The sequence below is a fragment of the Staurois parvus genome, unplaced genomic scaffold (genome assembly GCF_062004578.1).
Source record: "Staurois parvus isolate SC_StPar_1 unplaced genomic scaffold, SC_StPar_1.0 ptg000487l, whole genome shotgun sequence".
NCBI lineage: Eukaryota > Metazoa > Chordata > Amphibia > Anura > Ranidae > Staurois > Staurois parvus.
In genome coordinates, this window is record NW_028318283.1 from 83,056 (window position 1) to 155,144 (window position 72,089).

Here is a 72,089-nt window from a genome sequence, read left to right on the forward strand (position 1 = left end):
CTCTGTGCAAAACCATTACACAGAGCAGGTTAGTATAACATGTTTGTTATTAAAAAAAAAAGTTATTTAAAAAAAATAAGCCTTCAATATTACTTTAAGAGTGATGAGTAATGCACTGCTTTCACATAAGGACTGCTACGATACGTCCACTTTATGTGTGATTAGCAAAGTAATGCCAAGCGACCCCGGATAGTATTCCAACTAAGCCCTGGTTCACACTGAATCCAGCTTTGAAATTGTGTGACTTCACTTAAAGTCGGATGGCAGTGTGACTTCAGGTGTGACTTGATAGACATCTGTGCAACTTCATGCACAGATGTCTATGCAAGTCGCTCCCGAAATTGTTGAAAGTAGTGCAGGAACTACTTTTCAAATTGGTGCAACTCCAACGAAGAGTAGGTATAGATCAGATGATAACAGGAAACCGACAGGAGAATGTCTACACACCCCATCCTTGGTCACCGTTATGGGGATCGATCCTGAACCAACACCTTTGATTGCTGGAGCCACTGCACGAAAGGTCCTCCCCAGATAGTTTGTCTATGTGATGTGTCACTGCCATCTTCTGAAGAACCCAGTAAAGCGTGGAAACCATATTTTGTTGTGAACTTTCCTTTCCTTGAAAATAAAGGCTAATGGCTGGGAATGTCATGGGAAGGCTTCTGGGAAAGAGATGGGCACAATATGGTGGAGTAGAGGGCTACAAGCAGGTGGGTCATTGTTCTGTCCTAGAAGAAGCGAGGTGAGGATTTGCACCTGTTGGCACCAACGCCCAGCCAACCAGAAGCCCCCTTACACGACACCCTAGCTACAAATTTCCTATATGGCAGCCGTAGCATCATTTGCATCATCTCTCCTTACCCAATCACAGGCTTTGCATTCTGGGATCAAAAGCTTTCTGTGAATAGGTAGGGGAGAGGAGGGGCAGGTAGAGCAGCTGCTGTGTTGAAGAGCCGTATCTCTCCTCTCGGAGCAACGAAATCTAAGGAAAGCCATAATATCCATGCTCAGGTACCCAGTCTTTTGTCAACAAAATAGAGATATTTATGAAGTAGCATTCTCTACCTTGCAATTAACTCCTTGTATGCTAACAAACAATTAAATGCGTATTTTTTTCCTGACGTTCTTCTTTGACCCTTTCCTCAAAATTGGGCCTGGGCAATCTCCCAATGCCAGTGAGTCATGAAAGTGCTCAAGTTTTGGCTTATAGAGTGGATCTGAGATCTTCGGCTGACAATTTCCACTGCCGCAGCATTTTCAGCCACAGAGCAATCTAGACTCTGTTAGCTGACCATGATGAACATTGAAATCCCTCTAATCACTCAAATCAAATGGACAAACTAAATGGTCAGGTTTGGTCAGTTGGCCTGCCAGGCCGAAGCTCTGACTGGCACACTGAGTGATGTCATTGTGACAATGATGTCACTTGGCTGTGGGTTTGTTGACAATAAGCAGCCAGACATGGAACTGTCTTTTTGATTGAAAAGATACTTTTATTACAGAAGCATCAAAAACAACATGATACGTGTAATCGGGGTACATCTCACCCTGTACTGCGACGCAGCGCACCACATAGCAATACAGTTCAAGCATACAATAAATACATTCAGAAATAAATACATTCGCTCAGCGGTATGATGCCTGACGTGATGTGCAGAGGATGAATCCCCAGACCACCACGTCATGCATGACGCCGCTTACCCCAAAAACCATAGCATCCTGATACACAGTACTAAGTCATGCAATAAACGAAAGCGAAAAACCGAAAAACCGAAAATCACAGTTTACAATAGGCATCGGGTGTGTGTGTGGGGGGGGGGGGAGGAAGGGGGAAACACAGGCCCGAAGCTTTATTGAAAGACAAAGACACGCAAGGGGGAGTAGGGGGAAGGGGGAAATCTTCAGACGTCCTCTTCCTCCTTAAAGTCCATCAAGGAATAGTCTCTGAGCAGACTGAGGATCAGTCTGCGGCAGTCCTCAATGGACATCCTCTCCCGCTGGTGGATGAGGCGCTTTCTGGCGCACCATAAAGCGTCCTTAAAACAACACAGCACCCGCCAGGCGCCGTCAATGTCCTCCAGAGAAAAGGTTCCACAGAACAGTCCATTCAACACCCCAAAGTGAGTGATGGCTGTCTGTGGTACAAAGTCCTTGAGTTCAGGTTCCAGGGCCCCCAACAGGCCCTGAGCAAATGAGCACTCCCAGAAAACGTGGTAAGACGTTTCCTCGTGGATGATGCAGAAGGGGCAGTGTCTGTATCTGCTCAGGTTCCTGGCATGCATAAATGTCCTGAGAGGCAACTCCCCTTGGATTGCCATCCATGCCAGGTCTTTGTGCCTGTTGGTAAGGATGTTGGAAGAAACATTCCTCCAGACCACCTTGCAGGTGTCTGAAGGCAGGCCTGGAACCGACTCCAAAATGTCGCTGGCTCGGATGAGCTTGTAGATAGTTTTTGGCTTCCACAAGTCAGGCTTGACTCCCTGCAGCCCTTGCTCCCTGATGAACTTGAAGGTATCCAAGTAGTACCAAGGAGTGTCCCAGTTGTAGGGGATGGAACTATCCCAAGTGTCCCACCCCAGGGACCTCCAGAGAGGCAACAGGAAGAAGCGAGACATTGCGTTCCCGCCAGAGTCCATAATCCGTCTGGGCAAAGTTCTGCAGACGCAGTTGCAAGCAAAGAACACCCTCAGCTGGGTGGCGATGTCGGGCACGCCCTTACCGCCCTTGAGGGGTTCCTTGAACATGACTGCCCGCTTCACTCTGTCCATCTTGGAGCCCCAGATGAAGTGAAACACCGCCCTGGTGATGGCCTTACAGGTGTTGACCCGAGGGGGCCAGGCCTGGGCGAGGTACTGCAACACAGGGAGAATCTCGCTGCGGAGTACCAGTGTCTTCCCTTCGATGGTGAGGTCTCTGAGGCTCCAGAGTCCAAACTTTTGACGCATCTTGGCCAGTCTCTCCTCCCAAGACTTCAGGGCTGCGCCCTCGGCACCAAACCAAACTCCCAAAATCTTCATGAAGTCTGTCTTGATGCCAAAGGGCATGGATGCAGAAGAAGGCAGGAACCACTTTCCGAAGAGCATGACTTCTGACTTCCCGCAGTTGACCTTTGCCCCCGAAGCTTGACCGAAGTCCTCGCAGGTCTGGACGAGCAGGTCGATGGAGCGCTGGTTGGCACAGAACACCGTCACGTCGTCCATGTAGAGCGAGCACTTCACTACCCGTCTGTCTGGTCCCGGTGCGGTGATTCCCCCGATCTCTGGATTCCGTCTGATGCATTCGGCGAAGAGCTCTATACAGCAAACAAAAAGCAGAGGTGAGAGAGGACAGCCTTGTCTGACCCCGGAGAGGACCAGGGGGTCAGTCTTCCAGCCGTTCACCTGCACGGAACTACAAATGCCGTTATACATCATATCCACAACCGAACAGAACATTTCCCCAAGACCAAACCTGCGCAGGGCTCTGCACATAAACCCATGGGAGACACGGTCAAAGGCCTTTTCCTGGTCAAGACTGACCAGGGCCGCGTGCACACGGCGGTCTTTGATGTACTGGACCGTGTCCCGGACAAGCGCTAGGCTGTCCGCAATCCTGCGGCCAGGAATGCCACAAGTCTGATCCGGGTGGATTATCTGTTCGATGACAGCCTTCAACCTGTTCGCCATAACTTTGGCGAGGATCTTGTAGTCCACGTTCAAGAGAGAGATGGGACGCCAATTTTTCAAGTCACATCTCTCCCCCTTACGCTTGTACAGGATCGTGATCATCCCCTCCCTCAACGAAGGAGGCATCTTGCCCTCCACCACCATCTCCTCGTACAGCTCGAGCAGGTCCGGGCCCACGAGATCCCACAGCGCTACATAAAGCTCCGCTGGGAGACCGTCGCAGCCCGGGGACCTGCCTCGCCTAAAGGATTTAGCGGCAGAGTGCAGTTCCTCCAACGTCAAGGGGGCGTTGGTGGCCGACAAACCTGCAGGATCAATAGCATTAGAGATACCTGACAAGAACCTGTCGGCCGCTGCCGTGTCTGTTGCTTTGGGGGAGTAGAGGTCGGAGTAGTAGTCGCTGACCACTTCCATCACGGCCTCCTTCCCCTTGTGGAGTGTTCCAGTCTTGTCGCGCAGCTCAGACAGGGGAGTGTGTCCTGAGTGGAGTTTCCTGAAAAAGAAAGAGTTACACTTCTCACCTTTCTCGAGATGCTCCACCTTGGCACGGAAGACAATGTGCCTGGATTCTTCCTCAAAGTGCTTTTTCAAGCTCTTCTTGGTGTCCTCCAGGTCTTGTCTCACGTCCCAGCCACAGAGATGAAGGTCCTGCAGAGACTGCAGCTGACGCTGCAATCTCCTGAGTTCCCTCCTCCTGGCGCACACTTGCTGGCGTCCCCTGGCCTGAAAGAAGCTGCGCAGCTTGACTTTCACGAACTCCCACCAGTCGCTTACCTTGGGAAAGAAAGACTTCTCCCCTCGCCAGGTACCGTAGGTTTCCCTGAGCTCCTCTAGCAGTTCCTCATCGTCCAGCAGGGTGCAATTCAGCTTCCAGGAGCCTGGGCCCGGGGCAAAGCCATCTCCCAGAGCACCTTGAAAGTGAATGGCCCTGTGGTCAGAGAAAAAGCAGGGAACCATGGAGAACCCGCGGTGCCTGACTGCCCTGGAGGTGAGCACAAAGTCAATCCTGGAGCGCACAGATCCATCGGGGCGGCTCCATGAGTAGTTCACGGAACCGCGCCCCACGGAACCCACTGCGTCTCGCAGGGAAGTCTCCGCAATCATCTCCCGGAGCAGCTTCGAGGTGGCATCGAGTTTTGCGTACATGCTGGAGCTGCGCCCATCCTCCTCTATCGGACAGTTAAAATCACCGCCGATTACTACTGTTCTCGTTGTGGCGAGTTGCGTCCGCAGGGTTTGGAAAAGTTCCAGCCGCGCGTTCTTCTCCGGGGAGGCGTACACGTTGATGAGCCTAACGGGCTCCCCCGCCCACGAACCGTCTATGACCAGAAGGCGGCCACAGACGAGCTCATGGACGGAGTCAACAGTGAAACGTCCTCCCCTGATAAGAACCGCAACCCCTGCGGACTTGCAATCGCCACCCCCAGACCAGTAGGAGGGACCGTGGGTCCACTGGGAGGATAAATGAGTGTACCTCCTCAGAGGGGGAAGTGCGCACTCCTGAAGCATGTACACATCACTCTGCTGTGTGGAAAGAAAGGTCAGCACAGTCTGCCTCCTAGACATATCCTTGATGCTCCTCACATTAATGGAAAAGATAGAGATCTCAGCCATCATGGGAAAGAGATGAAGGGGTTAGTCGGCAGGGGCTGTGCCTACCTCCCCTGGGGAGGGGGGGGCGACCTCTGCGGCCTGGCCAGGGTCCTGGCTCAGTCCGATCTGGTTGAGGACCTCGTTGAGGACCTCATCGAAGTCGGTGGAGAGATCTGGCCCCGACCGGGTCAGAGCCATCTCTTCTTCCACCTCCTCCTCTTCCTCCAGTGTGTCGAGGTCTTCCCCCACGGGGTCGGGACCTGCGGCATTCTGGAGGACAGCAGGCCGTTTGGTGGCGGAGGAGGGTTCCTCCGCCGCCGGGCTGGCCTGCTCCTTCTTCCGCTTCCTGATCCCCGCCGCAGAGCTGCTGACGGGGGTGGCAGGGGGAAGGGGCGGGAAATCCTCCTGTGAGGACAGGTCGGGGGGGGTGGAACCGGGCCCGGGAGGGGTGGGGGAGGGGGGGGCAGGGGTGGGGGGGGCAGGGGCGGGAGGGGCAGGAGGGACGGGGGCGGGGGGGGGCAGGAGGGGCAGGGGCGGGAGGGGCAGGAGGGCCAGGGGCGGGGGGGGAGGAAGGCCAGGGGCGGGGGGGGGCGGGAGGGCCAGGGGCAGGGGGACCAGGGTCCGGGGGGGCTGGGGTGGGGGGAGGGGGGTTCCTCTTACCTGGGTCCTTTGGGGGTTTCTGTGTTGCTGGTTTGGCGGCAGAGCCCTTGCTCAGGGCCCCAGCATACGTCCTGCTTCTCTCTGGGCAGTCCCTGTAGACGTGCTCTGACCGTCCACAGAGGTTGCAGGTTTTGGACCTCGGGCAATCCTTGGTCTCGTGACCTGCAGACCGGCAGAACCTACATGAAAGCACATGGCAATCCTTACCCTCGTGCCCCGGCTGTCCGCACCTGCGGCATGACTGGGGTTGATCCGGGTAGTGTAGGAGTCCTGCTGACGCTCCCAGGGAAAAGCACTGTTGCAGGTGTTGGAGATCTCCAGCGGGACGATCTCTCAGCAATCTGCAAAACACAGACCACTTACCTGTCCAGAAGCCGTTGGCGTCTAGTATCCGGACTGGGTCCTTCAACACGACGCAAAACCTTTGGAGGTAGGTGGCGATGTCTCTACCAGGGACATGAGGGTTCCTCATGGACACCGTGATCCGCCTTTCGTCCCTTTGAATGGGAGAGTTCGCGGTGAACTTTCGGAAGAGGGAGTCGGGTCCAGAGGTCTTCACTGCCTCCCAGTACCTTCTGCATACCTGTAGAGAGACAAAGGTTATGAAGAAAACGCCTTTCATGAAGGACTGCACCGACAGGGTCTCTGCCTTGCTGAATCCTTGTTCAAGGATCATTTTCTTCCCGAAGACTTCCGGGGTCATGTCCGGGATTCTGCCTTCCACCTCTTTCAGCCGCAGCACGACTGCCTGCTTCATCCAGGGCTCCAGTGGAGGGAGACCGTCTGCAGGGCCGGGGCGATCTGAGGTGGAGGTGGAGGCGGAGGGGGCTTCTCCCGGGGTCTTGGCAGGGGCGGCGTTCTGTGGCTTCTTCGTAGTCTGCTTCTTCCCCATCTTGTCGCAGAGGAGTTCTCAGGAGGGCTTCCCAGAGATCTTGATCGGATTCCTTCTCCTTCTTCTTCCTCGGCGGCTTCACTCTTGCTTAGCCTTTGAAAAGGCTATTGAGCGTCTACTGCCCGGAGGTAGTAACGCAGAGTGAACAAGGGGGGGGGAAGATCACGAACTCGTTCTGTGTGGGGGCTAAGCCTCAAACCCAATAGCAGCAAGCAGGTGAAGCCGAATTTAATCGACGATCCTACAAGGCCGACATGGAACTGTCATTCGCAGCAAGAGTGTGATGGGAGCGGATTGTCGTGGCCCCGGTCGCCATGTTTGTGCTGGCAGGACATTGTTCATTGTGGTTGACATGGTTGATGATGGATCTACATAGCTGGGAAACCTGGTTGAATTTGGATTTAAGTCATGAGGCATTTTTTTACAATCTAAATTATTTTATACGGTGCCTGTGTTTATTCATTTTGTCAATTCATTTTTTTCTTCATTAAAAAGTATTAGGGGTAGTATGTATCCATTACTCATTTACATAGGGGGTGTGGATATCTGGAAGCCCACTATTTTAAACGGGTCATCCAGATTCTAATAAATCCACCCTGCAGACCACAATCACCTGGCCAGAGATGTGGAGATGAGGCCCTTGTCCCCTTCAACATGGGGACAAAGTGCTTTGCCACCCATTGTCGGCATGTCAACAAGTAGCTTGGTATGGTTAAGGGGGGCTGCCTCTCCATTTCTTGGCCAACTGGGAGAAGGTTCACTCATGGAATTTTGGGGGATCCAATGCAAAAATCCCCCCAAATCCCAAAATCTTAGATAGGAGTCTGGTATCAGTTTTTATGGGAGACCCCATGCAGGTTTGGGGTTCCCTCAAAAACCTATAAGATTTTTTCAGTGTTTGGTGAACATCCAACAAACCGATCTTTGCTTGGCTCCTCTTCACTCGCGTCCACTACAAATTCTGAACCAAAGCTGGATCCCATGCACAAAAAAAAAAAATAATGTGGGCCCCTTAATTCCCAAAATCTTAGATAGGTGTCTGGTATCAGTTTTTACGTGAGACTCCATGCAAAAAAAAAAGACATGGGCCCCTACAAAATCTTAGATAGGGGTTTGGCATAATTGTTTATGGGAGACCCCATGCAAAAAGAAATGGCTTGGGGTTCCCTGAAAAAACTAAGATTTTTTCAAGTGTTTGGTGAACATCCAACAAACCGATCTTTGCTTGGCTCCTCTTCACTAGTGCCCACTACAAATTCTGAGCCAAAGCTGGAGCCTATGAACCATACAACGTCAAACCACGTGATCAGCAACAATGCCGAGTCCTATCTGGTTACTGGGAACCACATGAAGTCCTATTTCCTGTCTAGTGCACAAATGTTGTTTTTCTATTTTTCCAAAATAGGGGACAAAGTGCTTTGCCACCCCGTTGCCGACATGTCAACAAGTAGCTTGGTATGGTTAAGGGGAGCTGCCTCTCCATTTCTTAGCCAGCTGGGGGAAGGTTCACTCTTCTTTGCTTTATGTGTGTTATCCCTGTCAAAAACCCTTACTAGACCCCAATCTATGTAGGGATCAGATGGATTTTGGAGGATTCCATGCAAAAAAACAAAAACAAATAACGTGGGCCCCTTAAATCTCAAAATCTTAGATAGGTGTCTGGTATCAGTTTTTATGTGAGACTCCATGCAAAAACAAAGACATGGGCCCCTACAAAATCTTAGATAGGTGTCTGGTATCAGTTTTTACATAAGACTCTATGCAAAAAAAAAGACATGGGCCCCTACAAAATCTTAGATAGGGGTCTGGTATAAGCTTTTTCTGGGAGACCCCATGCAAAAAGAAATGGCTTGGGGTTCCCTCAAAAAACTAAGATTTTTTCAAGTGTGATGAACATCCAACAAACCGATCTTTGCTTGGCTCCTCTTCACTAGTGTCCACTACAAATTCTGAGCCAAAGCTGGAGCCTATGAACCATACAACATCAAACCACGTGATCAGCAACAATGCCGAGTCCTATCTGGTTACTGGGAACCAAATGAAGTCCTATTTCCTGTCTAGTGCACAAATGTTGTTTTTCTATTTTTTAAAAATAGGGGACATGGGGACAAAGTGCTTTGCCACCCCATTGTTGGCATGTCAACAAGTAGCTTGGTATGGTTAAGGGGGGCTGCCTCTCCATTTCTTAGCCAGCTGGGGGAAGGTTCACTCTTCTTTGCTTTATGTGTGTTATCCCTGTTAAAAACCCTACTAGACCTCAATCTATGTAGGGATCAGATGGGTTTTGGAGGATTCCATGCAAAAAAAACAAAAACAAATAACGTGGGCCCCTTAAATCCCAAAATCTTAGATAGGTGTCTGGTATCAGTTTTTACGTGAGACTCCATGCAAAAACAAAGACATGGGCCCCTACAAAATCTTAGATAGGTATCTGGTATCAGTTTTTACATAAGACTCCATGCAAAAAAAAAGACATGGGCTCCTACAAAATCTTAGATAGGTATCTGGTATCAGTTTTTACATGAGAGTCCATGCAAAAGAAAAAAAAAGACATGGGCCCCTGCAAAATCTTAGATAGGGGTCTGGTATAAGTTTTTTCTGGGAGACCCCATGCAAAAAGAAATGGCTTGGGGTTCCCTCAAAAAACTAAGATTTTTTTCAAGTGTTTGGTGAACATCCAACAAACCGATCTTTGCCTGGCTCCTCTTCACTAGTGCCCACTACAAATTCTGAGCCAAAGCTGGAGCCTATGAACCATACAACATCAAGCCAAGTGATCAGCAATAATGCCGAGTCCTATCTGGTTACTGGGAACCAAATGAAGTCCTATTTCCTGTCTAGTGCACAAATTTTGTATTTCTATTTTTCCAAAATAGGGGACATTGGGACAAAGTGCTTTGCCACCCCATTGTCGGCATGTCAACAAGTAGTTTGGTATGGTTAAGGGGAGCTGACTCTCCATTTCGTGGCCAGCTGGGGGAAGGTTCAATTTTCTTTGTTTTATGTGTGTTATCCCTGTCAAAAACCCTTACTAGACCCCAATCTATGTAGGGATCAGATGGATTTTGGGGGATCCCATGCAAAAAAAAAATTGATGTGGGCCCCTTAAATCCCAAAATCTTACATAGGTGTCTGGTATCAGTTTTTATGCGAGACTCCATGCAAAAACAAAGACATGGGCCCCTACAAAATCTTAGATAGGTATCTGGTATCAGTTTTTACATGAGAGTCCACGCAAAAGAAAAAAAAAGACATGGGCCTCTGCAAAATCTTAGACAGGGATCTGGTATAAGTTTTTTTCTGGGAGGACCAATGCAAAAAGAAATGGCTTGGGGTTCCCTCAAAAAACTAAGATTTTTTCAAGTGTTTGGTGAACATCCAACAAACCGATCTTTGCTTGGCTCCTCTTCACTAGTGCCCACTACAAATTCTGAGCCAAAGCTGGAGCCTATGAACCATACAACATCAAACCACGTGATCAGCAACAATGCCGAGTCCTATCTGGTTACTGGCAACCACATGAAGTCCTATTTCCTGTCTAGTGCACTAATGTTGTTTTTTCTATTTTTCCAAAATAGGGGACATGGGGACAAAGTGCTTTGCCACCCCATTGTCGGCATGTCAACAAGTAGCTTGGTAGGGATCAGATGGATTTTGGAGGATTCCATGCAAAAAAACAAAAACAAATAACGTGGGCCCCTTTAATCCCAAAATCTTAGATAGGTGTCTGGTATCAGTTTTTACGTGAGACTCCATGCAAAAACAAAGACATGGGCCCGTGAAAAATCTTAGATGGGTGTCTGGTATCAGTTTTTACGTGAGACTCCATGCAAAAACAAAGACATGGGCCCCTGCAAAATCTTAGATAGGTGTCTGGTATCAGTGTTTGCAAAAAAAAAAAAGACACGGGCCCCTGCAAAATCTTAGACAAGGGTCTGGTATAATTTTTTTATGGGAGACCCCATGCAAAAAGAAAAGTGCTTTGCCACCCCATTGTCGGCATGTCAACAAGTAGCTTGGTATGGTTAAGGGGGGCTGCCTCTCCATTTCTTGGCCAACCGGGAGAAGGTTCACTCATGGAATTTTGTGGGATCCCATGCAAAAACAAAAAAAATGATCTGGGCCCCCCAAATCCCTAAATCTTAGATAGGAGTCTGGTATCAGTTTTTATGGCAGACCCCATGCATAAAGAAAAGCTTTGGGGTTCCCTCAAAAACCTATAATATTTTTTCAAGTGTTTGGTGAACATCCAACAAAGCGATCTTTGCTTGGCTCCTCTTCACTAGTGTCCACTACAAAGAGCCTATGAACCATACAACGTCAAACCAAGTGATCAGCAACAATGCCGAGTCCTATCTGGTTACTGGGAACCACATGAAGTCCTGTTTCCTGTCTAGTGCACAAATGTTGTTTTTCTATTTTTCCTTTTCAGTTCTGATTCCGTCTAAACTCGCAATCCTCTTATTTGACAATTTAACACACATTTAAACAGAGAAGCGAGAGGCTGCCAAGCTCTTTTCTCCTTCATCGAGGTACGGCTTTGGCTCGCTGTAACGGAACATTGGCGTTTCATTGAGACTGATTGCTGTACGCCGAGGTCAGAACACATTTCAGGTAGCAAACCCCATGCTGTTCTATTGATATCCGAACAAGCGAAACCAACATTTTAATTAATGGAATACATAACACAAACCACCAATAAACTCTCTTTTAACGTTACTATTTTCAGCGGCTCCAATTACCTCCTTTTGTTCTGCAGGTTTTGTTGGGTTCTGAAAGCTTTTCTTTAGCAATCACCGGCAACATTCAGGGGATAATAAAAGACCAAACACCATTTTCACTTAAAGGAGTATTTCTTTTTAGTCCTCATGCATACTGGACATTTTTACAGCAGCTGTTTTTGGCTTTTGACGTTTTTTGACTTTTTTTCTACAGCTAGTAAACCCCCCAGCATGTTATCCTATGGGGTTTATTTACTAAAGCTGGAGAGTCCAAAATCAGACTCCCTTCTGCAGAGAAACCAATCAGCTTCCAGGTTTCATTGCCAAAGCTTCATTGAACAAGCTGAGGTTAGAAGCTGATTGGTTTCTATGCAGAAGGGAGTCTGATTTTGGACTTTCCAGCTTTAGTAAATAAACCCCTATGTGTGCATGTACACATAGACTGTAATCAATGTTTTTTGGCAGGGACATTTTATGGCTGGATAAAAAGCCCAGAACTAGTGGGTTTCTAGAGGAGTTTTTTTAGCTGTAAAAACACTCCAATTCTGAAAAACGCAAAAAAAGCAATAAAACGCAGCAAACCAGCATTTCTGTACATTTTTTTACCAGAAAAATAATTTTTTTTGGTAAAAAAAAAACAGATCCACTTTAGCCAAGCAGCCACAGATAAGGGGCTAGTTGGGTTGGCCACCTTACTGCCCTCTCCTCTTATCTAGCCCAGGGGGTGTGTGGGATTACTCACTCAGTCCTCTTCTGCAAGCTTGTGGGTTGGAGGCTGCCTTCAGGCCTTACAATGGGCTGGCTCCTTCCATGATTCCCAGACTGTCCTCTATTAGGAGACAGCTGAGATTGAGAGATGCTCCCTTCCAACTCCTGTCTGTAGGTAGGCCCTTCTTCTAGGACCCCTCCCAGGCTCCACACTCCAGCCTTCACTCCATTTTCCACTTCACTCTGACCACTTCCTAGTCAGGGTCTCTCATACTTAAGGGCTGCCCTGACCCCACACCAAGCCTCCTCCTTGGGGATTGGTCAGAGTCCCCTGAGTATGCATATCAGCCCCTCCTCACCCCCACCCACTGCCTTCTAGAAACTTCTCAAGTTTCTAGAACAGGGGAGGTATCAGGGCACTGATCTGCAGAGCCCTCAGCCCTGACCTAAAAATGACCTATCTAACTCATCCCAGGATAGCTCACCCCAGGCTGCTATTCGGCCTCTAACTGAAAAACCTAGCTAGCACCCCCTAGCTAACTATAGGGGCGCTACATAACCATTGCACTGGATCTTTAAATTCCCAGAAAACCAGTTACTCCACATCCTGCCTGACAGACAAGCCTTCTCTGAAAAAATTTATGTTGCCTGGCAACCATTCACAACAGGGTTCCCCCTTCATCTTTGTATCAAGTCCCCAAAATAAATTGTTTCAAGATCTCGGTCAAAAACAAAGGCAACCATGAGAGACCGCGTTCCTGATAAAACAATGAGCCTTCGATACAGCGAGCCGGTCCGCTTGTCTTCCCAGAATCTGGAGGAAACAAAAAAAAATCTCCTGTGATAATTAGCGGTTGCTCTGGAACGGTTTAATTCGTTCTTTCCGTAGCGCTGACGGGATGTAAATGTTACTGCCGTCAATCAATGAAGAAGGCATTAAACAAGAGCTCCCTTCGCTCTCGATATTGTCAGCGGGCGCCGGCGAAGTGAGCGAGTGGGTGTATGTTGGAGCCGAGATACTTTTCAAGCTCGAGAACAGAAAGGTCAAAACTCCCAAAGAGGACGAGGAAGAGTACAATTTAATATAATGGCGCCTATTCAGAGTGTGATTTTGGCGGCTTTCTTTTCCTCAGAAGATAATTTTTGGTTAGCGTCACTTGAGGCTTAGAAATAACTATAAATGACAGAATGTAACAAGCGTACAGCGACAAAGTGGTTTTAGGTCATGCAGAAGAGACAAGTGCGTCCATTATTCACAGCTACAGGTTGTGTTAATCTCTGCACAGTATTTTACGGTAAAATTGTACAATTTGAGATTTTTGATAACAAAAAAAAAAAAAAAGATTAAAAAGTGATATTAAAATGTTAATAAACCCCGGACCCCTGCATTCACTATATTTGCTCTCCCCGGACCCCTGCATTCACTATATCCGCTCTCCCCGGACCCTGCATTCACTATATCTGGTCTCCCTGGACCCTGCATTCACTATATCCGATCTCCCCGGACCCTGCATTCACTATATCTGGTCTCCCTGGACCCCGCATTCACTAAATCTGGTCTCCCCGGACCCCGCATTCACTATATCCGCTCTCCCCGGACCCCGCATTCACTATATCTGGTCTCCCTTGACCCTGCATTCACTATATCCGATCTCCCCGGACCCTGCATTCACTGTATCCGGTCTCCCGGACCCTGCATTCACTATATCCGCTCTCCCCGGACCCTGCATTCACTATATCCGCTCTCCCCGGACCCCGCATTCACTATATCTGGTCTCCCTGGACCCCGCATTCACTAAATCTGGTCTCCCCGGACCCTGCATTCACTATATCTGGTCTCCCCGGACCCTGCATTCACTATATCTGGTCTCCCCGGACCCTGCATTCACTATATCTGGTCTCCCCGGACCCTGCATTCACTATATCCGCTCTCCCCAGACCCTGCATTCACTATATCCGCTCTCCCCGGACCCTGCATTCACTATATCTGGTCTCCCCGGACCCTGCATTCACTAAATCTGGTCTCCCCGGACCCTGCATTCACTATATCCGCTCTCCCCGGACCCCGCATTCACTATATCCGCTCTCTCCGGACCCTGCATTCACTATATCTGGTCTCCCCGGACCCTGCATTCACTATATCCAATCTCCCTGGACCCGGCATTCACTATATCCGCTCTCCCCAGACCCTGCATTCACTATATCTGGTCTTCCCGGACCCTGCATTCACTATATCCGGTCTCTCAGGACCCTGCATTCACTATATCTTGTCTCCCCGGACCCCGCATTCTCTATATTTGGTCCTCCCGGACCCTGCATTCACTATATCTGGTCTCTCCCCCCCTTATGTATTATACATGGAGGCCATATCCCCCCTTTATGTATTATACATGGAGACCATATCCCCCCTTATGTATTATACATGGAGATCATATCCCCCCTTATGTATTAACATGGAGATCATATCCCCCTTATGTATTATACATGGAGATCATATCCCCCCCTTATGTATTATACATGGAGATCATATCCCCCCTTATGTATTATACATGGAGATCATATCCCCCCCTTATGTATTATACATGGAGATCATATCCCCCCTTATGTATTATACATGGAGATCATATCCCCCCTTATGTATTATACATGGAGATCATATCCCCCCTTATGTATTATACATGGAGATCATATCCCCCTTATGTATTATACATGGAGATCATATCCCCCCTTATGTTTTATACATGGAGATCATATCCCCCTTATGTATTATACCTGGTGATCATATCCCCCCTATGTATTATACATGGAGATCATATCCCCCATATGTATTATAGATGGAGATCATATCACCCCTTATGTATTATACATGGAGATCATATCCCCCCCTTATGTATTATACATGGAGATCATATCCCCCCTTATGTATTATACATGGAGATCATATCCCCCCCCCCCTTATGTATTATACATGGAGATCATATCCCCCCTTATGTATTATACATGGAGATCATATCCCCCTTATGTTTTATACATGGAGGTCATATCCCCCCCTTATGTATTATACATGGAGATCATATTCCCCCTTATGCATTATACATGGAGATCATATCCCCCCTTATGTATTATACATGGAGATCATATCCCCCCTTATGTATTATACATGGAGATAATATCCCCCCTTATGTATTATACATGGAGATCATATCCCCCTTATGTTTTATACATGGAGGTCATATCCCCCCCTTATGTATTATACATGGAGATCATATCCCCCCTTATGTATTATACATGGAGATCATATCCCCCCTTATGTATTATACATGGAGCTCATATCCCCCCCTTATGTATTATACATGGAGATCATATTCCCCCTTATGCATTATACATGGAGATCATATCCCCCTTATGTATTATACATGGAGATCATATCCCCCCTTATGTATTATACATGGAGATCATATCCCCCCTTATGTATTATACATGAAGATCATACCCCCCCCTTATGTATTATACATGGTGATCATATCCCCCCTTATGTATTATACATGGAGATCATACCCCCCCCTTATGTATTTATACATGGAGATCATATCCCCCTTATGTATTATACATGGAGATCATATCCCCCTTATGTATTATACATGGTGATCATATCCCCCCTTATGTATTATACATGGAGATCATACCCCCCCCCCCTTATGTATTATACATGGAGATCATATCCCCCCTTTATGTATTATACATGGAGATCATATCCCCCCTTATGTATTATACATGGAGATCATATCCCCCCCTTATGTATTATATATGGAGATCATATCCCCCCCTTATGTATTATACATGGAGATCATATCCCCCTTATGTATTATACATGGAGATCATATCCCCCCTTATGTATTATACATGGAGATCATATCCCCCTTATGTATTATACATGGAGAACATATCCCCCTTATGTATTATACATGGAGATCATACCCCCCTTATGTATTATACATGGAGATCATATCCCCCCTTATGTATTATACATGGTGATCATATCCCCCCTTATGTATTATACATGGAGATCATACCCCCCCTTATGTATTTATACATGGAGATCATATCCCCCTTATGTATTATACATGGAGATCATATCCCCCTTATGTATTATACATGGTGATCATATCCCCCCTTATGTATTATACATGGAGATCATACCCCCCCTTATGTATTTATACATGGAGATCATATCCCCCTTATGTATTATACATGGAGATCATACCCCCCTTATGTATTATACATGGTGATCATATCCCCCCTTATGTATTATACATGGAGATCATACCCCCCCTTATGTATTTATACATGGAGATCATATCCCCCTTATGTATTATACATGGAGATCATATCCCCCTTATGTATTATACATGGTGATCATATCCCCCCTTATGTATTATACATGGAGATCATATTCCCCCCCCTTATGTATTATACATGGAGATCATATCCCCCCCTTATGTATTATACATGGAGATCATATCCCCCCTTATGTATTATACATGGAGATCATATCCCCCCCTTATGTATTATACATGGAGATCATATCCCCCCCTTATGTATTATACATGGAGATCATATCCCCCTTATGTATTATACATGGAGATCATATCCCCCCTTATGTATTATACATGGAGATCATATCCCCCCTTATGTATTATACATGGAGATCATATCCCCCTTATGTATTATACATGGAGATCATATCCCCCCTTATGTATTATACATGGAGATCATATCTCCCCTTATGTATTATACATGGAGATCATATCTCCCCTTATGTATTATACATGGAGATCATAACCCCCCTTATGTATTATACATGGAGATCATATCCCCCCTTATGTATTATACATGGAGATCATATCCCCCTTATGTATTATACATGGAGATCATATCCCCCTTATGTATTATACATGGAGATCATATCCCCCTTATGTATTATACATGGAGATCATATCCCCCCTTATGTATTATACATGGAGATCATATCCCCCCTTATGTATTATACATGGTGATCATATCCCCCCTTATGTATTATACATGGAGATCAGATCCCCCCTTATGTATTATACATGGAGATCATAGCCCCCCTTATGTATTATACATGGAGATAATATCCCCCCTTATGTATTATACATGGAGATCATATCCCCCTTATGTTTTATACATGGAGGTCATATCCCCCTTATGTATTATACATGGAGATCATATCCCCCCTTATGTATTATACATGGTGATCATATCCCCCCTTATGCATTATACATGGAGATCATATCCCCCCTTATGTATTATACATGGAGCTCATTTTCCCCCCTTATGTATTATACATGGAGATCATATTCCCCCTTATGTATTATACATGGAGATCATATCCCCCTTATGCATTATACATGGAGATCATATCCCCCCTTATGTATTATACATGGAGATCATGTCCCCCCTTATGTATTATACATGGAGATCATGTCCCCCCTTATGTATTATACATGGAGATCATATCCCCCCTTATGTATTATACATGGAGATCATATCCCCCCTTATGTATTATACATGGAGATCATACCCCCCCTTATGTATTTATACATAGAGATCATATCCCCCTTATGTATTATACATGGAGATCATATCCCCCCTTATGTAATATACATGGTGATCATATCCCCCCTTATGTATTATACATGGAGATCATATCCCCCCCCCTTATGTATTATACATGGAGATCATATCCCCCCCTTATGTATTATACATGGAGATCATATCCCCCCTTATGTATTATACATGGAGATCATATCCCCCCCTTATGTATTATACATGGAGATCATATCCCCCCCTTATGTATTATACATGGAGATCATATCCCCCTTATGTATTATACATGGAGATCATATCCCCCCCTTATGTATTATACATGGAGATCATATCCCCCTTATGTATTATACATGGAGATCATATCGCCCTTATGTATTATACATGGAGATCATATCCCCCCTTATGTATTATACATGGAGATCATATCCCCCCTTATGTATTATACATGGAGATCATATCCCCCTTTATGTATTATACATGGAGATCATATCCCCCCCCTTATGTATTATACATGGAGATCATATCCCCCCCTTATGTATTATACATGGAGATCATATCCCCCCTTATGTATTATACATGGAGATCATATCCCCCCCTTATGTATTATACATGGAGATCATACCCCCCCTTATGTATTATACATGGAGATCATATCCCCCCTTATTTATTATACATGGAGATCATATCCCCCTTATGTATTATACATGGAGATCATATCCCCCTTATGTATTATACATGGTGATCATATCCCCCCTTATGTATTATACATGGAGATCATATCCCCCCTTATGTATTATACATGGAGATCATATCCCCCCCTATGTATTATACATGGTGATCATATCCCCCCTTATGTATTACACATGGAGATCATATCCCCCCTTATGTATTATACATGGAGATCATATCTCCCCTTATTTATTATACATGGAGATCATATCCCCCCTTATGTATTATACATGGAGATCATATCCCCCCTTATGTATTATACATGGAGATCATATCTCCCCTTATGTATTATACATGGAGATCATATCCCCCCTTATGTATTATACATGGAGATCATATCCCCCCTTATGTATTATACATGGAGATCATATCCCCCTTATGTATTATACATGGTGATCATATCCCCCCTTATGTATTATACATGGTGATCATATCCCCCCTTATGTATTATACATGGAGATCATATCCCTCCTTAATCTCCTCTTCTCATGAGAGAGTAAATTCAGGGTCTGGTTGGAATATTATGGTAATTCTTACTTCATTAAAAAAAAAATCAACTACTAGTCAGTTGGAATTTGGATCAACTATACACACCACACTTCTGCCTCAAAATTACAGATTTCCAGCTACAGTAATATGGCTGGAAATCTCAGGTGATGTCATTGACCAAATATGACCCATCACTCGGGATTTCTGGAAATAAATTTGTATGGCCAATAAGAGTCTGTTTGGAATATCAAAAAGAAGCCCTATGGCATTTAGAAAAAAAAAATCTAATCACAAGTCAATTCGAATTTGGATGGGCTGTACCTCTGCTGCTAAATGACAGATTCTCAGCTGTGATAATATGACTGGAAATCGCAGGTGATGCCATTGACCAAAATCTGGTCAATGACTTCACCCCAGAATCCTGGCAGAAAACGTAAATTACCAGTAAAGGTCTGATTGGAATATTATGGGGAAGCTTACGCCAATTAAAAAACAAATTGTTGATAATGCACCCCCACAGCTTTTGGTGTAATTTTTGTAGCACTACCACCTTAGGAGTCGCTGAGCTTTGGGTCACCGTAAAGCTCTGCACAGCCAGGCAACATGCATCTTCTTCCACACTTTGCACACTGGAGACAGTAAATAGTCCTTGAGCTTGGTTTTGTGTTTTTATTAAGGGATTTAGAACTTGGATGGGGTTGAGGGGTGTATGGGATGCCCAAGGAACTGTAGAAACTTGAGGACAAGCTCCTTAAAAATAGTCTCTCCTTTAAGAGCTTTCCACTCTCTGGTTTTCCTTCTCAGACCCCAGCTGAATCCTGCTCTTCACCCAGCAGCCGAGGGTATTCCTTGTTCAAGTGGGCCCAGAAGCTGCCAATCTAATGAAGCAGTCCCAGATGAGAAGCTAGTTGGGTTCTCCACCTGACTGCCCTCTCCCCTTAACCAGCCCAGGGAGTGTAAGAGTACTCACACTGTACTTTCCTGCAAGCCTAATGGGTTAGTGGCTGCCTTCAAGCCTTTCACTTTGCTGGCTCCTTCACTGCTTCAGGATGTTCTCCCTTGGAGATGGTGGCACAATAGAGAACCTCTTGTCCCACAACTGCCCGTAGGTAGGCCACCTCCCTGGGACCCATTCCCAGGCTCCAAACTCCAGCTCCTCACTCCATTTCCACCCGACACACACTGACCCTGCACAGGCTTTGCCACTTTTGAGGGTTGCACTCGATACCATACCCAGCCTCCTGCCAGGGGATTGGTCAGGGTTCCTCAAGCATGCAGATCTGGGCTTCCTCTCTTCCTCCATCCCTCCCCCAGAAGGTTCTCAGATTTCTGGAGAGATGGAGGACTCCGGAAGCCCTGACCTGTTAGAGCCTCCCAGCCTGTCCTGAGGAAACCCCACTACTTCATCCCCAGGGTGATTCATCCCCAGGCTGCTACTCAGCCTCTATCTAACAAAAACCTTCCTAACTAGCCTGGAGGGCATTACATTTTAATGAAATTACAATACAGAATTATAGACCAGCCCAGGGGTGGAGTGACAACTCATGGGGCCCTCGGACAATAGGGGATTATGGGGCCCCTGTGTCTTTGCCCAAACTCAAAAAAGCCTATGAAAAAGGTAGCAGGGGCATCTCATGGGGCCCCTACTGACCCCGGGCCCTCGGGCAGTACCCAAGTTTCCAAATGGTCAGTCTGCCCCTGGACCAGCCCTGTACTGGTTTATAATTTAGCAATGTAAATAGATCACTGACGACTTGAACACCTTTCTTCCACCCATATGCATGCAAGGAGGACTACGATTGGGCAGGTGTTGAGGCCAAACTAAGCAAGTCACCCTCCTGCTTCTTCTTGGATAGGACTCTACCTGCTATAGAATTTCCTTTCCACCATATTGTGTCAACCTCCTGGCCTAAGGCCCACTCTCAACATCCCAAGCTGTACTCCTTAATATTTATGAATAAAGGAATGTCCACATATAAATACATTTTCTGCACTTTATTGTAACTGCACAGCTTCACAATCTTTCCATGACATCTAGCATCACTTTTGACACACTATCAGAATTCTTTTTTTGTGGAACGCCACGAACATGAGTAGATATTCTGTAGCTGTCATTTCTGAGCAGAACACAAGCACATGTTTAAATCATCTTTCCTTTACATCTCTATTCCTAACAGGGAGCACCACAATGCTGGGACCACTTCCCCATGTATACTAAATCCATAGAATCATGCTTCCTTCATTCTTTCACAGGACCCTCAACTGAGGGTCAGGGAGATCAAGGTGCTTTCAGTAGTATACCAGGCTCTTCTCAATATCCCCTCTATGGCTCTCACCAGCCAGGCATGCTCCCAGATGGCACATGCTTTCCCAGGCTTTCACCAATACTCACAAATGCTGTTCCACCCTACCTAGGGCTTCATTCCTACAATTTGCCCCTTCAATCAGCTCTGCAGGAGACTAAGTGTAAGAAGGGCTTTGTGGTTGGCTGATTTTGGTACCAAAGCACAAGTCCCTAACCCCATCCCAGCCCTGCTAGAACACTGTCCCTCTTGCTGAGGCTGACTATTCCCCCATTGTGTGCCCTGATCCTGGCCATAGACCTCCACACGACATTCCTGGCCATAGACCTTTACATCCCCAAGGAAGGAAAGTCCACATATAGTTTTGCTGCATTTACCAGTGATGTTCAGGAAACAGCATTACAGTTACATCACAAGGACATACATTCCAGGGTCACTTGACATTACACAGTCAATCACATTTAGTGGATGGTCCACAGTAGTCACAAGTGAAAGCATGTGCAGCATTTCAGTTGCCATCTCCCTTTCAGTCTCTCTTCTGCCCAGGGTCATTAGTACTCACAGGACTGTGTTCTCTCTAGTCACCTGTTTGCTAGGTACATCTCTCTCAAGAACCCTCCAGGGAAGCAGCCTCACACAGAGATCTCCATCTTGACCTGAAAGGCCTTTTGCAATCCTCCCTAGCCCCCACCTCCATAAGGGACAGAATAACTATACTCAGCTCCTCCTATGTACAAGTCTACTCTACCCAGCCTTCTGCCCTGTCCAGGAATGGGTGCTGTCTACATTCTTACACGTGTGGGGTGTTTAGCTCCCAATATCCAAGTGCAGCTAAGGCCTCACCCATCTGGCTTATAACTGGGCACTGACCCATGACATCCCTGTGGGACGGCACTACCTAAAAGAGACCAAACACCTGGTGTCACTACCTGCTGTGCCAGACACTATTCTGGTACAGAGCCACCTACTGGCAAAGTAGCTAAATGCAACTGCACCTGCCTACATACATGTTAGCAGCTCTGGGGTATCTTACTCCCATGCCCTGTCTACCTAGGCCCCTTCCCATACTGGCGTTTTTATGGGCACTGACTTCACCCATGATATCACTAGAGGAGGGATTTTTCTAAAAGGGGTGCTAACAACTATTTGCAACATACCCTTTACCAAGCTACAATGACAACAAAGCCATCTAGTGGCAGGCAAGCTAACTAAACCTGCCAACACATACAGTATATACACTATATTGACAAAAGTATTGGGCCAGCCCTCCAAATCATGTGATTCAGGTGTTCCAATCACCTCCATGGTCACAGGTATATAAAATCCTCACCTAGGCATGCAGACTTCTACAAATATTGGTGAAAGAATGGGTCGCTCTCAGGAGCTCAGTGACTCCAAGCGTGGTCCCGTGATAGGTGGCCACCTGTGCAATAAGTCCATCCGTGACATTTCCTGGCTACTAAATATTCCACGCTCAACTGTTAGTGGGATTATAACAAAGTGGAAGCAACTGGGAACAACAGCCACTCAGCCACCAAGTGGTAGGCCACGTCACATGACAGAGCGGGGTCAGCGCATGCTGAAGCGCACAGTGCGCAGAAGCCGCCAACTGTCTGCAGAGTCAATAGCTAAAGACCTCCAAACTTGGTGGGGCCTTCAGATGAGCCCAACAACAGTGCGTAGAGAGCTTCATGGAATGGGTTTCCATGGCCGAGCAGCTGCATCCAAGCCTTCCATCACCAAGTGCAATGCAAAGTGTCGGATGCCGTGGTGTAAAGCCCGCCGCCACTGGACTCTGGAGCAGTGGAGACGTGTTCTCTGGAGTGACTAATCACGCTTTTTTATCTGCCAATCCGATGGACGTGTCTGGGGTCGGCGGTTGCAAGGAGAACGGTACTTGCTTGACTGCATTGTACCAAGTGTAAAGTTTGGTGGAGGGAGGATTGTGGTGTTGGGTTGCTTTTTAGGGGTTGGGTTTGGCCCCCTAGTTTCAGTGAAGGGAACTCTTAAGGCATCGGCATACCAAGACATTTTGGACAATTTCATGCTCCCAACTTTGTGGGAAGAGTTTGGGGATGGCCCCTTCATGTTCCAACATGACTGCACACCAGTGCACAAAGCAAGGTCCATAAAGACATGGAGGAGCCAGTTTGGGGTGGAGGAACTTGACTGTCCTGCACAGAGTCCTGACCTCAACCCCATAGAACACCTCTGGGATGAATTAGAGCGGAGACTGCGAACCAGGCCTCCTCCCCCGACATCAGTGCCTGACCTGACAAATGTGCTTCTGGAAGAATGGTCCAACCTTCCCATAGACACCCTCCTAAACCTTGTGGACGGCCTTCCCAGAAGAGTTGAAGCTGTTATAGCTGCAAAGGGCGGGGCCAACTCAATATTGAACCCTACGGACTAAGACTGGGGGGCCATTAAAGGTCATGTAAAGGCAGGCTGACCAATACTTTTGGCAATACAACATATGTGGCAGTGGGGTGGTGGGATTTAATGCTGTGTTGTCAAACATATACATACAACTAGCAGCACTTTTCTGTGCTCGGAGTGCGTTTGTTCGGCAATCCCAACATTGTGACCCAGCTGTTTTTGATCAGGAACTGGAAGGAAGGGCTCCTAATTATGTAACCAATCGCAGTGATCATATGATCAAAAGCCCAACTATTGACCCCACAGGGGAAAGAACCCCTTAAAGGGCTGATGGGAGTTAGCAATAAAAAGCTGTGAGTGTAAAATATGTGCATAAATATCATCTTGCACATACAATTATGCAGGCAGTGCAGCTTTTCACCAAATCATTGCCCTCAAGCATCTCAAATGTTTGGTCCTATCTTTTCGAAACCAAATTTGTGATGCTTGGGGCAAATTTTCTAATTTCCGGAACATGAGCAGCAACAATACGAGACACAAATAAAAAGTTGTTCACATCACAAAGATATTGAGTCTTTTTTTTGGTGTTTGCCCCGGAGCTCTGGTTTGAGAATCCTCCACATTCGCCCGGGTTCCACATTTTCCCACATCACTCAAAATTTTATTGATGAAAATTGTAAAAAGCCTCCAACGCCTGTGAGTCCTCAGCTCATTACCCACAGGAAGTTCTCCAAGTTTTCCGTGACTCAGACGTCAAGATGTGACGGCACTTTGCACCGTAGAGGAGAACCTGTCGTGTCGTATTCTGTTCCCATATCAGCCCCCCCCACAAGGGAAAAATAAAAGAAGAAAATAATTAGCGGGCCGTTAGACAAATGCTTCGGCATTGAGGAAGAGTTTGACAGCTACAGGGTGCTAGTTAACGTGAGTGACAAAGACTGAGGTGTCACCTAGAGCTCTAAGGAGTGGAATAGAAGAGTTGGTAAAAAAGTAGCAAATTCAGGTTTCCAAACTTTCATTGGATCACCTATATAAATTCTGCATGGAATGAGCAACGATTTCCCACCAAACTTGCAGTACAAAAATCCTTCATTGTCAGAATCACAAATTATCGACTTACCTTATCCTAAGGGCACCATGTTGACCATATTCAATATATTTCAAAATGTATTTAAATATATCTATATCTATCTATCTATCTATCTATCTATCTATCTATCTATCTATCTATCTATTATCTATCTATCTATCTATCTATCTATCTATCTATCTATTATCTATCTATCTATCTATTATCTATCTATCTATCTATCTATCTATCTATCTATCTATCTTTTATCTATCTATTATCTATCTATCTATCTATCTATCTATCTATCTATCTTTTATCTATCTATTATCTATCTATCTATCTATCTATCTATCTATCTATCTATCTATCTATCTATCTATTATCTATCTATCTATCTATCTATCTATCTATCTATCTATCTATCTATCATCTATATCTATCTATCTATTATCTATCTATCTATCTATCATTCATGCCTTGATTATCTTATCTATTATCTATCTATCTATCTATCTATCTATCTATCTATTATCTATCTATCTATCTATCTATCTATCTATCTATCTATCTATTATCTATCTATCTATCTATCTATCTATCTATCTATCTATCTATTATCTATCTATCTATCTATCTATCTATCTATCTATCTATCTATTATCTATCTATCTATCTATCTATTATCTATCTATCTATCTATCTATCTATTATCTATCTATCTATCTATCTATCAATCATCTATCTATCTATCTATCTATCTATCTATCTATTATCTATCTATCTATCTATCTATCTATCTATCTATCTATCTATTATCTATCTATCTATCTATCTATCTATCAATCATCTATCTATCTATCTATCTATCTATCAATCATCTATCTATCTATCTATCTATCTATCTATCTATCTATCTATTATCTATCTATCTATCTATCTATCTATCTATCTATCTATCTATCTATTATCTATCTATCTATCTATTATCTATCTATTATCTATCTATCTATCTATCTATCTATCTATCTATCTATCTATTATCTATCTATCTATCTATCTATCTATCTATCTATCTATCTATCTATTATCTATCATCTATCTATCTATCTATCTATCTATCTATCTATCTATCTATCTATCTATCTATCTATCTATCTATCATCTATCTATCTATCATCTATCTATCTATCATCTATCTATCTATCTATCTATCTATCTATCTATCTATCTATCTATCTATCTATATGTATATATATATTTATTTTATGAAATATATTGAATATGGCCAAAATTGTAGCATTTCAAATATATGTCAATATATTTGGGAAGAATATTTTTAAAATATATTTCAGATACATTTTTCTTCCATATGGGTGCCTACACAAAATTACAGCAGAAAATACACTAACGTTATTTCTAGAGCACAAAAACCATATATATATGCACCAATTTTTTGGTAAAATATAAAAGATGAGGTTACGCCAAGTAACTAGATACCCAACATGCCAAGACCTACATTTGCATACACCTGTGAAATGGTGAGAAACTTTGGTACCATAGGCGACACTTTAGAAGCCCATACAGGTCATCAGTTCAGAGTTAACCATGAATAATGAGCCTGGAACTATTGCTCTCACTGGTGTGTGCGGTGATATGTAACAAGTGTAGTGCAATCGATATTTTCATGTGTACCATCCCCAATGCATGTATCTAAGTTTATACATGTGTGTATGTGGGGGTGGGGAGGCTCAAAAATGTTGGGTAGCTATTAAGTGCTTGAATGTAACTTTACTTTTATGCACTTTTTAAAAAATATTTAAAACTTTTTTTTCACCACATCGGGGACAAAAAGTCCCCTATGTGATCATTTTTTGGTGACAGATTCTCTTTCATGAGTAATCAGGGGGTCTAAAAGACCCCTGATGTCTCACCTGCCCTCCAAAAAAGGTAATGAAGTGCAGATCAAGCTCTATTAGCTTCTTATCTATCCATACTGGCTGGGGAAAGTGAAACCAGGACCCAGACAATGCTTCCAGGTCCTTAGCAGGAAGGGGAGATCAGCGAACAGATGTTTGCTGATCTCCCTCCCGTCTACTCTGCCATGCTAGACCCGGGTATGTCAATGGGCAGGAAACATGGCAGCTTGTGCAGTGGGAAAACAGCACTTATGGAGGTGTGTGGCAGTAATTAGATGGCCCCTGGTGACATCAGTTATAATGAAATGCATAGGGAGGAGGTAAGTGTTGTGACATCACCACATATTCGGATATATTTGGAAGTGTTTCTGAGCCGTCTAAAATGAATATTTCCTGTACAGCACTGCTATTAATGTCATTTAATAAAGATCTCAGTTGGTTTTACACTATATGTAGCGCTTGGCTCTCTTTTCTCTTTTTTAATATGGATGTGATGCAGGGGCACCCTAAGGGTTGGTGTCACCCGGTGCGATAACACTTGGTGACACCCCCTCTGGTGATCCCCACAGAATGGATCGGATCTGCGGATTGAGCATAATGGATTGGACTCCGATCCATTATGCTCAATCCGCAGATTTGATCCATCCTGCGGGGACCGTCGGCTGCTTTACAACCTACCCAGGGGCGGACTGACCATTTGGAAACTCGGGCACTGCCCGATGGCCCGGGTCAGTAGATGCCCCTGGTACCTTTTTCATAGGCTTTTTTGACTTTGGGCAAGGACATAGGGGCCCCATGATCCCCTGTTGCCGGGGGGCCCCATGAATTGTCAGTCCGCCCCTGAACCTACCTTTTCGTGGGGCGGGTCTAGTGTCACCCCGTATAGGTTGCATGCCGACAATCCCCGCAGGATGGTTCAGATCTGCGGATTGAGCATAACGGATCGGAGTGCGATCCATTATGCTCCCCAATCCGCAGATCCGATCCATCCTGCGGGAATCGTCGGCATGCAACCTATACGGGGTGACTCCGGACCCGCCCCATGAAAAGGTAGGTTGTAAAGCAAGCCGACGATCCCCGCAAGATGGATCAGATCCATCCTGCAGGGATCGTTGGCTTTCTTTACAACTTGCCTTTTCGTGGAGAGGGTACGGTGTCACCCCACGTGGTCGGTGTCACCCAGTGCGGAGCGCACCACCCGCACCTGCCTCAGGATGCCACTGATGTGATGTTTGAAGAGGACCGATGCTGAGGAGGTGTGATTTTCATTTGCTGTATGACTTTCTCCATTCCAATGCTTGCCTGATGACCAAGGAGAAGTGCTGGAGACCAGGGACAGCGCTGTATGACTTCTCCTTTTTCAGAGGGTCATATCTTTCCTTTAAGCCACCTTTAGTGCCACTCCAGGCTCCACTGAGTCCCAAAGGACCTGTCATGCCCCCTACTGATCTGCGTTGTCGATGGCTAGAGCAGGACTTTGTCAGCAGGTCCCTGCTAATGATTTATGGCTGAGACATGGTGATCTGCTGTAGCCAATCAAAGCACAGAGCCCTGTACACAGATCAGCAATCTGGCTGTTTCTTCTCCCTGAAAAGTGGGGAGAAAAAACAGCCAGATCTGTTAGTAAATCAGGACATACACACATTACACTCACTAGGTACACAGTTAACCCTTTCTTTTCCCCCCCCCCTGATGTTAACCCCTTCCCAGCCAGTGTCATTAAAATCTCAGTTTTTGTTAAAAATACTGTCTTTTTTCATTTATAAGCTAAAAATAAAAAAAAAAACTTTTAATGTGGGTACAGTGTTGCATGATCGTGCAACTGCCGGTTAAAATAGTGCAGTGGTGAATAGCAAAAAATGCTCTGGTCATGAACGAGGTAAAACCTTTCGGAGGTCATCTGGTTAAGGCTTAATGCAAAGTTCCAGACTATTATTTCTGAGTTGAAAAAACTGTCTTTGGCTTTCTGCAGATTCTGTAGTCCTGGATTGGGGCCTGGAGCTTGAAGGCTCCATAGTGTCTTGGGTAGGACCAAACCTTCAATAATAGGTCTGGATTTTACAGTATTCCTGCATCCTCTCTGAGTACACGTGTGCAGCATCATTATAAGCCAAGCTTGCAGATAGCTCAAGGCTCCCATATTGGAGACAGGAGGTCTCAACCAGGGGTCAAAGGTGCCCCAGCCAGGAGTCGAAAGACAGGGGCTCTCAACCAGGGGCCAGAGGCGCCCCAGTCAGGAATAGGAAGATAGGAGGTCTCAACCAGCGGTCAGAGGTGCCCAGCCAGGAGTCAAGGGACAGATGGACAGAGGTTTCCCGGTCAGGATTTGAGAGACAGGAGGTCTTAACCAGGGGTCAGAGGTGCCCCAGCTAGGATTCAAGAGACAGGACGTCTCAACTAGGGGTTAGAGGTGCCCCAGCCAAGAGCAGGGGGATTCAGGAGATCTCAACCAGGGGTAAGAGGTGCCCTATTCAGGATTAGGGAGACAGGAGGCCTCAACCAGGGGTCAGAGGTGCCCCAGCCAGGAGTCGAAAGACAGGAGGTCTCAACCAGGGGTTAGAGGTGCCCCAGCCAAAAGCAGGAAGAGACAGGAGGTCTCAACCAGGGGTCAGAGGTGCTCTATCCTGGAGTCAAAAGACAAGAGGTTTCAACCAGGGGCGGAGGTGCCCCAGCCAGGAGTAGGAAGACAGGAGGTCTCAACCAGGAGTTAGAGGTGCCCCATAGGGACACAAGAGATTTCAACTATGAGTCAGGGGTGCCCCAGCCAGGACTCAAAAGACAAGAGGTGTCAACCAGAGGTCAGAGGTGCCCCAGCCCGGAGTCAAGAGACAGATGGACAGAGGTGTCTCAGTCAGGAGTTGAGAGACAGGAGATCTCAACATAGGGTCAAAGGTGCCCCAGCCAGGAGTCAGGAGACAAGAGGTCTCAACCAGGGGTTAGATTTGCCCCAGCCAGCAGCCAGAAGATAGGAGGTCTCATCTCAGGAGTCAGGTTGGCTCCTATTAAGAGGTCATAGTGTGGACCTGTGCAGTGAGGTGCTGCAATCTCCAACCAGGAGTTCAGAGAAAGGGGGTCTCAACCAGGGTTCAGAGGTGCCCCAGCCAGGAGTTGAAATACAGGAGATCTTAGCCAGGAGACAAAGGTGCCCCAACCAGGAGTCAAGAGACAGGAGGCCTCAACCTGGAGTCAGAGATGCCCCATCCAGCAGCCAGAAGACAGGAGGTCTCATCTCAGGTGTCATGTGGGCTCCTATTGAGAGGTCATAGTGTGGACCTGTGAGTCTGGGAGACCAGTATTTATAGCAGCAGTGCTATGGAAGCATAACCAGGTGGACTAGCATTTTCTCAAATTCATGTTGTAATGTTGAAGAACCCCTGGGTGGGCAACTGATGTTTTCCGTTCTAGTTAATGAAAGTGGGCCGCCATGCCCTAAAATACAGTTTGCACTTTCGCAACTAATTGAAAAAAAGCATCTACTACATATAATCTACCCAATACCACAGTACCTAAAAATTCATAGCAGGCCTAAAGGGCCTGATCTAAGACCACTATTCTCACATTCTGGTAGTAGTGGCAGATCTGAGGCTGTCGCCATCACAATCAGATTCCATTTCTCAGCATGATAGTACACGTTTGGTCTAGTGCTGGTCTTGGATTGGCTACAGCAGCCAGCAGGTCATTTTCTTTCTTTTGTTTTGTTTTATAAATCCCCTTCGATAGAATGGGATTGTACACCGAGAGGCAGACGTTGTATCTATTGTGGGAATTGATCTAAGCACATCTGCCAAATCATAAAACATATCTCCTGGCAGAATCCACTGAAAGAAGTCAATTGGTACTTTATCAAGAAATAATTAACAAGAAAAACCTGAAATATACTTTGTTCCGATCAATGTCAGTGCTAATAAATTCTCTTTAAAGGGAAAATCTGAGTATTTTTAAAGAGTTCACAGTCTGAGGTATCACTGTAGAGTTTGTCATGAAATGTTCACATTTTTTATGCTTGATGTCAGAGCCGGATTAATGATACATGGGGTCCCCTCCCCCAATATATACCAAATCCGCTTCTGTATACCTGGAGGCTCTGAGATCTCTGCGGCATTCTGTAAAATGACCCCTAAGTTTTGATTTCTTACCCTCTACTGCCAGAGAAAGAGAGATCATCCCTTAACCTAATAACATGACTTACCTATGGTCTCCTTTATATTATCCTTTACTTCGAATGATATCCTTGGAGTTATTCTTCTCCTTCCCCCGAATCATCCAATCCAACCCATCAGAACTCCGCTGTTGCTTTGACAATGCTAAAATGTACAGTGTTAGGCCCTATCAATACAGCTTTATTGAATTTGAGAGAGAGAGAGAGAGAGAGAGAGAGAGAGGGAGAGGTGAGAGAGGAGAGGAGGAGAAAGAGTAGAGGAGGCGAGAGAGGAACAGAAGGGAAGAGGTGAGAGAGGGAGAGTAAGGGAAGGAGAGAGGAAGAGGTGAGGAGGAGGGAGAGGAGTATAGGAAAGAGAAAGAGGAAAGGAGAGAGGGGGTGGAAAGGGAAAGAGAGAGAGTGGTGGAGAGTAAGAGAAGGATAGAGAGAGAAATCGAGAGGAAAAGAGGGAGAGGTGAGAGAGGAGAGGAGGAGAGAGAGGAGGAGAGAGAGAGGAAAAGAAGGGAACAGGTGAAAGAGGGAGTGTAAGGGAAGTAGAGAGGAAGAGGTGAGAAGGAGGGAAAGGAGTATAGGAAAGGGAAAGAGGAAAGGAGAGAGGGGGTGGAAATGGAAAGTGAGAGAGTGGTGGAGAGTAAGAGAAGGATAGAGAGAGAAATTGAGAGGAAAAGAGGATGAGGTGAGAGAGGAGAGGAGGAGAGAGAGGAAAAGAAGGGAACAGGTGAAAGAGGGAGTGTAAGGGAAGGAGAGAGGAAGAGGTGAGGAGGAGGGAAAGGAGTATGGGAAAGGAAAGAGGAAAGGAGAGAGGGGGTGGAAAGGGAAAGAGAGAGAGAGTGGTGGAGAGTAAGAGAAAGATATAGAGAAAAATCGAGAGGAAAAGAGGGAGAGGTGAGAGAGAGTAAAAGAAGGAGAGAGGAGAGGAGAGGAAAGAGAAAGATGGAGAAAGGGGGAGTAAGAGAAGGAGATGAAGAAGAGAAGGGAGAGGAGAGAAGGAAAGTGATAGATGGAAGGAGAGAAAGGTGGAAAGATAGAGGGGGAGTAAGTGAAGGAGAAAGAAAGAAAAGAAGAAAGAGGAAGAGGAAGAAAGTGAGAGAGAAAAATAGTGGGAGAGAAGGGGAGTAAGAGAAGGGAAAGAGGGAAAAAGAAAGGAAAAGGTGAGAGGAAGAGAAAGAGAGAGGAAGAGGACAGGAGGACAGAAGAGGAAGAGAGAGGAGAACAGGGAGAGTGAGAGAGGGGGGGAAAGGCAAAGAGAGGAAGAGAAAGTGTGTGTGTGGGGGGGGGAGTAAGAGAAGGAGAAGAGGGGTGACTAGAGAGAAAGTGTGGGAGAGCTGAGAAAGGGAGAGTAAGAGAAGGGAAAAAAGGAAGAGGAAGAGCAGTAGAGAGAGGAGAGCGAGAAAAAAATAGAGAGTAGAAGGGAGTGAGAGAAATAGAGAGAGATGGAGAGGTGAGATGGGGAGAGTAAGAGAAGGAGAGAGAGGAAGAGGAGGAGGGAGAGGAGAGGTGAGGAGAGGAGGAGACAGAGAGAAGAAAGGGATATAGAGTGAGAAAAAGAGAGTGGGGAATAAGAAAATGAGAGAGAGAGAGAGAGAGAGAGATAGGAGAGAAAAGTGGAAAAAGGAGGAAGGAGGAAAGGGTGAGAGAGGGTAAGAGACAGAGAGATGGAGGAGAGTAAAAGGTGGCAAGAGAGGGAGAAGTGATAGAGAGAGATAAGAAGGGTGGGCAGACCATTTGGAAACTTGGGCACTGCCCGAGGGCCCAGGGTCAGTAGGGGGCCCCATGAGATGCCCCTTGTACCTTTTTCATAGGCTTTTTTGAGTTTGGGCAAGGACACAGGGGCCCCATGATCCCCTATTGCCCAGGGGCCCCATGAGTTGTTAGTCCACCCCTGTAGAGAACCCACTATGCCCCTTTATATCTTCACTTGATATAACATTCCTGGACTCACGACTGATTCCTTTCATATTATCCTTTATTCCTGTCATCCCTTTCCCCCAACCCATGATATTCTCAATTGCTTTCGGCAATGTCTTCAAGGGCCCCAGTGTAGCCGGCAGATGACTAAATTTAGGAACTGTCTATAGTACACTTGCTATTAAGGATGATTCCCAGTATATTGCCAATCCTCTTCACAAAAGGCCTAGGTTTAGCTCCCTCACCTCAAGTGCCCATTGGCAACTTAGCCTCTAGCTGTTATCTGTCTTTGTTGCCTTTTTATGTTGCTGCTCATTTAATGAAAAGACTTACAGTTTACACTGGTCTGGTTTGAGTGTATTGTAGCATTGTAAGTATGTCAAGTGATTCCTCAGTGTATTGTTCATACTTCTGCATTTTCCACTGTGACCCTCTACTTAGATCTGATAACTACTTAACAATATACTTTGTTATTTATTACCAAGCCTTGTGTCTGATTTCAGGGTGACCTTACGGTATTGAAAACATTACTAACCTATCTCTGCTAATGGGCAGCACAGTGGCTAAATGGTTAGCCCTCCCACCTGACAGTACTAGGGTCGTTGGTTCAAATCCCAACCACGGCACTACCTGCCTGGAGTTTGCATGTTCTCCCTGTGCCTGTGTGGGTTTCCTCCCACACTCCAAAGACATGCTGGTAGGTTAATTAGCTCCTGTCTAAATTGGCCCTAGTATGTGTATGTATGAATGTGAGTTAGGGACCTTAGATTGTACACCCCTTGAGGGTTAGGGACTGATGTGAATGTACAATATATATGTAAAGCACTGCGTAAATTGACGGCTCTATATAAGTACCTGAAATAAATAATGTGTGTATTGGAGGTGTCAGTGGTGCTTAGGCATTTATAAAAGTCAAGGTAGGAACAGAGGACCTGAGATAATCTGTGGCTCCTGTGGTAGTGGTGCTACATACATACTGTATACCAGATCATTGTGTCCTTTGTACTATTTTGTTTAATAAATAATTAGAACAATTTTATTTCTTCAGAAACAGAGCAAAAATATCCAGGAATCCCAAATTTGTACTGTTCAGTATTATGCTAATTACTACAGAAATGCTGGAGAATACAACAACCACAAACATTCCCCACATGGGAAGACAAAGAAGATTCTGATGTCAGTTTTTTTGAGAATCCAAGAACAATAACACACTGACACTCGGGGGTCTCAAAGCAATGACACTGACACTCAGGGGTCTCAAAGCAATGATGCAATGAGATCTGTCAATGAAGATCACTAGCAAACTGACCATTGCGGACTTAAGAACAGTGACACACTGACACTTGGGGGTCCTGGAAAAATGAGACACTGACATCTAGGCAGTGGTGTATTTAGGTTTTGTGCTGCCCTAGGCAACACAAAAATCTGACAACACCCCCCCCCCCCGGTAGAGAAGGAGCGAGCCTCCGGAAGCCCGGCTCCCTCCCTGCAATCTCACGGCCCCTCTTTGGAGCCCCAGCGGCTGAAGGCAGGGCACAGGGTGCACAAAACAATCAAGATCCCTTATTCCTGGGGCCGAGCTGCCACCCTGAAAAATGTCTTGTTTGCCTCACGGCAAATACGCCCCTGCATCTAGGGGTCCCAGAATAAAGACACACTGACACTTGGGGATCTCAGAATGGTGACACACTGACACTTGGGGGTTCAAGAACAATAACACATTGAAACTTGGGGTCCAAGTGACAATGGCACACTGTCATTTGGGGGTCCTGAAACAATAATGCAATGAGTCTGGGGGTTCAAAACCATGATGAACTGACACTTGTTAATGAAGTTCACTAACACACTGACCCTTGGGGACCTAAGAACAATGACACACTTACACTTGAGAGCCTGAGAACAATGAAACACTAACTTTTGGGATGCCAGATCAACAATACACAAACACTTGAGAGCCCGAGAGCAATGAAACACTAACATTCGGGATCCCAGATCAAAAATACACAAACACTTGAGAGCCCGAGAGCAATGAAACACTAACATTCGGGATCCCAGATCAAAAATACACAAACACTTGAGAGCCCGAGAACAATGAAACACTAACATTCGGGGTCCAAGAACAATGAAACACTAACATACGGGGTCCAAGAACAATGAAACACTAACATTCGGGGTCCAAGAACAATGAAACACTAACATTCGGGGTCCAAGAACAATGAAACACTAACATTCGGGATCCCAGATCAACAACACACTAACACTTGGGGATTGCAAAACAATGACACGCTGACACTATAGGACCCCAGAACCATGATACACAGACACTTTGGGATCCCAGATCTTGAAAGCCCCAGGACCATACCACACAGGGGCGGACTGACCATTTGGAAACTCGGGCACTGCTCGAGGGGTCAGTAGGGGGCCCCATGAGATGCCCCTGGTACCTTTTTCATAGGCTTTTTTGAGTTTGGGCAAGGACACAGGGGCCCCATGATCCCCTATTGCCCAGGGGCCCCATGAGTTTTCAGTCCGCCCCTGATACCACATATATATTTAGGGTTCAAGAACAATGACATTCTGGCCCCTGGTGGTCCAGTAGATGGGATGTACCACATTGCACACAGTGATTTTGTCATTCTGGAAGGCAGGTCCTTGGAGCAGCGCTGGGGGCACGGTAGGAGTTTTGTAATGCCTACAACATTGCTAATGAGTGCAGTGAAGTTGACGACAGACTTTTTGTTTTTGCTTTGGCCAAGGTTGAGATTTGCAATTCGAAAAAAAACGGTCCTGATGTTCGGTGATGATTCATGAAACAAATGGGTGCAAAGTAGCAGATTTTATGACTTCTATCATCGCCCGCTGTTCACGGCTTTCATGGTTAGGCTCAGTTCATTTACAATGGATGAAAGGACGTAGTACATCCATGAAATTTTGTTGTTTGCACATTGCATGAGTCGCATAACCCCTCTCATTTCCAATAATCAGTCACATCTGTCTTGTAACATAGATCCTTAGCTTCATAAAGCCAAGTCAACAACCGATGTGTCAAAAACCTCACAGTGACCCACTAAAGAGCCGCGCCTTGCTGTAAATTCAAAGGATACTGTCCAAGGAATGAATCCACAGGTATCCATCACACACATGACAAGCATGGCCTTTAAAGTCGCCCGCTTTCCTCATCCCTTCCAGGTGACAGTAATGAGAAGCTTTCCTCTCAGTTAATTGTCTGTGTATATATATATATATATATATAAAAAATGTTCCCGTCTCTTTTTTCTTCAGGAAACAACATGCGTTCCAGCTCTGAAACAGGGTGATGAAAAATTAATTTCCACCCAGAAACGCTGCCTTTGTGGTTCACACAGAAATACCTGTCAGCAAAAAAAATTAATTAATTAAAAAATGTCAAAAATTAAAAGTATCTCTCAGAACACTTCACCATTTAAAATGTTCCAGACAGGGAGCACAGAATCCTTTCTATCCAAAGAACCCAGACAATTTTCATTTTAATGGCCTTCAAGAAAAACCTGGAGCAGCTGAAGGTGCATCAAACCTGACCCTTAAGGAGGAAACTGTTTTTCATTCTGAAACAGTGCAGGCAGTCATTTTGTATTGATATCAAGAGTGAATGTGTTCTCATGAATATGAAGGGTCTCGGTGATGTCACTGGTCTCCAGTGATGGATAGGCTGTGTTCTCATGAATATGAAGGGTCTCGGTGATGTCACTGGTCTCTAGTGATGGATAGGCTGTGTTCTCATGAATATGAAGGGTCTCGGTGATGTCACTGGTCTCTATTGATGGATAGGCTGTGTTCTCATAAACACAAAAGAGTCTTGGTGATGTCACTGGTCTTTAGTGATGGATAGTCTGTATTCTCATGAATATGAAGGGTCTTGGTGATGTCACTGGTCTTTAGTGATGGATAGTCTGTATTCTCATGAATATGAAGGGTCTTGGTGATGTCACTGATCTCTAGTGATTGGATAGGCTGTGTTCTCATGAATATGAAGGGTCTTGGTGATGTCGCTGATCTCTAGTGATTGGATAGGCTGTGTTCTCATGAATATGAAGGGTCTTGGTGATGTCACTGATCTCTAGTGATTGGATAGGCTGTGTTCTCATGAATATGAAGGGTCTTGGTGACGTCACTGATCTCTAGTGATTGGATAGGCTGCGTTCTCATGAATATGAAGGGTCTCGGTGATGTCACTGATCTCTAGTGATTGGATAGGCTGCGTTCTCATGAATATGAAGGGTCTCGGTGATGTCACCGGTCTCTAGTGATGGATAGGCTGCGTTCTCATGAATATGAAGGGTCTCAAAGATGTCACCGGTCTCTAGTGATGGATAGGCTGCGTTCTCATGAATATGAAGGGTCTCGGTGATGTCACTGGTCTTTAGTGATGGATGCAGAGCCGGACTCTCATTCCAGGGGATGTCTGGAGCTGTGAAGGTGAGTGTCTTCCTCTCTCTCACTGGGTGGGGGGTGGCCGGTGTACGGAGGATGATGGTAGTGGAAGGCTCTCTTGGGTTGGGGGATTGGAGAAGGGGTTGGTGTTGGTTGGTTTTCGATTTTTGTGTTGCCTAGGGCAGCACAAAACCTAAATACACCACTGGTCAGTTGGTGTGTGTTGGGTAGAAGATGGAGTAGGAGGCTGGACTGGGAGGGGGCCCAGGGAAGGGGCCTACCTACAGGCAGGTGCTTGAAGAGGGGGAACATCACTGTGCCACCATCTACCAAAAGGGACAGCCTGAACAGCAGAGAAGGAGCCAGCCCAGCGGAAGGCCTGAAGGCAGCCACCAACCCAGAAAGTTATCAGGAAGGACAGTGTGAGTAAAGCAGGCCGTACATGGGTCGAATTCCGACCCATGTTTCGAAAATCGAAAACATTGTTCGTTCTGTAATACGATGGTGCCACCAGTGATTTCGAAAATCGGTCGTTTTTCACCAATTTTCCAGCATGCCTGATAAATGAAATGGGGAGGAACCACAAAAATTGGCTGGTGCCATTGCCCCACTAACAGAGTGAAAATCGGCCGATTATTCTTAGGTCTGATTTTCAATCAAAAAATCGTTTGGAAATTGACCCATGTATGGCGGGCCTAACCCTACACCATATGGACTGGATAAGGGGGTGGTCAGTTAGGTGGAAATCCCAACTAGCTCTGTTTGATCTTTGGCAGCTTCTGAATCCCCTTGCCCAGGGAATACCCTTAGTACTGCTGGGCTGGAGCGCTCTTCAAAAAAGAGACAGATTTTGCTTCTTGTCTATAGACTTGTACATAGTTTGTCCTCACAGTTCACAGTTCCTTGGGCATCCCATGCATCCCTTAACCCCATTCAAGCTCAATACCCCTTAATAAAATCACAAAAACAAGCCTAAGGACTGGTTACTGTCTCAGTGTGCAAGCGTGGAGGAAGAAGATGCGTGTTACCTGGCTGTGCAGGACTGCAGGGGGACCCAAAAATGTAGTGACTGCTAAGGGTCCATGTACACGGGACGTTTGGAAAACACTTCCGAATGATGGAAACTGACTGCTGGAAAACATAGGTTAAAAACGTCAGTCTTTAAATGTTTGCATACCGCATTTATGCACGTTTGCGTTTAGAAGTGTTTTTTAAAGATAACCTCAGGAGATCTTCCCAAATGCCCAGAATGCACTGAAAAATAGTAAAAAATTAACTATTTCAGACATTTTGAGAGAAATAGAGAGAGCAGAAGCAGAGAGAGCAGTATGTGTAGAGATGACCTGTCTTTTCTGGTTGTGTTCACTATGGATCCCATTATGAGTATAATGCGGCGCGTTCTGCCATTGTTTCCTTCACGTAAAACCTGAAACTGACTGCGCTGGTGTACCGGGTCCATTTGAATACATGGAAAACACTTTGAATGCATTTCTGATGATAAAAAAAGTCTCTGGACAGCATCTGGACATGGAACAGTTAAAAAACACTACTAAACGCAAACACTTATAAATGCAGTTAGCTGCGTTTACAAGCGTTTGGCATTAGAAACGCTGATAAAATCCACTCCTGAACGCAAGTTTTTGGTGCGTTCAAAAAAAAAGACTGTAAACTCAGCTGCCTGTAAATGACTGTAAAGGACGATGTGTACACGGACACATAGGAGAACATTAGGGAGAGTTCAGGGGCTGCTGAAAAAAATGCAGAAAAGCTCCTAAACGTCAGTTTATCAGCTGCTGTGTATATGAGCCCTAAGGGGGTAGTGCTACAGTACATTGAAGCGGGCAGTTTAGTCTCCATCAGAAGCCCGTGTGACAAGGTGACAACACAAGAGAAAAAATGGCAGAAAGTGACACAGCGTTGTCACCAGGGGCGGACTGACAACTCATGGGGACCCATGCGGCACCAGAAATTTACAATTTCCTTGGTCACAGAAACTGTAAAGCCACCATTGTGCAAATCTAATCCTGTACACGACCGTACCTCCCTCCCCACTCCCAATGACCACACCCCCTTTCCCGCCCCAAGGTTGAAGAGCACTTTTTATAGCTACTTACGTTTTCCTTGCATGCGCCAGTTGAGCTTCATGATGTCATCAGCCGCTACCAGGGGCGGACTGACAACTCATGGGGCCCCCAGGCAATAGGGGATCAAGGGGCCCCTGTGGCCTTGCCCAAACTCAAAAAAAGCCAATGAAAAAGGTACCAGGGGCATCTAATGGGGACCCTTACTGACCCCAGGTCCCCGGGCAGTGCCCGAGTTTCCAAATGGTCAGTCCGCCCCTGGTTGTCACCCTATAGCAGGAAGTGCTTGAACAAGGACCTTCATGGCAGGATCACCAGGAGTTTTTTCAGATTTGAAAATATCGAAAATTACTATTGAAATGACATTAGCATGTTGGCTTTATGTTTAACGGTGAACATTTGGGAGGGGAAGTTGTTTTATTTTTTAATAAACTTTATTGTTAACTTTGGAGATTTTTTTTTTAACTTGTGCTGCAGTAAAACTATTGTCTATAAGTCCTTGGAGAAGTACAGGAGAGACTTTTATATGACGGCTCAGAGAGAGATTTACTGAGCGTCAGCAGCGGGGAAGGAAGAGCGAGGAGACGATTTTCTGTCCTCATTGAGAGGAGACAAGGCCACAGTTTAGCCTCAATATACCGCCGGCTGGAGTCACCGTCATGTCAAACCTGTCCACTTCCGTACTAATTTCATCCAATATAAATTTCCAGCCGGCCACCAACAGTGCCTTAAATTCTGCGAGCGGCGTGGATAATCCCGTTCTCGCAGCACTCTCTCCTCCTTCAAGATCCACATAATCTCTTTATATAAGCAGGTCATTCATCCGGGGGCCTCCGTGTGCCTCAGACATTGTAATTACAGAGTCCGCGCTCCGCCATCACTCATAGGAAATGCTCTTCCCCGGCTCCGCGAGAAATGAAAGTCATCCGCAAGAATAACAGACAGCGACCTGCAAAACAACGGCTTGTTCGTGTGCGCGCCGCTGACTGATTGCTTCTCAGGACTTACATACATAATTACATAGTTAGTCTGGCTGAAAAAAAGGCAAAAGTCCATCCCATTCAGCCATAAAAAAAACAAAGTTATAATCCTACATCTACAGTTGATCCAGAGGAAGGCAAAAAAAAAAAGAGCAAAGCACGATCCAATTTGCTCCTGCAGGGAAAAAATTCCTTCCTGATCCCCCGAGAGGCAATCGGATATTTCCTGGATCAACTTTACCTATAAATGTTATATCCAGTTATATTCTGTGTATCCAAGAAAGGATCCAGGACTTTCCTACAGCAATCCACTGAGCTGGCCACAACCAACTCTTGTTGTTATATCCCCCCTTATGTATTATACATGGAGATCATATCCCCCTTATGTATTATACATGGAGATCATATCCCCCTTATGTATTATACATGGAGATCATATCCCCCCTTATGTATTATACATGGAGATCATATCCCCCCTTATGTATTATACATGGAGATCATATCCCCCCTTATGTATTATACATGGAGATCATATCCCCCCTTATGTATTATACATGGAGATCATATCCCCCCTTATGTATTATACATGGAGATCATATCCCCCCTTATGTATTATACATGGTGATCATATCCCCCCTTATGTATTATAAATGGTGATCATATCCCCCCTTATGTATTATACATGGAGATCATATCCCCCTTATGTATTATACATGGAGATCATATCCCCCCTTATGTATTATACATGGAGATCATATCCCCCCCTTATGTATTATACATGGAGATCATATCCCCCCCTTATGTATTATACATGGAGATCATATCCCCCCTATGTATTATACATGGAGATCATATCCCCCTTATGTATTATACATGGAGATCATATCCCCCCTTATGTATTATACATGGAGATCATGTCCCCCCTTATGTATTATACATGGAGATCATGTCCCCCCTTATGTATTATACATGGAGATCATATCCCCCCTTATGTATTATACATGGAGATCATATCCCCCCCCCCTTATGTATTATACATGGAGATCATATCCCCCTTATGTATTATACATGGTGATCATATCCCCCCTTATGTATTATACATGGAGATCATATCCCCCCTTATGTATTATACATGGAGATCATACCCCCCCTTATGTATTATACATGGAGATCATACCCCCCTTATGTATTATACATGGAGATCATATCCCCCCTTATGTATTATACATGGAGATCATATCCCCCCTTATGTATTATACATGGAGATCATATCCCCCCTTATGTATTATACATGGAGATCATATCCCCCCTTATGTATTATATATGGAGATCATATCCCCCCTTATGTATTATACATGGAGATCATATCACCCCTTATGTATTATACATGGGGATCATATCCCCCTTATGTATTATACATGGAGATCATACCCCCCTTATGTATTATACATGGAGATCATATCCCCCCTTATGTATTATACATGGAGATCATATCCCCCCTTATATATTATACATGGAGATCATATCCCCCCCTTATGTATTATACATGGAGATCATATCCCCCTTATGTATTATACATGGAGATCATACCCCCCTTAAGTATTATACATGGAGATCATATCCCCCTTATATATTGTACATGGAGATCATATCCCCCTTATGTATTATACATGGTGATCATATCCCCCCCTTATGTATTATACATGGAGATCATATCCCCCCTTATGTATTATACATGGAGATCATATCCCCCTTATGTATTATACATGGAGATCATATCCCCCCTTATGTATTATACATGGAGATCATATCCCCCTTATGTATTATACATGGAGATCATATCCCCCCTTATATATTATACATGGAGATCATATCCCCCCTTATATATTATACATGGAGATCATACCCCCCTTATGTATTATACATGGAGATCATATCCCCCTTATGTATTATACATGGAGATCATACCCCCCTTATGTATTATACATGGAGATCATATCCCCCTTATGTATTATACATGGAGATCATATCCCCCTTATGTATTATACATGGAGATCATACCCCCCTTATGTATTATACATGGAGATCATATCCCCCTTATGTATTATACATGGAGATCATACCCCCCTTATATATTATACATGGAGATCATATCCCCCTTATATATTATATATGGAGATCATATCCCCCCTTATGTATTATACATGGTGATCATATCCCCCTTATGTATTATACATGGAGATCATATCCCCCCCTTATGTATTATACATGGAGATCATATCCCCCTTATGTATTATACATGGAGATCATATCCCCCCTTATGTATTATACATGGAGATCATATCCCCCCTTATGTATTATACATGGAGATCATATCCCCCCTTATGTATCATACATGGAGATCATATCCATCCTCAGGGGCAGACTGACAACTCATGGGGCCCCCAGGCAATAGGAGATCATGTCCTTGCCCAAACTAAAAAAAGCCTATGAAAAAGGTTCCAGGGGCATCTCATGGGGCCCCCTACTGACCCCGGGCCTTCAGGCAGTTCTAGAGTCTGCACATCTGCTATGCCAAATTATGAGGGATTCCCACCTTCTCTGTGCTAAGTTCCTGGGTCTACACACCTGTTGTGCCTATTATGAGGGGTTACCACCATATCTGTGCTTAGTTTTAGGGTCTGCATATCTGCTGTACCCATTATGAGGGGTTCCCACCATCCCTATGCTGAGTTCCTGGGTCTGTACACCTCTTGTGCCCATTATGAGGGGTTCCCACCATCCCTGTGCTGGGTTCCTGGGTCTGTACACCTGCTGTGCCCATTATGAGGGGTTCCCACCATCCCCGTGCTGAGTTCCTGGGTCTGTACACCTGCTGTGCCCATTATGAGGGGTTCCCATCATCCCTGTGCTGGTTTCCTGGGTCTGTACACCTGCTGTGCCCATTATGAGGGGTTCCCATCATCCCTGTGCTGGTTTCCTGGGTCTGTACACTTGCTGTGTCAATTATGAGGGGTTCCCACCATCCCGGGTCTGAAAATGAAAGTCGGATACATAATGGTGATTATCTCTGATGGCTGCACAATCACTAAAGCATTTGCACAGCAAGTTTTTCTATTATAAATAGAGTCCTAAGGCTGCAGCAAGCGGAATAGATGACACAGGATCCCCCCAAGACTGTGGCTAACAATAACACACAGATAATTTGTAATTGAATATTTTTTGTTATTTCCTATGATTGTGAGCTCCATCTAGTGGCCATAATGCCGTAATGGTGGCTCAGGACAACACACAGATCACCTGTAATTGATTGTTTTTTTCCCCCATGATATAGGCAGAAATTTTTATGCAGGCCATAGATGGGTTGAAAACCGGCCATTTTTTAAATAGAAAAAAGAAACAAATTGGTCGTCCAATAGGCCGATGTTACCACCAACGGTGAAAAAATTGGACGATTTTCGTCCCGTCTATGGCCGGCATTTTTACATCTGTCCCTTGCAGAGAGCTCCGCTATTATATTTTATTTGAAAAGCCTTGCGGTTGCAACAATGTATCTATTTGTATCCATTTCGGATACAGATGTTTCTATTCGGATACAACTAGATACATTGTTGCAACCGCAAGGCTTTTCATATAAGAAGACTTCTTCTTTTTCTTCTTTTTCTTATTTTTCTTATTATTTTTTTTCTTATTATTATTTTCTCCTTCCTCTTCCTCCTCTCCTTCTTCTTCTTCTTCTTCTTCTTCCTCTTCTTCTTCTTCATCTTCTTTTTCTCTTCTTCTTCTTTCTTCTTTTTCTCTTCTTCTCCTTCTTCTTTTTCTTATTTTCTTATTATTATTTTGCTTCTTCTTCTTTTTCTTCTTCTCCTTTTTCTTCTTCTTCTTTTTCTTCTTCGTCTTCTTCTACTTCTTCTTCTTCCTCTTCTTCTTTTTTTTTCTCCTCTTCTTCTTTCTTATTCTTTTTCTTCTTTTTTTTCCTTCTTTTTCTTCTTCTTCCTCTTCTTTTTCCTCTTCTTCTTTTTCTTCTTCTTTTCTTCATCTTATTTTTCTTCTTCTTTTTTGTTCTTTTTCTTCTTATTATTTTTTTCTTCTTCTCGCAGGTCACGGCTCATGTGCAGATTTTTTATCGGTAAAACGATTGGCCGATTTTCCCATCATTGCCGGGAAAATTGTCTGATCGTCAAAATCGGCCGCAAATTCTCCAACTTTACCGATAAAAAAAATATGCCAAACCCCCGAAAAATGGCCGACCAATTAACCCACTATGGCCGGCATTAAACAGAAAAGTCAAACAACATTTGGTATAGAAATGTAATTCTATGCAGGCAGAACACTAATCCACACTCATTGCAGGATAAATCAGGATTCTGATTCATAAACTCCGGATGGTGGATGTGGATTGTTTTTCAGTCTCTCCAACATGTCAGAAGTCATACTGACCCAACGCCAAGCACCCGAAGGGCTGAGAATCCGTGTCAGACGGGAAACAAATATTCTGAAATGTCAGGAGCTTCATCCGTAATGTCAGAAGGCCTTTCAAATGTTTTCAAGAGTGTCAAGCTGGCTGAGATGACTTCTAGGAGTTGATGTAGCTGTGAACCTAATCGCTAAAATCTCAATAAAAGCTTTAACATGCTAGAGCCCAACTTTGGGTTCAACAAAGAAACTGCCCTTGTGATGTCACCCGCCCAGCACTGCAAGGGTTAAATACTCACCTTGTAAACCCCCACCTTGTAAAACAGCCCTTAAAATCAAAATAAAAGGGGAAGCAATGTGTGTATAGATATAAAAAATGTTATATACACTTTTTTCACCCTTTTTATTTTATGTGATCACATTTCCTCTGTTCTCAGATGCATAATAGCTGGGGGAGGAGAAACAGCAGCACACTGTTCTTCCCAGTGAATGACTCTGTAGGGGTGGTGTGTGAGTACACGTCTGATCATTGGAGGAGAGCAGCCTGAGTTCCCAACACAGCTAGAGAACTGACATGGGGTGGGGTGCTGGGGTGTGCTGGAGGGTCTATTGATGCTGGCTGTTGGGGGATCTATTGCCACTGAATCTATTTTTGCATGGGGTTTTATTGTTGCTGGGGGGGTGTCAATTGTTGCTGGAAGGGATCTCCCATTGAAGGAGAAGTCTATTGTTGCTGGCTGCTGGAGGGCCTATTGATGATGGCTGCTGGTAGATCTGTAGTTGCTGCTGGGGGTCCATAATTACTGGGGTGGTATTTTGTTGTGGGGGGGTCTATTGTTGGTGGGGAGGGGTCAGTTGTTGCTGGGACGGATCTCCCATTGAAGGAGAAGTCTATTGTTGCTGGCTGCTGGAGGGCCTATTGATGATGGCTGCTGGTAGATCTGTAGCTGCTGCTGGGGTCCGTAATTACTGGGGTGGTATTTTGTAGTGGGGGGGTCTATTGTTAGTGGGGAGGGGTCAATTGTTGCTGGGACGGTTCTTCCGTTGAAGGAGAAGTCTATTATTGCTGGCTGCTGGAGGGCCTATTGATGCTGACTGCTGGTAGATCTATAGTTGCTGCTGGGTGATCTATAATTACTGGGGTGGTATTTTGTTGTGGGGGGTCCATTGTTGCTGGGGCGCTAATTGTTGCTGGGAGGGATCTCCCGTTGAAGGATAAGTCTATTGTTTTTGGCTACCGGAGGGCCTATTGATGCTGACTGCTGGTAAATCTATAGTTGCTGGTGGGGGGACTATAATTACTGGGGTGGTATTTTGTGGTGGGGGGATCCATTGTTGCTGGGGGGGTCAATTGTTGCAGGGAGGGATCTCCCATTGAAGGATAAGTTTATGGTTGCTGGCTGCTGGAGGGTCTATTGATGCTGACTGCTGGTGGATCTATAATTACTGGGGTGGTATTTTGTTGTGGGGGGTCCATTGTTGCTGGGGGATCCACTTTTGCTGGCTGTAGGGGATCTACTGTATTTTACTGATTTCTTGTTATAATTTACAGATTACATACAATTTACTTAGCACCACAAAATGACACTTGGTTCTGTATTCCCTAAAAGGGGCGGTACTGGGAGGTGGGTAGGAGGTAAAACCAAGGGACGGTGCTTGGAAGGTGGGTAGAGTCAGAGACAAGGAGTGACTCAAAAGGTGGTGCTGCACCTATTCTCTGTGAGAAAGATGTATGGATTTCCTATGCTCCTCAGCTCCATCTAGTGGCCGTAATTCTGTATTGTACTACAGCCTATACCAGGCGTTCTCAATATTTTCAACATGGAGGAACCCTTGAAATAACTTCCCAGCCTCAGGGAACCTCTGCTAAAAATAACTATATCTATAACTCATGATACATGTGATGGTCAGTGGGAGGAATCACCTTTACACTTGCCAGGGTTGCCGGTAAGGGGGGTAGCACCACTCCTCCTGTACGGAGCCCAGGTCAGCAGGGGAATCTGATATGGGCAGGAGAGGGGGTGATCGGTAAAGGGGGCAGGAGGATTGGAGGAACTGATCTCCTGCTGCAGTGAGAGACGCACAGGGGATCAAGAAATTTTGCCCCCCGCCTCACTCAGATTCGACTCCCCCTACTGCCGCTAATAATGATTTTAGTGTATTCTTAAAGTGTTACTAAACCCCCCACAGTACAATCAGTCTGTAGATGCAGGAAAGCATGCTTGTTATACTCACAAGCAAGGGGTTAATCCTCCGCATTGTGTAAAAAGGCTGTTTGATCCTGTCTTCTCTGATCCTCCCCTTCTCTTCTGTCCCCAATCCATCTGTTGATAGCACAGAGCCTTGGGGGCAAGCTGCACATGCTCAGTTTGGTGTGTATTGCTACAGAGTTTTTTTTTTTCTTGGGAGGGTGCATGTGATCAGTACAGGGCCAAATGGCACTGTCCAGACAAAGAGTTAGGGGTCATGCGGCCTCATAGGACAATCAGGGGAAAATGAAAACTCCTCCTACAAGCTTTAACCAGTGCTCTGCTGGACACTGATAGAAGTCACAAGACTGCTGATGAGAAAAGGCATTTAGCAGTTTATATTTACTAAAATAATTGCATTTCCATGTTCTGTGTGCTGTGGGGGAGCAGATATAGTGAATGCAGGGCCCTGGGAGACCTGATATAGTGAATGCAGGGTCCGGGGAGATCGGATATAGGGAATGCAGGGTCCGGGTAGAGCAGATATAGTGAATGCAGTGCCCTGGGAGACCTGATATAGTGAATGCAGGGTCCGGGGAGACCGGATATAGGGAATGCAGGGTCCGGGGAGACCAGATATAGGGAATGCAGGGTCCGGGGAGACCGGATATAGGGAATGCAGGGTCCAGGGAGACCAGATATCCAGATATAGTGAATGTGGGGTCCGGGGAGACCGAATATAGTGAATGCAGGGTCCGGGGAGATCAGATATAGTGAATGCAGGGTCCGGGAAGAGCGGATATAGTGAATGCAGGGTCCGGGGAGACCGGATATAGTGAATGCAGGGTCCGGGGAGACCAGATATAGGGAATGCAGGGTCCGGGGAGACCGGATATAGTGAATGCACAGTGCATAGGGAATGCAGGATCCAGGAAATATCATTTTAATTATTTTTTTTTTTGGGGGGGGGGGTGGCGTTCAGACAGGCTGTACTGGGCTCTGTGATTTCTAACAGCAGCCCTGGACATGTTCATACCTTGCATGCAGAGGTCCACCTTTGGCAATAGCCTGGGTGACATGAACACTTCCTATTGGTTGTCCAATGATGGTGATCTCTGAAGAATGTAGCGGCCAGGGGCGGACTGACCATTTGGAAACTCGGGCACTTCCCGAGGGCCCGGGGTCAGTAGGGGGGCCCATGAGATGCCCCTGGTACCTTTTTCATAGGATTTTTGAGTTTGGGCAAGGGCACAGGGGCTCCATGATCCCCTATTGCCCGGGGGCCCCATGAGTTGTTAGTCCACCCCTGGTAGCGGCTGATGACATCATGAAGCTCAACTGGCGCATGCAAAGAAAACGTAAGTAGCTAAAAAAAAGTGCTCTTCAACTTTGGGGCGGGAAAGGGGGTGTGGTCATTAAGAGTGGGGAGGGAGGTAAGGTTGTGTACAGGATTAGATTTGCACAATTGTGGCTTTAAAGTTTCTGTGACCAAGGAAATTGTAAATTTCTCGTGCCGCTCCAAGCAGTCATCCGGTAATACCCCGGTGACTCACATTGGATGCCGGTGCTGGCATTAAGACGCCTGTCTTGGCTCTATGTACACACGTGAAGAAAAGAAGATAGAATGCCACACTCTGAAAAAAAAAGGCCAGGCGAGAAAAGGTGAAAGCAGCTTTAGTCCAACTCCTCCCAAAATCCCCCCCCATGTGTTTCACCTTGCCCACATGGCTTAGCTTAGTCATAGGTGGTAATGACTATTAGCCTAGGACTAAGCCTGTTGAGTGGGACGAAACGTGTTGGAGGCGTGTTTTGGGAGGGGTCAGACTGAAGCTGCTTTCTTCATTCTATCTTCCTTTCTGTGTTTTAAAGATTTTTATTATTATCTATGATATACAAATGATCTTTGCTTTATGATTACAGATGTAATATGGGACAAAGGATTCTCAAAGTACGATAGGTTAGCTAATGAAACAGCATAGCAGACAGTGATGTGAATGGTTAACACCATGCTAGCACCATATAAATGTATAATAATAATACTGAGATTTAGGGTTTTGTAGTCCACAGAGATCCGAGGAGTTGGCCAGAAAGGGTCGGGGTGTCCATCGGAAAAGAAAATAGAGATGCTTGAGAGCCCCTATAGTATAGTTCCCAGCAGGGGCGGACTGACCGTTTGGAAACTCCGGCACTGCCCGAGGGCCCAGGGTCAGTAGAGGGCCCCATGTGATGCCCCTGGTACCTTTTTCATAGGCTTTTTTGAGTTTGACACAGGGGCCCCATGAGCCCCTATTGCCCGGGGGGCCCCATGAGTTGTCAGTCCGCCCCTGGTTCCCAGGTGGATGTTAAATTAGGGGAGTTAGAAAAGGTCTAAAAAAGCCCATCAGAGGAGCTTACACTTCACTGTCCCACTACTATCATTATACATTTCTATGGCTCCAACATATTCCATAGTGCTGTACAGAGAACACTGAGCCATTTCCATCAATCTCTGCACCAGAGGAGCTTACACTCTAATGTCCTACTAAAGTCAAAAACTTATTTTTCTTATGGGTCTAAAAAAGACCATCAGAGGTCCAACCGACAGAGGGGCCCGTCATCTAAAGATGGGTCGCAGTTAGAGATGAGCGAATCGAACTTGGCGAAGTGGAATTCGTTTCGTATATTAGGAAAAATTCGATTCGCACCGAATCCGAATATTAGCAAACTTCGGATGCGCGAATCAAATTTTTCCCGATCGGCCGATTTTCATCCCTTCTACAGCCGGCAAAAAGTGTCCCTGCAGAGAGCTCCGCTATTTCTGACAGTTCTCTGACAGTTCCTTCACATTTACAGCGGTTGAAACATTGTATCTATTTGTTTCCATTTAGGATACAGATGTTTTTATTCGGAAACAAATAGATACAATGTTTCAACCGCTGTAAATGTGAAGGAACTGTCAGAGAACTGTCAGAAATAGCGGAGCTCTCTGCAGATACACTTTTTGCTGTACTGGAATTCTTCTTCTTTTCATTCTTCTTCTTCTTTTCATTCTTCTTCTTCTTCTTCTTCTTTTCATTCTTCTTCTTCTTCTTTTCATTCTTCTTCTTTTCATTCTTCTTTTCATTCTTCTTCTTCTTCTTTTCATTCTTCTTCTTCTTCTTTTCATTCTTCTTTTCATTCTTCTTCTTCTTCTTTTCATTCTTCTTCTTCTTTTCATTCTTCTTCTTCTTCTTTTCATTCTTCTTTTCATTCTTCTTCTTCTTTTCATTCTTCTTTTCATTCTTCTTCTTCTTCTTTTCATTCTTCTTCTCATTCTTCTTTTCATTCTTCTTCTTCTTCTTTTCATTCTTCTTCTCCTTTTCATTCTTCTTCTTCTTCTTTTCATTCTTCTTCTTCTTCTTTTCATTCTTCTTCTTCTTTTCATTCTTCTTCTTTTCATTCTTCTTTTCATTCTTCTCATTCTTCTTTTCATTCTTCTTCTTCTTCTTTTCATTCTTCTTCTTTTCATTCTTCTTCTTCTTCTTTTCATTCTTCTTCTTCTTCTTTTCATTCTTCTTTTCATTCTTCTTCTTTTCATTCTTCTTCTTCTTCTTTTCATTCATCTTCTTTTCATTCTTCTTTTCATTCTTCTTCTTTTCATTCTTCTTCTTCTTCTTTTCATTCTTCTCATTCTTCTTTTCATTCTTCTTCTTCTTCTTTTCATTCTTCTTCTTTTCATTCTTCTTTTCATTCTTCTTTTCATTCTTCTTCTTCTTCTTTTCATTCTTCTTCTTCTTTTCATTCTTCTTCTTCGTCGTGCCCCGTGACTGCCCAAATGAGTGAAGTGTGCGGTGATTCTAAGATCGACGGCACTCATCTGCATGTCATACTGACTGACAGTATTATTTCTCTTCCCCAGCAGACTCCAAGGGCATTTAAATTAAAGGTACAGTGTTCTGCACTAATATAAAGGCTCTCTGAAGCCTAGAAACCCTTTTAATAAGTTAAATTCGCAGCGAATAAATTCGCATCGAATCGAATTTCTTCCGCAAATTCAGCGAATCAGCCGAATCGAATTTTTGAATAATTCGCTCATCTCTAGTCGCAGTCATTTGGTTTAATGAACATTGAATTACTTTATTTCCCCAAAATAATAATAAAAAGCATGAAGTAAAGAAATTCGATGTTCACCAAACCAGATGACTCCGTCTTCAGACATATGGTGATGGGCGCCTCTGTCGACTGGACCGCTGATGGGCTTTTTTAGACCCATAGGAAAAATAATAGTTTTTGACTTTAGTAGGACATTAGAGTGTAAGCTCTATGGGTTTTCCAACCCATATAACACTCAGGGCCATGGATACGGGGGTACCACCAGTCCTCCTGCACGGGGCCCAGGTCAGCAGGAGGGGCCCAGGCAGCTGGGTGAATTGGATGTGGATAGGGAGGGTAATCGGCATGCTGGGGGGGAATTTCCAGGACCAATCTCCTGTATGGCTCTCTGAAAGCTGGCTTCTTCTCTCCTCTTTCCTGCTGACTTTCAGCTGCTGCAGAGAGAGCCATACAGGGGAACGGTTTCCCCACTGCAACCAGCACCCTCCCTGTGCAGCATACATTTCCCCCTGCTGCCCTGTGTGCCCCCACCCCCACAGTGCTATTGACTTCCCTCCTCTCCTTCTCACCAGCAGCTGCAAGCACACAATAGGATCCTTCAAGATGGAGAGTGGGGGAACACATTTACCAGCCCCAGGGGCGGACTGACAACTCATGGGGCCCTCGGGCAATAGGGGATCATGGGGCCCCTGTGTCCTTGCCCAAACTCAAAAAAGCCTAAGAAAAAGGTACCAGGTGCATCACATGGGGCCCCCTACTGACCCCGGGCCCTCGGGCGGTGCTCGAGTTTCCAAATGGTCAGTCCGCCCCTGACCAGCCCCCTTCTTTCCTGCATGAACACAATGAATGATTGGTACCGATCACTCACTGTGTTCATTTATAACTGAAGCACACAGAACTGTGTTTTTTTTGGGCGGGCCTGTCAGGTTGGTTGTATGGGGCCCCGTGGTTTCTAACAGCATCCCTGATAACAATAATGGTTTGTGACTGTGGGGGGACATTAGAGTGTAAGCTCCTCTGGTGCAGAGACTGATGGGACTAGCTTGGTGTTCTCTGTACAGCACTGCGGTATATGTCAGAGCTATAGAAATGTGTAATAATAATAGTGTGTGACCTCCAGGACATTAGAGTGTAAGCTCCTCTGGTACAGAGACTAATGTGGCTGACTCAGTGCTCTCTGTACAGCGCTACAGTATATGTCAGAGCTTTATCAGTGTATAATCATATTAATAGAGTGTGACTGTGGTGGGACATTAGAGTGTAAGCTCCTCTGGTTCAGAGATTGATGAGACCAACTCACTATTCTCTGTACAGCACTGTGGTATAGAGTATGTCAGAGCTATAGAAATGTATTATCATAGTAGTGTGTAAGTGTAATGGGAACAGTAGAGTGTAAGCTCCTCTGGTGCAGAGACTGATGTGAATAGCTCAGTGTTCTCTGTACAGCACTGCGGTATATGTCAGAGCTATATAAATGTATAATAACAGTGTGTGACTGTGGTGGGACATTAGAGTGTAAGCTCCTCTGGTTCAGAGACTGATGTGACTGGCTCAGTGTTCTCTGTACAGCACTGCGGTATATGTCAGAGCTATATAAAAAGTATTATTATAATAGTGTGTAACTGTGAGGGAACATTAGAGTGTAAGCTCTTTCTGTACAGAGACTGATGTAACTGGCTCCATGCTCTCTACACAGCACTGTGGAGTATGTCAGAGCTATGTAAAACATGTTTTATTTATTATTAATATTACTACTATTATTATTATTGTTATTATTAATAATAATTATAAGAAGAAGAATGCGTTATAACTGCTGGGGGGACATTAGAACGTACATTTTTGTTTATTAAAAATTGTACAAACAAATAACATAATAAAAAACATATTTACATATATATACTGAATAAGTTAAAGAAAAAAAAAAAAAAAAATATATATATATATATATAATGAAAAAAATTAGCTTACGTCAGCATAGAAAAACAGCTTTTTGCCGGGAAAAAACATAAAGAGAACTAATCCTATTTTAATATTATTATTATCTTTATATTATTATCTCAACACACCCGACCTCCACCTGAACGCACCCTCAGGCTAAGAAACGATTAAACATTTATCCCATGCATGCCGCCATTTTTAACCGCTTGCCGCCCTGCCACTGTATATATACGTGTGAAGGACGGCACTCAGGCGCAAAACCACGCTTTAAAACGGGTTAAGCGCACCCCACGTTTTTGCCGGCAGGGGGCGCGCGCGCTCCCGCCGACCCGTGGTTGACACCATTCGATCCCGGAGGGATCAATCATTAGATTTCAGCCAGTGATGTCTGGCTGAAATCAGATGATCGGTCCCTGTCCTATTCTGTCCTGTGTTGAAGTTTACACAGGACAGGATATGATGTCATTCTTCTCTGCCTGGACACATTCCGTTCCAGACAGAGAAGAAGAAACAGTAAAAGTAGTAAAACACAACACAATTACAGTTAGAACACACCTAGGTCACATTTAACCCCCTGATCGCCCCCCCCAGTTAACCCCTTCACTGCCCTGTCACCAGTGTCACTGATCAGTGAACCGACTTTTACTGATCACTGTATCAGTGTTGCTGGCGACTTCCGATAGTGTTAGCGCCCCTCCCAGATAGCGCCAGATTTCCCGCCAGTACATCAGTAATCCCGTCTAACCCCTTGATCACCCCCCACCCCCCTAGTTAACCCCTTCACTGCCCTGTCACCAGTGTCATTGATTACAGTGAACAGATTTTTACTGATCACTGTATTAGTGTCACTGATGACTTCCGATAGTGTTAGCGCCCCTCCCATATAGCGCCAGTTTGCCCGCTAATGCACAGGATTATTTTTTACCAAAAACATGTAGCAGAATACATTTTGGCTTGAATTTATGACTAACTTTGTGTTTTTTTTGTTTATAGCGCAAAAAATAAAAAGTGCACAGGTGATAAAATATCACCAAAAGAAAGCTCTATTTGTGTGAAAAAAAGGACGTAAATTTTGTTTGGGTGCAGCATTGCATGACCGCGCAATTATCATTTGAAGTAGTGCAGTGCCAAACAGCAAAAAAAGGCGTGGTCATTAAGGGGGGTAAATCCTCAGGAGCTTAAGTGGTTAAAAAAATCTGAACTTACAAAAATCTAAGAGAGGTGAAAGACAGAAAGAGAAGCCGCACACCCGGAGACTGACAGACAGCAGCTACGGGGACCTGACATTCCTCCACACCTTTGTCCAATAATAATAATAATAGTGTGTTCTGACTGCTGAGAGGACATTAGAATGTAAGCTCCTCTGGTGCAGAGACTGATGTCAATTTATATATTATTTATTTCATATTATTTTTATAGCGCCGTCAATTTACGCAGCACTTTATATATATATATATTGTACATTCACATCAGTCCCTAAGGCTGGCCATACATTATACAATTTTCTTGAGATTTTTGCTTTAGATTTACCAAAAACCATATAATAGGAGGTCAAACCTAAACAACATTTTCAATTGTATCCAATTAGGTGGGCCCTTGCACAACATAGTTGAAGGTAAATATAACGGAAATTGGACAGAAAATTGTATAGTGTATGGCCAGCCTAGCCCTCAAGGGGCGTACAGTCTAAGGCAGGGGCAGACTGACCATTTGGAAACTTGGGCACTGCCCGAGGGCCTGGGGTCAGTAGGGGGCCCCATGAGATGCCTCTGGTACCTTTTTCATAGGCTTTTTTGAGTTTGGGCAAGGACACAGGGGCCCCATGATCCCCTATTGCCCAGGGGCCCCATGAGTTGTCAGTCCGCCCCTGGTCTAAGCTCCCTAACTCACATTCATACATACACATACTAGGGAAAATTTAGACAGGAGCCAATTCACCTACCAGCATGTCTTTGGAATGTGGAAGGAAACTGGAGTACCCAGAGGAAACCCACGCAGGCACAGGGAGAACATGCAAACTACAGGCAGGTGGTGCTTTGGTTGGGATTTGAACCAACGACCTGAGTACTGCCAGGCGGAAGTGCTAACCATTTAGCCACTGTGCTGCCTCTTATTAATAATAATAACAATAATTATTATTATTATACAGGATTTATATAGCGCCAGCAGTTTTCTCAGCGCTTTACAACATAATGGGAGACAATACAGCCACAATACAGTTCAATACAAGAGGGTTAGGAGCAGAGGCGGACTGACAACTCATGGGGCCCCCAGGCAATAGGGGATCATGGGGCCCCTGTGTCCTTGCCCCCACTCAAAGCACATCCAAAAAAGCCTATAAAAGGTACCAGGGGCATTTCATGGGGCCCCCTACTGACCCCGGCCCCTCGGGCAGTGCCCGAGTGCTCGAATGGTCAGTCCGCCCCTGGTTAGGAGGGCCCTGCTCCTTGGAGCTTACAATCTAAGAGTAATATTATGATTTAGTTTTGGATACAAATACTCCATCTTTCTATACATATAGATCTGTTTGGAGTCATCAGTGATAAATGAAAAGAAAAGACAATGAAGAATCTAAATAATTCAGAACATAATAAGATTCTTTGTTCGGCGTATTGATGCCGCGATGTAGCGCTTTATTTCGGCAGTATATTGCATTCCTTGATTTTTTTTTTCCTTTGTGTCTCTATTCATCCTCTCAATGACTCCTGACTATAAGAACAGCATGTAAATCACACTGCTTTTAATTTTGGCATTAATAATAGATACATTTTAATTGAAAAAACTCCCAGAATTGATTAAAAAGCTTCGTCTTACATTATCTATAAAAAGCCTATTAGCCCGCTTTGATCCTGCGAAAGACCGGGCCCAAATTATAGGCATAAATCAAGGAAATTATCTTAACATTCGACATCCAAATACCCAACATGCCTTGCAAAAAAATAAAAAAAATATATATATATAAGGAATTGTATTCCTATGTAATTAATATAATGCGGGGGTGGCCATTCCTAACAAATGTTTATTTTATGATTCATCGGAGCATTAACACCTGCGGGGGCACACCTCTGCACTCGGCGCTTAAAAGGCTCGCGCTCTGGAAGGCCGTGAGTCACGTTACGAAAACCATAGGTGAGCCGGAAGAGTTGTCGTTTAAAAAAAGAAATCATGCAAAAATAAAGAAGTTGTCAAAAGTCAAGTTATTCGACCCTTACTATGCCACCGAGACATTAAAGAAAAACATCAATCAATAAAAAAAAATCAGTATTTTTATACTAATCTTGGTGGTGGGCGTAAAATTATCCAAGAATTGTTCGAAGGTTTCCTGCTGATCTTTGGAAAATTAAAAGCGGTAAAACGAGTGTCAGGAAAAAAAAAAGGAGAAACAGACAGCAAAAGCCAATCAGCTGGAACATTTTGTTTCCAGCGCTCAAGGTTTATCGGGAGGGTGTCGTACGCAAGCTAGCATGAGGAGCTCCATAGACAGGAGGCTGCAGTCCTGCACGCCAGGCAAATGAGAAACCTGATGGTGGAGATTATTTATTTTATTACAGGTACTTATATATCGCCATCAATTTACGCAGCGCTTTACATATATATTGTACATTCACATCAGTCCCTGACCCTCAAGGGGCGTACAATCTAAGGTCCCTAACTCACATACTAAGGCCAATTTAGACAGGACCAAATTAACCTACCAGCATGTCTTTAGTACTGCCCATGGTGGTTCCCAGGCTCTCCCAGTACAGGGATTAGCCTGTCTCCCCTAGTACTGCCCTTGGTGGTTTTTGGTCTCTCTCACTACAGGAATTGGCCTGCCCCCCTAGTACTGCCCATGGTGGTTCCTGGGCTCTCCCAATACAGGAATTAGCCTGTCTCCCCTAGTACTGCCTGTAGTGCTTCCTGGGTTTTCCCAGTACAGGGTTGGCCTGCCCAGCAAAGTGACCTCCTTAGAGAACACGCTAATGCCCCACCACCAGTGGCGTCCCTAGGCAGGTGCGGGGTGCGCGCCGCAGCGGGTGACACCTATTGCATGGGGTTACACTGAACCCTCCCCAGTACAGCATTCCCCTCCAGTACAGATCTTCTGCTTAGCACAACCCAGTATAGACCCTCTCTTAGTAAAGCCCCCTATACAGAACCTCCTCCTTAGTAAAGATCCCCCCAGTCCAGATCCAGTCCCAAGTACAACCTATTCGGGGTTAACTGATCTCTCCACAAGCTCCACGAAAAGGAAAGTTTTAAAGCAAGCCAACGATCCCCGCAAATGGATCGGATCTGCGGATTGAGCATAATGGATTGGAGTCCGATCCATTATGCTCCCCAATCTGCAGATCTGATCCACCCTGCGGGGATCGTCGGCTTGCTTTACAACTTTCCTTTTCGTGGAGCTTGTGGAGAGATCAGTTAACCCCCAATAGGTTGCATGCCGACGATCCCCGCAGGATGGATCAGATCTGCGGATTGGGTAGCATAATGGATCGGACTCCAGTCCATTATGCTCAATCCGCAGATCCGATCAATTTGCGGGGATCATCGGCTTGCTTTAAAACTTTCCTTTTCGTGGAGCTCGTGGAGAGATCAGTTAACCCCGAATAGGTTGCAAGCCGACGCTCCCCACAGGATGGATCAGATCTGCGGATTAGGGAGCATAATGGATCGGACTCCGGTCCATTATGCTCAATCCGCAGATTCGATCCATCCTGTGGGGATCATCGGAGGGGTGACACCAAATGTTACCGCACCGGGTGACACCAACCCTAGGGACTCCCCTGCCCACCACAGTCACTATACACTAATACATTTTTATAGCTCAGACATATACTGCAGTGCTGTACAGAGAACGCTGAGCCAGTCACATCAGCCTCTGCACCAGAGGAGCTTACACTCTACTGTCCCACCACAGTAATACAGTATTATTATTATACATTTATATAGCTCTGACAATTTCCATAGTGCTGTACAATGAACACTATGCATCAGCCTCTGCACCAGAGGAGCTTATGCTTTAATGTCCCACCAAAGTCACCCAAGGAGTAGATAAGGAGCGGGATAAGGGTTCAGGTCAGAGGAAGGGTGGCTCTTCTGTTCTCTTCTTTGGTTCAGTTTACAAGTAACTTCCCCCCACAATGAACTACCTGATTTGACTGGTTAGTGTGAAGGAGAGATATCTGTACTGGGGGAGGGGGATCTGTACTGGGGGATCCACTGGAGGGATCTGTACTGGGGAGAAAAGATATATACACTGGGGGAAGACATCTGCTCTGGGGGATCTATACTGGGGAGAAGTGAAAAAAGGGAAAAGATCTTTACTGGGGGATCTGTACTGGGAAAACCACTGGAGGGATCTGTACTGAGGAGAAAAGATATATACACTGGGGGAAGAGATCTGTTCTGGGGGATCTATACTGGGGAGAAGTGTATAAAAGGGAAAAAGATCAATACTGGGGGGAGCTGTACTGGGTGAAGGTGATCTGTAGTAGGGGAAGAGAGATATTTACTGGGGGAAGGTGATCTGTACTTGGGACTGGATCTGGACTGGGGGGATCTTTATTAAGGAGGGAGTTCTGTATAGGGGGCTTTACTAAGAGGGGGTCTATACTGGGGGAGTTGTGCTAAGGAGAGGAAGATCTGTACTGGAGGGGAATGCTGCACTGGGGGGCTGTAAGAAGGGGGATCTGAAGTAGGGGAAGAGAGGTATGTACTGGGGGTGGTGATCTGTACTTGGGGCTGGATCTGGCCTGGGGGAAATCCGTACTAAGGAGGGAGTTTCTTTATAAGGGGACTCTACTAAGGGGATCTATATTGGGGGGAGTTGTGGTAAAGCAAGGAAGATCTGTACTGGGGGGAAATCTGTACTGGGGGACTGTAGGGGCGGACTGACAACTCATGGGGCCTCAGGGCAATAGGGGATCATGGGGCCCCTGTGTCCTTGCCCAAACTCAAAAAAGCCTATGAAAAAGGAACCAGGGGCATCTCATGGGGCCCCCTACTGATCCCGGGCCCTCAGGCAGTGCCTGAGTTTCCAAATGGTCAGTCTGCCCCTGGTACTAAGGGAGATCTGTACTGGGAGAGCTGTACTGGGGGAGATCTGTGCTATGGAAAGGGATGAGATATGAAACAAAGTGAGCTGTACCAGGGTGAGCTGTACTAAGGAGGGGGGATCTGTACAGGGGGGAGGGAGGTGTGCTAAGGGGGGAGCTGTACTTGGGGACGCTGTACTAAGGAGGGGAGATCTGTGCTGGGGGAGCTGTACAAAGAAGGGAGGGAGGTCTGTGCTGGGAGAACTGTACTAAGAAGGGAGGGAGATCTGTACTGAGGGATCTGTACTGGGGGGAGATCTGTACTGGGGGGGGGAAGTGGGGAGCTGTACTGGTGTGGAAGTGTGCTAAGGGGGAAGAGCTGTAATGGGGAGCTATGCTAAGGTTGTGGGAGGGGGGAAATGAGTCTGTACTGGGGGAAGCTGTACTGAATAGTACCTATTTTTCTCAGGCTGCCTTTGTAGGAAGAAAATATCTGCGCCCCTGACAGTGACACACTATTATTATGCATTTATGTAGCTCTGACATATACTGGAGTGCTGTACAGAGAGCACTGAGCCAGTCACAACTTACACATACAGTATCTCCATATTTGAATTTTCACGCCTGGCTCGCCCTGTGTGTGGGAGACGCTCAGGGAACGCACAGAACATTCTGAATATATTGGAGGAAATATTTTACAATTTCAAAAGAGAGAAAGAAAAACAACAAAAAACAAACAAAAAGTAAACCATTCTATTATTAAAAAAAGAGTAGTAATATTTTCAGACTATGGCTGACACCGGGCACGGTTTGAAGGCTGTAAAATATGAAACAGATGCTTCCCGATGCTGCAATGTCAATATTACAGAGTGCTGAAGTCATATTCAGTAAATCAAGAAACGAAATACATTTTCTGAAAGTTGGTTGAGAACTCCTGGATCAGTGTGTGTGTTTCCACCATCCCTGAGTTCCCCGGCTCTATATACCTGCTGTGCCCATTATGAGGGATTCACATTGCAGAACTGATTTTCTGGCTGCGCACACCTGTTGTGGTCATTATGAGGGGTTCCCACCACTCCGTAGCTGATTTTTTTTGGGTCTGCACAATTGCTCTGACCATTATGAGGGGTTCCCACCATCTCTGCACTGAGTTTTCAGATCTGTATGCCTGATGTGTCCATTGTCAGGGGTGCAAACCATTCCTGTGCTGAGTTCCTGGATCTGTACACTTGTAGTCTCCAGTATGAGGGGCTCCCATCATCCCTGTGATGCGTTCCTTGGCCTGCATACTTGCTGTGCCCCTTATGAGGCATTCCCATCATCCTTGTGATGCATTCTTTGGCCTACACACTTGCTGTGCCCTTATAACGGATTCCAACCATCCCTGCACTGAGTTTCCAGGTCTGCTCATTGGCTCTGTCCATTATGAGTGGTCTCCACCATCCCTGTACTGAGTTTCCGGGTCTGCACACCTGCTACACCCATCATGAATGGTTGCCACCATCCTTGGTTGCCCGGTCTGTACATATGCTGTGCCTATTCTGATGGGTTCCCACCATCCTGGGTCCATATACTTGATGTGCCCTTATGAAGGTTTCCCACCATCCCTGTGCTGAGTTCCCAGGTCTTCACTTCTGCTGTGTCCATTATGAGGGGTCTCCACAATCCCTGTGCTGAGTTCTCAGGTCTGCACACCTGCTGTACCCATCATGAATGGTTGCCACCATCCTGGGTTGCCTGGTCTGTACACTTGCTGTGCCTATTCTGATGGGTTCCCACCATCCTGGGTCCATATACTTGCTGTGTCCATTATGAGGGGTTCCCACCATCCCTGTGCTTAGTTCTTGGGATTTATTTTATATTATACAGAATTAACCAGATGCTGAAACACTAAAACTCCCCAAATGGACAGAAACAACACCGGCAGCAATGGGAGATTCAAGTGCCAGATGATCAAGATTCCAGGGGCCAACTCTGCACTGTTCACTGTTCCATTGGAGTGACCCCCCATCAGGGGCAGACTGACCATTTGGGTACTTGGGCACTGCCCAAGGGGCACGGGGTCAGTAGGGGGCACCATGAGATACCCCTGGTGCGTTTCATAGGCTTTTTCATAGGCTTTTTTGGGTGTGGGCGAGGACACAGGGGCCCTGGGGCGGACTGACCATTTGGAAACTCGGGCACTGCCCGAGGGCCCCGGGTCAGTAGGGGGCCCCATGAGATGCCCCTGGTACCTTTTTTCATAGGCTTTTTTGAGTTTGGGCAAGGACACAGGGGCCCCATAATCCCCTATTGCCCGGGGGCCCCATGAGTTGTCAGTTCGCCCCTGCAGGGGCCCCATGATCTTTTATTGCCCGGGGTCCCATGAGTTGTCAGTCCGCCCCTGCAGGGGGCCCATGATCTTTTATTGCCCGGGGGCCCCATGAGTTGTCAGTCTGCCCCTGCAGGGGCCCCTTGATCTTTTATTGCCCGGGGGCCCCATGAGTTGTCAGTCTGCCCCTGCCCCCCATTAAAATGCACCTATCATGACAAGACAGACTTCCATCGTTGACCTCCCTCTGAGAACACCAGTTGTCGGGCTCCCATGCTGTAGTTTCTAAGCCTCTGACCATGTACAGGTACATTTGTTCAACTTTCACTGTCTGCCTGCTTGTTTCAGGTTTAGAGGAAGCCGGGGCGCCAGCATTTCCAGGCAGAGCAGTTGACAACAAGCGCGCTGCCAGTGGACCTTCTTTAAAACCAATCACGGCTCTCGGACATCGCACGGGTTCCATGTAAATGGTTTCATTTGATACTTTTGACTTTTTGTTTTTTCTATAATGTCACGCCGATCCGTTACAAGCGCAGTTGTAACCTTGAATTATTGGAGCGATATTTCCAAGGCAGGCGGCCGCAATGAAGTCTTCCCTCTAATAAGAGGCAATGAAGGCTCCTCGCGGCTGTCGGATACGTCTGCCGCTGCTATCGGTGACAATGTACACTTGTTGTTCCTCAGTAATAGAGATGAGATATAAATAGATTTAAGGGGAAAAAAACGGCTTTTCGACAATCTAGAGGGAAAATAAAATTGTGACGCCGCGGCTCATATCTAGACATGGTTTAGGCTCTTTTTCCGACTCTTCCCAGCTGAACCTGTCAAATCTAAAAAGTTTCTGAGTTTGGGCAGACTGCTGGCAGCGGATCTTTATTTTGACAAACATTTTGTTAACAATTACATAGTTACATAGTTAGTCTGACTGAAAAAAGACAAAAGTCCATCCAGTTCAACCATAAAAAAACAAAGTTATAATCCTACACCCACAGTTGATCCAGAAGAAGGCAAAAAACCCAGCAAAGCATGATCCAATTTGCTCCTGCAAGGAAAAAATTCCTTCCTGATCCCCCGAGAGGCAATCGGATATTCCCTGGATCAACTTTCCCTATAAATGTTATATCCAGTTATATTCTGTGTATCCAAGAAAGAATCCAGGACTTTCCTACAGCAATCCACTGAGCTGGCCACAACCAACTACTGAGGGAGTCTATTCCACATTCTTACAGCTCTTACTGTGAAGAAACCTTTCCATGTTTGGAGATTACATTTCTTTTCCTCCAGACGTAAAGAGCGCCCCCCTTGTCCTCTGTGATGACCTCAGGGGGAAGAACTACACCGAGTTCACTATATGAACCACTGATGTATTTATACATGGAGATCATATCCCCCCTTATGTATTATACATGGAGATCATTATTATTATTATTATTATTACTACGAGTTTATATAGCGCCAAAGGGTTTGCTCAGCGCTGTACAATAGGGGGGGACAATACATGGCACAGTACAACAAAGACAGACAGCGTACGGGGGGTAAGAGGGCCCTACTCTTACGAGCTTACAATCTAGGAGGGAGGGGGTAAAGGTACAGTAGGAAGTGGCTGGGGGGGATGAAGTGGTGGGAGGAATGAGGGAGGATGGCCGTTAGGTGAGGGTGGGGTAGGCTTCCCTGAAGAGATGGGTTTTGAGGGAGCGCCTGAATGTGAATAGAGAAGGCGACAGTCTGATGGATTGGGGCAGTGAGTTCCAGAGGATGGGGGAGGACCTGGAGAAGTCCTGCAGTCGTGCATGGGAGGAGGAGACCAGGGAGCAGGATAGAAGGAGGTCCTGTGAGGAGCGAAGGGTACGGGTAGGGTGGTACCTGGTGATCAGATTGGTGAGGTAGTCAGGGGCAGTGTTGTGAACGGCTTTGTAGGTCAGGGTAAGGAGTTTAAATTTGATGCGTTGGGCAATCGGGAGCCAGTGGAGGGAGAGGCAGAGGGGGGTGGCAGAGGTGGAGCGGGTGGTAAGGTGGATGAGTCTGGCAGCTGAGTTCAGGATGGTCTGGAGCGGGGAGAGCCTGCACTTGGGTAGGCCAGTGAGGAGGGAGTTGCAGTAGTCAAGGCGTGAGATGATGAGGGAGTGTACTAGAAGTTTGGTGGTGTCTGGGGTGAGGAAGGAGCGGATCTTGGCAATGTTGCGAAGATGGAGCCTGCATGTGTTTGTGAGTGATTTGACATGCGGTTGGAGGGAGAGGTTCGCGTCAAGAATGACGCCAAGGACTTTGGCTTGCGGGGCGGAAGTGATAGTGGAGTTGTTGGTGATGATGGATAGGATGGGGGGGGTGTGGGCAGGGGGAAAGACGAGAAGCTCGGTTTTGGAGAGGTTAATCTTGAGGAAATGTAGCGACATCCAGTCTGAGATGTCATTTAGGAGGTGAGTGATGCGGGCGGAGATAGTGGGGGTGAGGTGAGGGGTGGAGAGGTAGATTTGGGTGTCGTCAGCATAGAGGTGATAGTTGAAGCCGTGAGATTGTATGAGTTTGCCCAGGGAGGAGGTGTAGATGGAGAAGAGAAGGGGTCCAAGGACAGAGCCTTGGGGGACCCCAACAGAGAGGGGGAGGGAGGGGGAGGTGGCACCATTGTGGGTGACACTGAAGGAGCGTCGGGATAGGTAGGATGAGAACCAAGAGAGAGCAGCATCTCCGATGCCAAGGGAGAGTAGTTTATTAAGAAGGAGGGGGTGGTCAACTGTGTCGAAGGCCGCAGAGAGGTCCAGGAGAAGGAGGACAGAGTAGTCGCCCTTGGCTTTGGCGTTGAGTAGGTCGTTAGTGATTTTGAGGAGGGCGGTTTCAGTGGAGTGTAGGGGACGGAAGCCGGACTGTAGAGGGTCAAGGAGGTTATTGTCAGTAAGGTGGGAGCTTAGGCGATCGTAGACTAAGCATTCAAGGAGCTTGGAGGTGAGTGGCAGCAGGGAGATGGGTCTGAGGTTGTTGGGGTCCGCGGGATCCAGGGAGGGCTTTTTGAGGATGGGGGTGATATGCGCGTGCTTTAGGGGGGAGGGGAATACGCCAGTAGAGAGGGAGAGATTGAAGATGTGGGTGAGGGAGCGGATGAGGGAAGAGGGGGGTGACCGGAGGAGTTGAGAGGGGATAGGGTCCAGGGGGCAGGTAGTGAGGCGGGCTTTTGAGAGGACTTTGGCGACTTCCTCAGTAGTGACAGGGCTGAGGGAGTGCAGTGCGGGGGGGGTTATGGTGGGCGGGGCATTGGGAGAGGAGGGGGGCAGTGCGGTTGTGAGGGCAGAGGAGGGGGGAGATGAAGGGGTGACGGGGGCGAGGAGGCTAGGTGGGGAGGTAGATTGCAAGTTGACGATGTCCTTACGGATAGCGTCAATCTTGTTGTGGAAATGGGTGGCAATTTCGTGGGCGGTGAGAGAGGTACTGAGTGGAGGAGGGGGGGGGGAGAGCAGGGAGTTGAAGGTGGAGAAGAGTCGGCGGGGGCAGGAGGAGAGGGTGTTTATTAGGTTAACAAAGTAGGCCTGCTTGGCGGCGTGGAGGGAGGAGGTGTAGATAAGAAATGCGGATTTGTAGAGGGAGAAAGTATGAGGGGACCTGGTTTTGCGCCACAGTCTCTCCAGTGCGCGACTGCGACGTTTGAGGCGTTTAGTGCTGTCGGTCTGCCAGGGTTGAAGCGGTCTGGGTTTGATGATGCGTGTGGTAAGGGGTGCCAGAGATCATATCCCCCCTTATGTGTTATACATGGAGATCATATCCCCCCTTATGTATTATACATGGAGATCACATCCCCCCTTATGTACTATACATGGAGATCATATCCCCCCTTATGTATTATACATGGGGATCATATCCCCCCCTATGTATTATACATGGAGATCATATCCCCCTTATGTATTATACATGGAGATCACATCCCCCCTTATGTACTATACATGGAGATCATATCCCCCCTTATGTATTATACATGGAGATCATATCCCCCTTATGTATTATACATGGAGATCATATCCCCCTTATGTATTATACATGGAGATCATATCCCCCCCCTTATGTATTATACATGGAGATCATATCCCCCTTATGTATTATACATGGAGATCATATCCCCCCCTTATGTATTATACATGGAGATCATATCCCCCTTATGTATTATACATGGAGATCATATCCCCCTTATGTATTATACATGGAGATCATATCCCCCCTTATGTATTATACATGGAGATCACATCCCCCCTTATGTATTATACACGGAGATCATATCCCCCCTTATGTATTATACATGGAGATCATATCCCCCCTTGTGTATTATACATGGAGATCATATCCCCCCTTATGTATTATACATGGAGATCATATCCCCCCTTATGTATTATACATGGAGATCATATCCCCCCTTATGTATTATACATGGAGATCATAGCCCCCCTTATGTATTATACATGGAGATCATATCCCCCCTTATGAATTATACATGGTGATCATATCCCCCCTTATGTATTATACATGGAAATCATATCCCCCCTTATATATTATACATGGAGATCATATCCCCCCCTTATGTATTATACATGGAGATCATATCCCCCCTTATGTATTATACATGGAGATCATATCCCCCTTATGTATTATACATGGAGATCATATCCCCCTTATGTATTATACATGGAGATCATATCCCCCCTTAATCTCCTCTTCTCAGTAGAGAATACATTCAGTTCCTCTAATCTTTCCTCATAGCTGATCTCCTCCATGCCTCTTATCAGTTTGGTTGCCCTTCTCTGTACTTTCTCCAGTTCCCCAATGTTCTTTTTGTGAATTGGTGGCCAAAACTGAACTGCATATTCCAGATAAGGTGTTACTAATGATTTGTACCGGGGGAAATGATATCTCTCTCTTCAATTGGTGCAGGTGGGTTACCAGTGATGCAGAATGATCGGAGCTCGGGGGGTTCTACATCCCCCCAAAAAGGAGAGATTTTCCCTCAAGGTTCAGACCAGGGTTGTAGGTCATTTTTTCGTTTCTGGGGTCGTCAACCTTGGACACCCAGAAGGCAAAAATAAGGTGGCGCCCTGTGCATGCAAATTATAGGTCCCCCATAGCCCCCCCCCCTTTATCTACTCCTCTGGTTCAGAGATTGTAGACATGGAAGAACTGTGGACACATGACACTCTACAATGCAGCAGGCAGTGACTGGCTCACAGTTAGGGATTAGTTGCTGGTTTGGTCCAAACCCATGTTTGGACTGAATTTTTCTTGCTCAGAGGTTTGGCAAACAGCCCAGCTAAAGTGTTTGGCTGAGCTGAACCTCCAATGGTAGCAGATAGTGATACATTTAGCAGCCCGTACTATGTACCGCTTAGGCCCCATGTACACGGGACACTTCTGAATGATGGAAACTGCTGGAAGACGCAGGTTAAAAAACGTCTGTTTAGCCGCATTTGCATAACACGTTTATGTGCGTTTAGAAGCGTTTTTAAACATAAGTACAGGAGAACCTCCCAAATGCCCAGAATGCACTGAAAAGTGGTAAATTATTAACTATTTCACTATTTCAGAGAAATACAGAGCGTAGAAGCAGAGACAGCAGTATGTCTTGAGTAGAGATGAGCGAATCGAACATGACGAAGTGGAATTCGTTTTGAATATTAGGAAAAATTCGATTCGCGCCGAATCCGAAAATTAGCAAACTTCGGATGCACGAATCGAATTTTCCCCAATCGGCCGATTTTCATCCCTTCTACAGCCGGCAAAAAGTGTCCCTGCAGAGAGCTCCGCTATTTCTGACAGTTCTCTGACAGTTCCTTCACATTTACAGCGGTTGAAACATTGTATCTATTTGTTTCCATTTAGGATACAGATGTTTTTATTCGGAAACAAATAGATACAATGTTTCAAGCGCTGTAAATGTGAAGGAACTGTCAGAGAACTGTCAGAAATAGCGGAGCTCTCTGCAGGGACACTTTTTGCTGGACTGCAATTCTTCTTATTTTCATCCTACTTCTTCTTCTTCTTCTTCTTCTTCTTCTTCTTCATCCTCATCTTCTTCTTCTTCTTCTTCATCCTCATCCTCTTCCTCTTCTTCTTCTTCTTCATCCTCATCCTCTTCTTCATCCTCATTCTCTTCTTCTTCATCCTCATCCTCTTCTTCTTCATCCTCATCCTCTTCTTCTTCATCATCCTCATCCTCTTCTTCTTCTTCATCCTCACCCTCCTCTTCTTCTTCTTCTTCTTCTTCATCATCCTCATCCTCTTCTTCTTCTTCTTCTTCTTCTTCCTCACCATCATCCTCTTCTTCTTCTTCTTCATCCTCATCCTCTTCTTCATCCTCATCCTCTTCTTCTTCTTCTTCTTCTTCTACTTCTTCATCCTCATCCTCTTCTTCTTCTTCCTCATCCTCATCCTCTTCTTCTTCTTCTTCTTCTTCTTCATCCTCATCCTCTTCTTCTTCTTCTTCTTCTTCTTCTTCTTCTTCTTCTTCTTCTTCATCCTCATCTTCTTCTTCTTCTTCTTCTTCTTCATCCTCATCCTCTTCTTCTTCTTCTTCTTCTTCTTCTTCTTCTTCATCCTCATCCTCTTCTTCTTCTTCTTCATCATCATCCTCATCCTCTTCTTCTTCTTCTTCTTCTTCTTCATCCTCATCCTCTTCTTCTTCTTCTTCATCCTCATCTTCTTTTTCTTCATCCTCATCCTCTTCTTCTTCTTCTTCTTCTTCTTCTTCTTCATCCTCATCCTCTTCTTCTTCTTCTTCTTCTTCTTCTTCATCCTCATCCTCTTCTTCTTCTTCCTCATCCTCTTCTTCTTCTTCTTCTTCTTCATTCTCATCCTCTTCTTCTTCATCCTCATCCTCTTCTTCTTCTTCATCCTCATCCTCTTCTTCTTCTTCTTCTTCTTCTTCTTCTTCATCCTCATCCTCCTCTTCTTCTTCTTCTTCTTCTTCTTCTTCTTCATCATCCTCATCTTCTTCTTCTTCTTCTTCTTCTTCTTCATCCTCATCCTCACCATCATCCTCTTCTTATTCTTCATCCTCATCCTCTTCTTCATCCTCATCATCTTCTTCTTCATCATCATCCTCATCCTCATCCTCTTCTTCTTCTTCTTCTTCTTCTTCTTCTTCTTCCTCATCCTCTTCTTCTTCTTCGTCTTCTTCTTCATCCTCATCCTCTTCTTCTTCTTCTTCATCCTCTTCTTCTTCTTCTTCTTCATCCTCATCCTCTTCTTCTTCTTCTTCTTCTTCTTCATCCTCATCCTCATCCTCTTCTTCTTCTTCTTCTTCATCCTCATCCTCTTCTTCTTCTTCTTCCTCATCCTCTTCTTCTTCTTCTTCATCCTCATCCTCTTCTTCTTCTTCTTCATCATCCTCATCCTCTTCTTCTTCTTCTTCTTCATCCTCATCCTCTTCTTCTTCATCCTCATCCTCTTCTTCATCCTCATCCTCTTCTTCTTCTTCTTCTTCTTCATCCTCATCCTCCTCTTCTTCTTCTTCTTCTTCTTCTTCTTCATCCTCATCCTCTTCTTCTTCTTCCTCCTCACCATCATCCTCTTCTTCTTCTTCATCCTCATCCTCTTCTTCATCCTCTTCTTCTTCTTCTTCATCCTCATCCTCATCCTCTTCTTCTTCTTCTTCTTCCTCATCCTCATCCTCTTCTTCTTCTTCATCCTCATCCTCCTCTTCTTCTTCTTCTTCTTCTTCTTCTTCATCCTCATTCTCATCCTCTTCTTCTTCTTCTTCATCCTCATCCTCTTCTTCTTCTTCTTCTTCCTCTTCCTCATCCTCTTCTTTTTCATCCTCTTCTTCCTCTTCTTCTTCTTCATCCTCTTCTTCATCCTCTTCCTCTTCTTCTTTTTCTTCTTTTTGTCTTCCTCTTGCAGGTCACTGCTCATGCGCAGATTTTTTATCGGCAAAAAAATCGTCCGATTTGCCCACTATTGCCGCGAAAATCGGCCGATCGGCAAAATCGGCCGATTTTTTTTCCAACTTTACAGAAAAAAAAAACGGCCAAAATACCGAAAAACGGCCGACCAAATAGCCCACTAACGATCCGAAAATCGGCCGATTTTATTTTCGGCCGAAAAATCGGCCAATTTTCGACCCATCTATGGCCTGCATTAGGGCCACAGAGACTTTAGGGCCACAGAATCGTTACTCAGGGACACAGAATCGTTACTCAGGGACACAGAATTGTTACTCAGGGACACAGAATTGTTACTCAGGGACACAGAATCGTTACTCAGGGACACAGAATCGTTACTTAGGGCCACAGCTATCAAAGAATCGAAAGTTTAAAGTGACATACACCCTTTTTTTTTTTGGTGGCTGTCGTGCACAGTTGGTGCTGCAGTTTGCCGTTTGTGCAAAATAAACTGACTTTCTGCTTCACAACCACTATTGGCCTTCAATTGAAGCTGCTTCCGCTCCGCCACTCTGCCATTGGACTCTTGATAGTCGTCTCCCCACACTGCTGCTGGGGGGACTTTTTAACATAGGCCTCTGTATGGCCTTCAATTTAAGCTGCTTACGCTTCGCCACTCTGCCATGGGCCCCTGTACCGCCTCCTCATGCTGCTGCCAGGTCCAGAGTGTGTCATGGGTCCCTGTACGGCCTCCCATTGCTGCTGTCTCCATCGCCACACTCTGCCATGTGCCACTTTCAGGTCTCCTCACACTGCTGGTGGGTTCCATTTTGTCATAGGGTGCTGTATGGCCTCCCATTGCTGCTGCCAGGCCCGTAATCTGCCATGGGCCCCCGTACCGACTCCTCATGCTGCTGCCAGGCCCGTAATCTGTCATGGGCCCCTGTACCGCCTCCTCATGCTGCTGCCAGGTCCAGAGTGTGTCATGGGTCCCTGTACGGCCTCCCATTGCTGCTGTCTCCATCGCCACACTCTGCCATGTGTCACTTTCAGGTCTCCTCACACTGCTGGTGGTTTCCATTTTTTCATAGGGTGCCGTATGGCCTCCCATTGCTGCTGCCTCCACCGCCACACTGTGGCTCCACACTCTGGTTTTGGCCCCATGACTGCCCAAATGAGTGAAGTGTGCGGTGATTCTAAGATCGACGGCACTCATCTGCATGTCATACTGACTGACAGTATTATTTCTCTTCCCCAGCAGACTCCAAGGGCATTTAAATTAAAGGTACAGTGTTCTGCACTAATATAAAGGCTCTCTGAAGCCTAGAAACCCTTTTAATAAGTTAAATTCGCAGTGAATAAATTCGCATCGAATCAAATTTATTCCGCAAATTCGGCGAATCAGCCGAATCGAATTTTTGAATACTTCGCTCATCTCTAGTCTTGAGATTAGCTTAGGCATGAGTTGCTCATTAACATTTCTTTTGTTTCCAAGGGTGGGAAAGGTGTCTGGTGGAGGGAGTCATTAAGGTTACCTGGCAGGGGGTCTTCATGAGGAATTTGAGGTGTGAATGTTCATTAACATATCTTTTGTTTCCAAGGGTGGGAGAGGTCTGAGGTGTGAATGGTCATTAACATATCTTTTGTTTCCAAGGGTGGGAGAGGTCTGAGGTGTGAATGGTCATTAACATGTCTTTTGTTTCCAAGGGTGGGAGAGGTCTGAGGTGTGAATGGTCATTAACATGTCTTTTGTTTCCAAGGGTGGGAGAGGTCTGAGGTGTGAATTGGTCATTACAATGTGTGACAAGCTTGGTAGGAACATCCTGTGTTCAGTGTTTTGTCCATCTGAGTACCTTGAAAACGCTTTGCATGCATTTTTCATGATGAAAAAAGGCTCTGGACAGCATCGGGAACTGGAAGAGTAAAAAAACATTTAAAAACGCAAACGCTTATAAACGCTATTTGCCGCGTTTACAAGTGTTTTGCATTTGAAACGTTGATAAAATCGACTGTTGAATGCAAGCTTTCTGCGTTCAAGTAAACGACTGTAAACTCAACTGCCTGTAAACGATGATGTGTACACGGACACATAGGAGAACATTAGGGAGAGTTCAGGGGCTGCTGAAAAAAAACGCTGAACAGCTCCTGAACGTGAGTTTATCAGCTGCAGTGCACATGAGCCCTTACTCATTCACGTGGGGAGGGAGGGGTGGTACCCGAGGGGCTCTCTTATTTTTAAAGGGTATCTTCAGATTTTGATAAGCTCCCCACCCTCAGAACCCCCCCAGTGTTTTGGGGAAGTAGCCCTTGTCCTCATCAATGTGGAGACAAGGTGCTTTGCCAAAAGGGGTCCTAAAAGAAAATGAGTGAGTTTACATTTGATGATGTGAAATGAATACATTGTTGCAAAGACTGGAAGTAGACACACGTCCATCGGGTTCAACCAGAAAATAAATAAAATAGAACATATCTTGTATCCTCAGGAATGCAATCCTGCTGCTGATCCAGAGGACAAAAAACCCCCCATAGGTCTGATTTGCTTTAACCGGAAAAGAATTCCTTCCTAATCCCAAAAGGCGATGAGACAAAGCTCAGATCAACCATATAACAAAGCACATAATAAGAAAACAAAGAAATGCTTGCTGTTTTATACCACCAATTTACAAATGACAGGGCTGAGCCCTAATAAAGATCACATAGGAAGTGACAAAGTCATTAGCCGACAGGGTCAGAAAAAAAAAAATTTCATAGCTGCTTGTAAAAATCATTTTGTGTGAAGGGGGGTAAACTCGAATTGTCTCCAGCTATATTCTCTGCAATTCGAATGCGTGAATGTAAAATATACCATATTATGGTCAATAGATAGTGCTGAGGAGCATGCTTACTTCCTATGATCAGGGCCATGGATAAGGGGGTACCACCAGTCCTCCTGTACGGGGCCCAGGCCGGCAGGGGGGCCCAGACAGCTGGGTGAATCAGATTTGGGCAGGGAGGGTGA